At 47.6% G+C, this 72,089-nt stretch overlaps 1 protein-coding gene across 3 annotated transcripts; it reads right to left on the bottom strand.

Annotated features, from left to right (window-relative positions):
• Positions 1-36,500: 36,500 nt before the first annotated feature.
• On the bottom strand, positions 36,501-65,721 carry LOC119274409 (cysteine-rich receptor-like protein kinase 6). Of its 3 annotated transcripts, none has more exons than XM_037555104.1 (2): positions 64,777-65,721; positions 36,501-36,758 (listed from the first exon to the last, which is right to left on the bottom strand). In XM_037555104.1, exon 1 carries the CDS (start codon positions 65,666-65,668, stop codon positions 64,823-64,825), a length of 846 nt encoding a protein of 281 aa, XP_037411001.1. In that variant the 5' UTR covers positions 65,669-65,721; the 3' UTR covers positions 36,501-36,758; positions 64,777-64,822. The 3 variants fall into 3 exon arrangements, with proteins under 3 accessions (XP_037411001.1, XP_037411003.1, XP_037411002.1); XM_037555106.1 differs by lacking the exon at positions 36,501-36,758 and adding an exon at positions 61,816-62,330; XM_037555105.1 differs by lacking the exon at positions 36,501-36,758 and adding an exon at positions 62,499-62,815.
• Positions 65,722-72,089: the final 6,368 nt, after the last annotated feature.

The following is a 72,089-nucleotide window of genomic DNA, read 5'->3' as shown; positions in this document are numbered from 1 at the left end:
CATCCCGCCGAAGAACAATACAGCCGGCAGGCCGGACCAACCACTTCACGACTGCAACAGAGTAGCTACTGACACCGCACGCGATTTACGTGAGCTCCTGGACAAAAAGGCCGGCGCGACGAGATCCATCTATGGATCTAAAGGACACGCTCCAGTGCAGGATCATGGTCACCAAAACGATCAGACTGATCGAATACCAGTTCGGAATCAGCACTGGACACAACAACAGTCGACAGCATGCCACAACACGCCCAGATACAGAGGGGCTGCTCACCCTCTGTGCTTCACCGAAGAGGTACTGGACCACGAATTTCCACAGGGTTTTAAACCCGTGAACATAGAGGCATATGACGGAATGATAGACCCCGGGGTCTGGATTGAGGATTTTATCCTGCATATTGACGTGGCTCGTGGGGACGACCTCCATGTCGGTGTCAAAACCAGCAAATCTCGGGTAGGAGGTCCCCGATCTATGCGTTTAAGGCTAATGGTAACGGGAGGCAAGGGACACGATGTTTTACCCAGGTTCGGGCCCTCTCTATGGAGGTAAAACCCTACTTCCTGCTTGATTGATCTTGATAATATGAGTATTACAAGAGGTTATCTACCACGAGATCGTAGAGGCTAAACCTTAGAAGCTTGCCTATGATGATTATGATTGTCCCTCTATGGACTAAACCCTCCGGTTTATATAGACACCGGAGGGGGCTAGGGTTTACAAAGAGTCGGTTACAAAGAAGGAGATCTAATATCCGAATCGCCAAGCTTGTCTTCCACGCCAAGGAGAGTCCCATTCGGACACGGGACGAAGTCTTGAGTCTTGTATCTTCACGGTCCAATAGTCCGGCCAAAGTATATAGTCCGGCTGTCCGGATACCTCCTAATCCAGGACTCCCTTAGTAGCCCCTGAACCAAGCTTCAATGACGATGAGTCCGGCGCGTAGATTTTCTTCGGCATTGCAAGGCGGGTTCCACCTCCGAATACTCCAAAGCAGATTAAGGATTGTGTCCATCTCTGTGAGATAATTTCCACACACCACCGTAGAGAGCATAACACTCCACAAATCTGATCTGCTGACAATAATTTTTTTCGCGGTGTATCCTTACGCCGTGGCCTGGTCTAGCACGAACCGGTTTTTCTCAGCCTTCCTCGATACGTGTTGCGAGGTGGTTTCATTGGCACGCCTTGCCAAAACAGAGATCGTGTTCCTCTTATCGCGGGATCTTCCATCAATACGGGCGCGTGCAACCCTACGACGCATGTTGGTATGACCCTGTGTTTTTAGGTAAGTCCCAAGCAGTTACGCTGAGGACGCTTGATATTCACCCCCTTTATAGAGGGGACGAGGCCTATCCCTTGTTTCTACCACGCTTGCGCCTTTCTGCATCTCGAGTTCCAACACCCGAAGCCCAAGCTTAAGCACTTCGGACCTTCAATCATGTACGGATCCAACCTTCAAGGCCAGTCGATGGCCTACTCCGTCACAGAGGAGGACATCGCGAAGCTTAGGGAGGTCAGATACCTGACCGCCGACATCAGGCATTGGCTTCCTGCTCCAGGGTAGGTCATCCCTACTCCCGAGCCCAACGAGAGCGTCGTATTCGTTTCTCACTTCCTCCGCGGCTTAGGCTTCACCCTTGATCCCTTTGTGAGAGGGCTCATGTTCTATTACGGACTAGATTTCCATGATCTAGCTCCGTCACGCCATCCTTCACATCTCGTCGTTCACCGTTGTGTAAGAAGCCTTCCTTCACATCACCCCGCACTTTAGCTCATGGCTCAAGACCTTTAATGTGAAGCCGAAGATGATTGAGGGGCGACACACGGAGTGCGGAGGTGCTGTAATAAGCAGGAACGCCGACGCCCCATGTCCAGAGGGCTTCTTCCTGGAGGTGTCCGATCTATGGCAGTGGAGGTGGTTTTACGTCACGGCTCCCAGAGGTACAAAGTGGGTGGCTGCCCCCGACTTCCGTTTGGGTCCTCCGCCTCAACTGCCATCATGGGCCAATGTAGGACTGCTTTGGGGGCCTGCTAATGATGTACCAATATTGCAGAGCCGCATCCGGGAGCTTCTTGAGAGGGACATTGGCCTTGTCAACGTAATTCATGTAATGCTAGTCCGACGGATGTTGCCGTGCAAACGCCGGCCACTCCGGATGTGGGAGTTCAATCTGGAAGGTCCGCGGACTATTATGCACTTCTTCGGCATGACGCTTGAAGGGATGTGTAAGTTATTCTTCGGACCACAAGTAAAGTGTCCGGACACCACCGAGGATGCAGGCCTGAGCTGCAACCGCCCAGATACCCGAGTAAGTAATCCAGAAATCGAAAACTTCGTTTATATTTATCATAACATTATTCTGAAAACCATCCGCGGCTAGGAATGGCTCAACAAGGCGGAGAGAATCAGGTGTCTGGCGCCACTCCCCGAAGGCTCGCCTAGCCCTGCCATAGCCAAGATGCTTAGTCGTGTGCTAAGTCAAGTGCCCTCAGGGAAAGATGAAGGGAAGAACAGAGAATCAGAACTTCACACATTGGACATCCAAACTGGGGGAATTACTACCTCCACGAAGGAGGATAGTCGGGGAGGAGAATCTAGGATCTCCTCCCCCCGTAGGAAGAAGAGGGCCGCCTCCGAAGACTTGGAGATGGAGGTGCCCCGACAAGGGAAGAAAACTTCACCAGGGGGCCCTGCCCCGACGGGTGCCCTCCCCACGCCATGCCCGTAAACGGGCCAGCCCTCAGTCGAGCTGTAAGTTAATCGTAAATACAAAGCTACTGCTCCCTCCTCCGAGAACAAGAACCAGGATCCATCCTTTGCAGTCCGACTAGCAGCTATTCTCGACACAGGTCGTCTTCGGGGGATCTCCTTCCGGAGATGATGGAGAGTGAAACCACACCAGCCTCTCCGCCTCATGGGGCGGGCGACCCTGAGGTGTCGACATGGAGGAGTCCAGATTTGCCGAGGCCAGAAGCTAGTACTTCGGCTGTCCTGAGCCCGGAGCGTTCGGCTCCCACGGGGGGTGATAAGAAGGGTCCAGCACAGTTCGGCAACCGGCCGGATACGCTGACGGGCCTTATGGAGCAAGTTGCTCTCTTGGAGGATCACCGTTCATTAATGAGCATGGTGCTTGAGAAGGTTTCATCCGCCACAAGCGGGTTGAATGAAGCTTTGACGAGCCTGCTCAGAGGCTTTGAGGTATGTAATGAAATACGTAATTTTTTATTGTGGCGCACGCGCTAGATGTGCTCCATATGGATAGTAGCCCCTGAGACTCTGGTTGCCAGCCCAAGGCGTTAAACGGAGGATCACATCATTGAGTAATGATCGCACTGTATTCATGCACAGGTGGCTAAGGGTCCGGCAGCCGACCGGTCCGTTTAAGTCAAAATGAGGCGACAGATTGGAGTTATTGATGCCGATATCACACTTGTGAATGAGCGGCTTAACGAGTCACAAGGTATGTGCTCTACTTTCCTTATTTTTCTAGGAAAAATTAAGAAGAGCATAATGTTAATGTGATATGCTTGGACTGTAGACGGAGCTGCTGCCGTGGAGGCCCTGAGGGTGGAACTTGCCCTGGCCAAGGAACAAGCCCGGGCTAGCAATGCGGCTGCCCTAAAGGCGGCCAAAGAGTTGAGAGCCGAACAGGCTGCTCATCGCCGAAGCAAAGATAAAATAGCCAAGATGGCTGTGGAGCTGAAAAACGCCGCCGACCGGTATGAGCTCCTTGAAAAAGAGAATCGGGCTAATTCGGCTGACATGAAGAAGGCCCTTGATGCGGCCAAGTAGACATGTTCCGAAATTAGGGATGCGCGGGAGGAGCTTCGACGGGCCGGAGAAATCGCGGCTGGAAACACCTATTTATTGCGGATGAAGTTCTTAGATCTGAAGTACGCTCCTCTGGATCGACGCTGGAGCCCTGCAGACGCATATGCGGATCTGGCGAAGAGTACGGCTGATGCGGCCATGTTTTTCGAGGATCAAAAAGATAATGAAGTGGAAAAGCTGTTCTGGTCGCAATTTAGTGCTCCAACGTGCCCGTTGCCATTGAGTGAGAGGGTGGCTGCTGTGGCCAAGCTCCATAGGTTGTCCGATCTTGCAATGAGGTCTGTAATAGACCATCTATGGCCGAAGGGGCCGAAGCCGGACAGTTATTTTGGTTTAGTGCAATAATTCCTTGGTGCCCTATCGCGAATCGATGCCATGAAGAGGTCGGCGTGCATAGAGGGTGCATGGATGGCTCTTGCCTGTGTTAAAGCATATTGGACAGATATGGAGGCCACCATCATTGCGACCCAGAATCCGGCGGGAAGCCAGTATCCAGCCGAGCACTACTTGGAGCAGGTAGTCAAAGGTGCTCGTTTAATAGAGGACCAGTGCTTGAAGAATGTCATGTTCTAGTGACAAATCGTTTCATTTTAAAAACAATTTTATTTTAATCATGGAGGCTATGTTTATACTTTTCGCCCGAAAGTGTTATTGTGCCTCCTGTGCGGCCGTTTGATGTATGTATGTAATCTGAAAGTTAGTAGTCATTGGCTTCAGCCCCCACGCATACAATGTGGGGGTGTTCGCGAGAATATGCGTAATCTCACTTGATCCAACATCTTGGTCCATTAAGGAGGTGATCGCACGTCGAACTAGGCAACCAGACTATATAGCTTTAACACTTTCACTTAGTCGTAGGAGTTTGACGGTGAGGCTACTATGTAGCCCCTGGTACCTTGCATGCATCCGAATACGGGCGCGTGTGTACATGACCGGGAAACGGTCCTTCGTTAATGCGGAGGAATCCTAAAGATTCGGATGAGTCCTCGTGTGGTTGACCAGTCTCTCGCTATATCATGGCAGTCAGTTTTCGGCTTTCTCTACTAAGGTGCTCATCCGGAATAACTAGGGCACAATCGCAGTAGTTCTCCTTTGGCCGCCTTAGCCGATAAGAACAGAATGTAAGGCGGCAAACCCAGGAGCCGGGCAAACCCAACATTTTACCAAAGACATGATTCGGAGCTGATGCATGTAAGGCCAAACTCGCGACGCCGAACACTCCCGAAGGTATTTGGACTTTAGAACATATACTGGGCTGAAGAACGCCCTTTATTATGAACCCTGTATTTCCAGGTATGTGCATTAGTCTGTCATGGCGAAATGCCAATAACGGCAGTATCCCCTGTGGGTGTAGTACCCATGGGATGTGTACGCAACAAGAGACAATAAAGAAGGTTTACACAGGGGTTTAATCTAAAGAGAAACCTTTGAGCAGGGCCTTGCTGCACGTCTGCGCCTTTGTCTCCGTTGTGCCGTGTCCTGGGAGGGTATCGCACGAATGATGTCTGTAAAAAGGAAAACTCCTGTAGAAGAGTATGACATAAGCGTGTGAAGAGTAGACTATTATCAATGGATAGTGGAAGTGTAAGACATTGGCCTGTTAATAAGGTCCGGCCAAAAGGTGGGCTTTACTGAATATTTGAAGCCCCTGGTGTCCTCTACGGGATTACATGTATAGCGCCCAGCTCAGGTTTATCTGGGTTGTCGGACTCGTCTAACCGTGTTCGTGGTCTTAACGACCGATCATGCATTCTGATATTAGAGGCTGCTTAGTGTCCGGCTGCTGGAGCCGTCGCATACTCTTCCGCGCATAAGGAATGCTCTCTATTTCCATTAACGGTGATGACGCCACGTGGACCGAACATCTTGAGCTTAAGGTAGGCGTAGTGCGGTACTACGTTGAAGTGGGCGAAGGCCGTTCTCCCGAGAAATGCATGATAACCACTTTGGAGGGGGCGATGGTGAAGAGTAGTTCTTCGCTTCTGAAGTTGTCTGGGGAACCGAATGTCACGTCTAGTACGAGGGAGCCCCTGCAGCGGGATTCAACGCCTGGTATCACCCCTTCAAAGGTGGTGTTACTTTGGCTGATTCTGGATGGGTCTATCCCCATCCTGCGGACAGTGTCCTGGTATATTAGATTGAGACTACTGTCGTCGTCCATGACGACGCGAGTGAGATATGGTATCTGTCGATTATTGGGTCGTGCACCAAGGCAGCTGGTCCTCCATGCCGCATACTAGTCGGGTAGTCCCTGTCATCGAAGGTGATCGGGCAGGCCGACCAGTTGTTGAGTTTGGGGGCGACGGGCTTTATAGCGTATGCATCTCTAAGCGCGCGTTCGTGCCTTCTCTTGAGTATGTGAGCCGCGTGGATCATGTTTACTGTTTTTACCTCTGGTGGGAATTTTTTCTGTCCCCCAGTGTTCGGCTAGCGAGGCTCATCCTCGTCTTCACTTGGTGTTTCCCTTCCCTTGTGTTCGGCATTTAATTTGCCGGCCTGCTTAAAGACCCATCATTCTCTGTGAGTGTGGTTTGCAGGTTTTTCAGGGGTGCCATGAATTTGGCACAGTCTGTCCAGGACTTTGTTCAGGCTGGACGGTCCCTCTTTGCTGCCTTTAAATGGCTTCTTTTGTTGACCGGGTCGAGGGCCCCTGAATCCGGCATTGACCGTTGTGTTGTCTGGACTTTCTTCCTTGTTTCGACGTTTGTTTTTATTGCGCCGTGGCTTCCCGTTGCCATCCCTGATTTCGGATGTGCCTGGTTCGTTGGTGCCCCTACGGGCCAACCAGCTGTCTTCACCCATGCAAAAGCGGGTCATAAGGCTTGTTAAGGCTGCCATTGTCCTCGGCTTTTCTTGGCCGAGGTGTCTGGCGAGCCACTCATCCTGGATACTGTGCTTGAAGGCTGCTAGGGCTTCGACATCCGGATAATCGACAATTTGATTCTTCTTAGTGAGGAATCTATTCCAAAGCTTGCGGGCGGACTCTCCGGGCTGTTGAATTATGTGACTTAAATCGTCAGTGTCCGGAGGTCGGACATAGGTTCCTTGAAAATTGGCCCTGAAAGCATCCTCAAGTTCCTCCCAACTTCCGATTGAGTTTTCGGGGAGGCTTTTCAACCAGTGCCGAGCTGGTCCCTTCAACTTGAGGGGAAGGTATTTAATGGCATGGAGGTCGTCCCCACAAGCCATGTGGATGTGAAGGATAAAATCCTCAATCGAGACCCCAGGGTCTGTCGTTCCTTCATATGCCTCTATGTTCACGGGTTTGAAACCCTGTGGAAATTTGTGGTCCAGTACCTCTTTGGTAAAGCACAGAGGGTGAGTGGCCCCTCTGTATCTGGACATGTTGTGGCGTGTTGTCGATTGTTTTTGTGTCCGGTGCTGATTCCAAACTGGTACTCGATCAGTCTGATCGTGTTGGTGAGCATAATCCTGCACCGGAGCGTGTCCTCTAGATCCATAGATGGACCTGGTCGCGCCGGCCTTTTTATCCAGCAGCTCACATAAATCGTGTGCGGCGTCAGTAGCTGCTCTATTGCGGTTATGAAGTGGTTGGTCCGGCCTACTGGCCGTATTGTTCTTCAGCGGAGCGGCCTCATCGTCGAATTCTCGCAGCACCATGCGCTTTGGATAGCTCTTTGTGTGACGATCGTCGCCGTATTTTTCTTCAGTGTCTAGCACTTTATTCCATCTGCGATTGAGCGTCTCCTGTGCGGCCTTAAGCCTTTGCTTCTGCTTCTTTAGACTTCTCGCAATGGCCATAAGCCTTCTGTCGAGGTTATATTGTTCCAAACGTGTTTCCGGGATGATGAATGCGTCATCGTCCGGACTGTGCTCCTGTCCCGGGGCAGTTTGATGAGCTCGGCCGTCGGGATCACTGTGATCGGACGTCTGCTCCGGGCTATGTTCGGCATGACCTGGCTCATCCTGCTCCATCGCTGGGTCCATATGATCGTTGTTGCCTTCGGAGTTGACTGGGGTGTCGATGTTTCTAGCGTTGTTATCTCTGTTTTTACTGTGGCTGGACTTAGAGCGGCGTCTGCGCCGTTGTTTTAGCATTTGTCCGGGGGTTTTATCCTCCGTTTTGTCACCATCGTCCTCTTTAGGCATTTCCACCATGTATATATCATATGATCAGGTGGGAGTTCAGCGCCCCGTGGGCGGTGGTTCAGAATCGTCCCCTGCGCCAACGTCCATATCGTTGGTGTCATCGGAGTCGAAGTCAAGCATGTTGGGGAACGTAGTAATTTCAAAAAAATTCCTACGCACACGCAAGATCATGGTGATGCATAGGAACGAGAGGGGAGAGTATTGTCCACGTACCCTCGTAGACCGTAAGCGGAAGCATTATGACAACGCGGTTGATGTAGTCGTACGTCTTCACGATCCGACCGATCCAACTACTGAACGTACGGCACCTCCGAGTTCAGCACACGTTCAGCTCGATGACGATCCCCGGACTCCGATCCAGCAAAGTGTCGGGGATGAGTTCCGTCAGCACGATGGCGTGATGACGATGATAATGTTCTACCGCCGCAGGGCTTCGCCTAAACTCCGCGACGATATGACCGAGGTGGAATATGGTGGAGGGGGGCACCGCACACGGCTAAGGAATGATCACGAAGATCAACTTGTGTGTCATGGGGTGCCCCCCTGCCCCCGTATATAAAGGAGCAAGGGGGAGGGGGCCGGCCAAGGGGAGGAGGCGCACCCAAGGGGGAGAATCCTACTCCAAGTAGGATTCCCCCTCTTTTCTAGTCCAAGTAGGAGAGGGGAAGGAAGGGAAGGAGAAGGAGAAGGAAGGAGAGGGAGGAAAAGGAGGAAAGGGGGGCCGGCCCCCTAGTCCAATTCGGGTTGGGCTAGGGGGGCCGCGCGCCCTGCCTCCTCTCTTCCACCACTTGGCCCATGAGGCCCATTGCTTCTTACTCGTATTCCCGTAACTCCCCTGTACCCCCGAAAATATCCGAATCACTCGGAACCTTTCCGAACTGCGAATATAGTCGTCCAATATATCGATCTTTATGTCTCGACCATTTCGAGACTCCTCGTCATGTCCCCGATCTCATCCGGGACTCCGAACTCCTTCGGTACATCAAAACTCATAAACTCATAATAAAATTGTCATCGAAACCTTAAGCGTGCGGACCCTACGGGTTCGAGAACTATGTAGACATGACCTAGAACTATTCTCAGTCAATAACCAATAGCGGAACCTGGATGCTCATATTGGCTCCTACATATTCTACGAAGATCTTTATCGGTCAAACCGCATAACAACAACGTTGTTCCCTTTGTCATCAGTATGTTACTTGCCCGAGATTCGATCGTCGCTATCCAGTACCTAGTTCAATCTCGTTACCGGCAAGTCTCTTTACTCGTTACGTAATGCATCAATCCGTAACTAACTCATTAGCTACATTGCTTGCAAGGCTTATAGTGATGTGCATTACCGAGAGGGCCCAGAGATACCTCTCCGACAATCGGAGTGACAAAACCTAATCTCGAAATACGCCAACCCAACATGTACCTTCGGAGACACCTGCAATACTCCTTTATAATCACCCAGTTACGTTGTGACGTTTGGTAGCACCCAAAGTGTTCCTCCGGTAAACGGGAGTTACATAATCTCATAGTTACAGGAACATGTATAAGTCATGAAGAAAGCAATAGCAATATACTAAACGATCAAGTGCTAGGCTAACGGAATGGGTCATGTCAATCACATCATTCTTCTAATGATGTGATCCCATTAATCAAATGACAACACATGTCTATGGTTAGGAAACATAACCATCTTTGATTAATGAGCTAGTCAAGTAGAGGCATACTAGTGACGTTATGTTTGTCTATGTATTCACACATGTATCATGTTTCCGGTTAATACAATTCTAGCATGAATAATAAACATTTATCATGAAATAAGGAAATAAATAATAACTTTATTATTGCCTCTAGGGCATATTTCCTTCAGTCTCCCACTTGCACTAGAGTCAATAATCTAGTTCATATCGCCATGTGATTTAACACCAATATTCATATCTGTATATGATTAACACCCATAGTTCACATCGTCATGTGACCAACACCCAAAGGGATTACTAGAGTCAATAATCTAGTTCACATTTCTATGTGATTAACACCCAAAAGAGTACTAAGGTGTGATCATGTTTTGCTCGTGAGAGAAGCTTAGTGAATGGGTCTGTCACATTCAGAGTCGTATGTATTTTGCAAATATTCTATGTCTACAATACTCTGCACGGAGCTACTCTAGCTAATTGCTCCCACTTTCAATATGTATCCAGATTGAGACTCAGGGTCATCTAGATCGGTGTGAAAGCTTGCACCGATGTAACTCTTTACGACGGGCTCTTTTATCACCTCCATAATCGAGAAATATTTCCTTAGTCCTCACTAAGGATATTCTTGACCAATGTCCAGTGATCTACTCCTAGATCACTATTGTACTCCCTTGTCAAATACAGAGCAAGATATACAATAGGTCTGGTACATAGCATAGCATACTTTATAGAACCTATGACTGAGGCATAGGGAATGACTTTCATTCTCTTTTCTATTTTCTGCCATGGTCGGGATTTAAGTCTTACTCAATTTCACACCTTAGCAACATAGGCAAGAACTCTTTCTTTGACTGTTCCATTTTGAACTATTTCAAAATCTTGACAAGGTATGTACTCATTGAAAATCTTATCAAGCGTCTTGATCTATCTCAATAGATCTTGATGCTCAATATGTAAGTAGCTTTACTGAGGTCTTTCTTTTAAAGATCTCCTTTCAAATACTCCTTTATGCTTTCCAGAAAAATTCTACATCATTTCTGATCAACAATATGTTACTCACATATATTTATCAGAAAGGCGGTAGTGCTCCCACTCACTTTATTGTAAATATATGCTTCACTGCAAGTCTGTATAAAACTATATGCTTTTGTTAGCACCTTTAGGATTGACAAAACCTTCTGGTTGCATCATATACAACTCTTCTTTAATAAAACCATTAAGGAATGCAGTTTTGACATCCATTTGCCAGATTTCATAAAATGTGGCAATTGCTAACATGATTCGGACAGACTTAAGCATCGCTACAGTCGAGAAAATCTCATTGTAGTCAACACCTTAAACTTGTCAAAAACCTTTTGCGACAAGTCGAGCTTTGTAGATAGTAACACTACTATCAACGTCCGTCTTCCTCTTGAAGATCCATTTATTTAACATGGCTTGCTGATCATCGAGCAAGTCAATCAAAGTCCATACTTTGTTTTCATACATGGATCATATCTCAGATTTTATGGCCTCAAGCCATTTCGTGGAATCTGGGCTCATCATCGCTTCCTCATAGTTCATAGGTTCATCATGGTCTAGTAACATGACTTCCAGAACATGATTACCGTACCACTCTGGTGTGGATCTTATTCTGGCTGACCTACGAGGTTCGGTAGTAACTTGATCTGAAGTTTCATGATCAATATCATTATCTTCCTCACTAATTGGTGTAGTGGTCACTGGAACTGATTTCTGTGATGAACTACTTTCCAATTCGGGAGATGGTACAATTACCTTATTAAGCTCTACTTTCCTCCCACTCACTTCTTTCGAGAGAAACTCCTTCTCTAGAAAGGATCCATCTTAGCAACGAATAACTTTCCTTCGGATCTGTGATAGAAGGTGTACCCAATAGTTACCTTTGGGTATTCTATGAAGATGCACTTCTCCGATTTGGGTTCGAGCTTATCAGGTTGAAACTTTTTCACATAAGCATTGCAGCCCCAAACTTTAGGAAACGACAACTTTGGTTAATTGCCAAACCACAGTTCATAAGGCGTCATCTCAACGGATTTTGATGGTGCCCTATTTAACGTGAATGCAGCTGTCTCTAATGCATAACCCCAAAACAATAGTGGTAATCAGTAAGAGACATCATAGATCGCACCATATCCAATAAAGTGCGGTTACGACGTTTGGACACACCATAACGTTGTGGTGTTCCAGGTGGCGGGAGCTGTGAAACTATTCCACATTGTTTTAATTGAAGACCAAACTCGTAAGTCAAATATTCGTCTCCGCGATCAGATCATAGAAACTTTATTTTCTTTTTACGATGATTTTTCCACTTCACTCTGAAATTCTTTGAACCTTTCAACTATTTCAGATTTATGTTTCATCAAGTAGATATACCCATATCTGCTCAAATCATCTTGTGAAGGTCAGAAAATAACGATACTTGCCACGAGCATCAACACTCATTGGATCGCATACATCGGTATGTATTATTTTCAATAAGTCAGTAGCTTGTTCCATTGTTCCGGAGAACGGAGTTTTAGTCATCTTGCCCAAAAGGCACGGTTCGCAAGCATCAAATGATTCATAACCAAGTGATTCCAAAAATCCATCTATATGGAGTTTCTTCATGCGCTTTACACCGATATGACCCAAACGGCAGTGCCACAAATAAATTGCACTATCATTATTAACTTTGCATCTTTTGGCATCAATATTATGAATATGTGTATCACTATGATCGAGATCCAACAAACTATGTTCATTGGGTGTATGACCATCGAAGGTCTTATTCATGTAAACAGAATAACAATTATTCTCTAACTTTAAATGAATAACCGTATCGCAATAAACACGATCAAATCATGTTCATGCTCAACGCAAATGCCAAATAACATTTATTTAGGTTTAACACTAATCCCGAAAGTATAGGGAGTGTGCGATGATGATCATATCAATCTTGGAACTACTTCCAACACTCATCGTCACTTCCCCTTCAATTAGTCTCTGTTTATTCTGTAACTCCTGTTTCGAGTTACTAATCTTAATAACCGAACAAGTATCAAATACTCAGGGGCTACTATAAACACTAGTAAGGCACACATCAATAACCTGTATATCAAATATACCCTTGTTCACTTTGCCATCCTTCTTATCCACCAAATATTCGGAGTAGTTCCACTTCCAGTGACCATTTCCTTTGCAGTAGAAGCACTCAATTTCAGGCTTAGGTCCAGCTTTGGGCTTCTTCACGGGAGTGACAACTTGTTTGCCATTCTACTTGAAGTTTCCCTTTCTTTCCCTTTGCCCTTTTCTTGAAACTAGTGATCTTGTCAATCATCAACACTTGATGCTCTTTCTTGATTTCTACCTTCGTCGATTTCAACATCACGAAGAGCTTGGGAATCACTTTCATCATCCCTTGCATATTATAGTTCATCACGAAGTTCTACTAACTTGGTGATGGTGACTAGAGAATTCTGTCAATCACTATTTTATCTGGAAGATTAACTCCCACTTGATTCAAGCGATTGTAGTACCCAGACAATCTTAGCGCATGCTCACTAGTTGAGCAATTCTCCTCCATCTTTTAGCTATAGAACTTGTTGGAGACTTCATATCTCTCAACTCGGGTATTTGCTTGAAAGATTAACTTCAATTCCTGGAACATCTCATATGGTCCATGACGTTCAAAACGTCTTTGAAGTCCCAATTCTAAGCCATAAAGCATGGTGCACAAAACTATCAAGTAGTCATCATATTGAGCTAGCCAAACATTCATAACGTCTGCATCTGCTCCTGCAATAGGTCTGTCACCTAGCGGTGCATTAAGGACATAATTCTTCTATGCAGCAATGAGGATAAACCTCAAATCACGGATCCAATCTGTATCATTGCTACTAACATCTTTCAATACAATTTTCTCTAGGAACATATTAAAATAAACATATGAAAGCAACAACGCAAGCTATTGATCTACAACATAATTTGCAAAATACTACTAGGACTAAGTTCATGATAAATTTAAGTTCAATTAATCATATTACTTAAGAACTCCCACTTAGATAGACATCCCTCTAGTCATCTAAGTGATTACGTGATCCATATCAACTACACCATTTCCGATCGTCACGTGAGATGGAGTAGTTTCAACGGTGAACATCAATATGTTGATCATATCTACTATATGATTCACGCTCGACCTTTCGGTCTCCGTGTTCCGAGGCCATATCTGTTATATGCTAGGCTCATCAAGTTTAACCTGAGTATTCCACGTGTGCAACTGTTTTGCACCCGTTGTATTTGAACGTAGAGCCTATCACACCCGATCATCACGTGGTGTCTCAGCACGAAGAACTTTCACAACGGTGCATACTCAGGGAGAACACTTCTTGATAATTTTAGTGAGAGATCATCTTAAAATGCTACCGTCAATCAAAGCAAGATAAGATGTATAAAGGATAAACATCACATGCAATCAATATAAGTGATATGATATGGCCATCATCATCTTGTGCTTGTGATCTCCATCTCCGAAGCACCGCCGTGATCACCATCGTCACCAGCGCGACACCTTGATCTCCATCGTAGCATCGTTGTCGTTACGCCATCTATTGCTTCTACGACTATCGCTACCGCTTAGTGATAAAGTAAAACAATTACAGGGCGTTTGCATTTCATACAATAAAGCGACAACCATATGGCTCCTGCCAGTTGCCGATAACTTCGATTACAAAACATGATCATCTCATACAATAAAATATAGCATCACGTCTTGACCATAGCACATCACAACATGCCCTGCAAAAACAAGTTAGACGTCCTCTACTTTGTTGTTGCAAGTTTTACGTGGCTGCTACGGGCTGAGCAAGAACCGTTCTTACCTACGCATCAAAACCACAACGATAGTTCGTCAAGTTGGTGCTGTTTTAACCTTCTCAAGGACCGGGCATAGCCACACTCGGTTCAACTAAAGTTGGAGAAACTGACACCCGCTAGTCACCTGTGTGCAAAGCAAGGCGGTAAAACTAGTCTCACGTAAGCGTACGCGTAATGTCGGTCCGGGCCGCTTAATCCAACAATAGCCGAACCAAAGTATGACATGCTGGTAAGCAGTATGACTTGTATCGCCCACAACTCACTTGTGTTCTACTCGTGCATAAACATCAACGCATAAAACCAAGGCTCGCATGCCACTGTTGGGGAACGTAGTAATTTGAAAAAAATTCCTACGCACACGCAAGATCATGGTGATGCATAGCAACGAGAGGGGAGAGTATTGTCCACGTACCCTCGTAGACCGTAAGAGGAAGCGTTATGACAACACGGTTGATGTAGTCGTACGTCTTCACGATCCGACCGATCCAAGTACCGAACGTACGACACCTCCGAGTTCAGCACACGTTCAGCTCGATGACGATCCCCGGACTCCGATCCAGCAAAGTGTCAGGGATGAGTTCCGTCAGCACGACGGCATGGTGACGATGATGATGTTCTACCGCCGCATGGCTTCGCCTAAACTCCACGACGATATGACCGAGGTGGAATATGGTGGAGGGGGGCACCGCACACGGCTAAGGAACGATCACGAAGATCAACTTGTGTGTCATGGGGTGTCCCCCTGCCCCCGTATATAAAGGAGCAGGGGGAGGGGGCCGGCCAAGGGGAGGAGGCATGCCCAAGGGGGAGAATCCTACTCCAAGTAGGATTCCCCCTCTTTCCTAGTCCAAGTAGGAGAGGGGAAGGAAGGGAAGGAGAAGGAGAAGGAAGGAGAGAGAGGAAAAGGAGGAAAGGGGGCCCGGCCCCCTAGTCCAATTCGGTTTGGGCTAGGGGGGCCGCGCGCCCTGCCTCCTCTGTTCCACCACTTGGCCCATGAGGCCCATTGCTTCTTCCTCGTATTCCCGTAACTCCCCGGTACCCCCAAAAATACCCGAATCACTCGGAACCTTTCCGAACTCCGAATATAGTCGTCCAATATATCGATCTTTACGTCTCGACCATTTCGAGACTCCTCATCATGTCCCCGATCTCATCCGGGACTCCGAACTCCTTCGGTACATCAAAACTCATAAACTCATAATAAAACTGTCATCAAAACCTTAAGCGTGCGGACCCTACGGGTTCGAGAACTATGTAGACATGACTTAGAACTATTCTCGGTCAATAACCAATAGCGGAACCTGCATGCTCATATTGGCTCCTACATATTCTACGAAGATCTTTATCGGTCAAACCGCATAACAACATATGTTGTTCCCTTTGTCATCAGTATGTTACTTGCCCGAGATTCGATCATCGGTATCCAATACCTAGTTCAATCTCGTTACCGGCAAGTCTGTTTACTCGTTACGTAATGCATCAATCCGTAACTAACTCATTAGCTACATTGCTTGCAAGGCTTATAGTGATGTGCATTACCGAGAGGGCCCAGAGATACCTCTCCGACAATCGGAGTGACAAAACCTAATCTCGAAATACGCCACCCCAACATGTACCTTCGGAGACACCTGCAGTACTCCTTTATAATCACCCAGTTACGTTGTGACGTTTGGTAGCACCCAAAGTGTTCCTCCGGTAAACGGGAGTTGCATAATCTCATAGTTACAGGAACATGTATAAGTCATGAAGAAAGCAATAGCAATATACTAAACGATCAAGTGCTAGGCTAACGGAATGGGTCATGTCAATCACATCATTCTTCTAATGATGTGATCCCATTAATCAAATGACAACACATGTCTATGGTTAGGAAACATAACCATCTTTGATTAATGAGCTAGTCAAGTAGAGGCATACTAGTGACGTTATGTTTGTCTATGTATTCACACATGTATCATGTTTCCGGTTAATGCAATTCTAGCATGAATAATAAACATTTATCATGAAATAAGGAAATAAATAATAACTTTATTATTGCCTCTAGGGCATATTTCCTTCAAAGCATGTCTGTTACATCGTCGACAGTGGCTATGAAGTGGGTGGTGGGTGGGGAACGAATTTCTTCGTCGCCTTCTTCCCCCTCAGGACGGATATAGTTCGGCCAAGCGTCTCCTAACAAAGAGAGAGACCTTAATGAATTCAGCATGTCACCGAGGGGCGAGTGCTGGAAGATATCCGCGGCGATGAATTCCATTACTGGAGCCCCACCAGAATCGGCAGGCTCGGGGGCGCGCAGTCTGGAACCTGCAGTCGGACACCAGTCCGGGGGTCCAGAGACACAGGCTTCCTTGGGGGTGAAGTATGTGCTCGGCTCTACCGCCGATGAGTGTGTGGCCTCCGGGGCGGGGTCCATCTACCCATCCTCAGACGACGCAATCTGCCCCGGATTTAGGTCTGGAGCTCCTGCAGGTGCGATATCCCGAGTATTGTCTCACAGCAGGTCTAAGCCCTGCTCGTCGTGACTATTCGGCGCTCCTAGCGTAGGCCCAAATCCGTCGAAGATCAAGTCTCTATGGATATCGGCCGTGTAGTTTAAGTTTCCGAACCTCACCTGATGGCCAGGGGCGTAGCTGTCGATCTGTTCCAGATGGCCAAGCGAATTGGCCCGCAGTGCGAAGCCGCCGAACACGAAGATCTCTCCGGGGAGAAAAGTCTCACCCTGGGCTACATTGTTGTTGATGATTGAAGGAGCCATCGAGCCTTGCAGCGAAGACATAGAGGAACTCTCAATGAAAGCACCAATGTCGGTGTCAAAACCGGCGGATCTCGGGTAGGGGGTCCCGATCTGTGTGTCTAAGGCTAATGGTAACAGGAGGCAAGGGACACGAGGTTTTACCCAGGTTCGGGCCCTCTCGATGGAGGTAAAACCCTACTTCCTGCTTGATTGATCTTGATGATATGAGTATTACAAGAGTTGATCTACCACGAGATCGTAGAGGCTAAACCCTAGAAGCTAGCCTATGATGATTATGATTGTCCCTCTATGGACTAAACCCTCCGGTTTATATACACACCGGAGGGGGCTAGGGTTTACACAGAGTCGGTTACAAAGAAGGAGATCTAATATCTGGATCGCCAATCTTGTCTTCCACGCCAAGGAGAGTCCCATCCGGAGACGGGACGAAGTCTTGAGTCTTGTATCTTCACGGTCCAACAGTCCGGCCAAAGTATATAGTCCGGCTGTCCGGATACCCCCTAATCCAGGACTCCCTCACTCCACGCCATCAAATACCTTCCCCTCAAGTTGAAGGGACCAGCTCGGCACTGGTTGAAAAGCCTCCTAGAAAATTCAATCGGAAGTTGGGAGGAACTTGAGGACGCTTTCAGGGCCAATTTTCAAGGAACCTATGTCCGACCTCCGGACGCTGATGATTTAAGTCACATAATCCAACAGCCCAGAGAGTCCGCCCTCAAGCTTTGGAATAGATTCCTCACTAAGAAGAATCAAATTGTTGATTGTCCGGATGCTGGAGCCCTAGCGGCATTCAAGCACAGTATCTGGGATGAGTGGCTCGCCAGACACCTCGGCCAAGAAAAGCCGAGGACAATGGCAGCCCTAACAAGCCTTATGACCCGCTTTTACACGGGTGAAGACAGCTGGTTGGCCCGTAGAGGCACCAGCGACCCAGGCACATCCGAAATCAGGGATGGCAATGGGAAGCCACGGTGCAATAAAAACAAGCATCGAAACAAGGAAGAAAGTCCGGACAACATAGCGGTCAACGCCGGATTCAGGGGCTCTCGACCCGGTTAGCAAAATAAGCCATTTAAGGGCAACAAAGAGGGACCATCCGGCCTGAACAAAGTCCTGGACAGACTATGCCAAATTCATGGCACCCCCAAAAACCTGTGAACCACACTCACAGAGAATGCTGGGTCTTTAAGCAGGCCGGCAAGTTAAATGCCGAACAGAAGGGAAGGGAAACACCATGTGAAGACGAGGATGAGCCCCGCCAGCCGAACACTGGGGGACAGAAAAAATTCCCACCAGAGGTAAAAACAGTAAACATGATCTACGTGACTCACACACCCGAGAGAAGGCGCAAACGCGCGCTCAGAGACGCATACGCTGTAGAGCCCGTCGCGCTCGAACTCAACCCCTGGTCGGCCTGCCCGATCACCTTTGATCACAGGGACTACCCGACTAGTATGCGGCACGGAGGATTGGCTGCCTTGGTGCTCGACCCAATAATCGACGGATACCATCTCACTCGTGTCCTCATGGACGGCGGCAGTAGTCTCAATCAATATACCAGGACACTGTCCGCAGGATGGGGATAGACCCATCCAAAATCAGCCAAAGTAACACCACCTTTGAAGGGGTGATACCAGGCGTTGAGGCCCCCTGCAGGGGCTCCCTCGTATTAGAGATGACATTCGGTTCTCCAGACAACTTTAGAAGCGAAGAACTACTCTTCACCATCGCTCCCCTCCAAAGTGATTATCATGCGTTGCTCGGGAGAGCGGCCTTCGCCCGCTTCAACGCAGTACCGCACTATGCCTACCTTAAACTCAAGATGCCCGGTCCACGTGGCGTCATCACCGTTAACGGAAATATAGAGCGTTCCTTACGTGCGGAAGAGTATGCGGCGGCTCTAGCAGCCGGACACTAAGCAGCCTCTAATATCAGAATGCATGATCGGTCGTTAATACCACAGACACGGTTAGACGAGTCTGGCACACCACCATCGGTAATAGCCCAAATAAACCTGAGCTGGGTGCTATACATGTAATCCCATAGAGGACAACAGGGGCTACAGATATTCAATAAAGCCCACCTTTTGGCTTGACCTTATTAAACAGGCCAATGTCTTACACTTCTACTATCCACTGATAATAACCAACTCTTCGCACACTTACGTCATACTCTTTTACATGAGTTTTCCTTTTTACATACACCATTCGTGTGATACCCTCCCAGGACACGGCACAATGGAGACAAAGGCGCAGATGTGCAGCCGGGCCCCGCTCAAAGGTTTCTCTTTAGATTAAGCCCCTATGTAAACCTTCTTTACCGTGTCTTGTTGCTTAACATCCCATGGGTACTCAATACACCGATAGGGGATACTGGCGTTATTGGCATTTCACCACGACAGAATAATGCACGTACATGGAAATACAGGGTTCATAATAAAGGGCGTTACTCAGCCCAGTATATGTTATAAAGTTCGAACACCCTCGGGAGTGTTTGGCGTCGCGAGTTTGCCCTTATATGCATCAGCTCCGAATCATGTCTTTGGTCAAATGTTGGGTTTGCCCGGCTCCTGGGTTTGCTACCTTACGTTCCGTTTTTATCGGCTAAGGCGGCCAAAGGAGAACTACTGCGATTGTGCCCTGGTTATTCCGGATGAGCACCTCAGTCGAGAAAGCCGAAAACTGACTGTCATGAGATAGCGAGAGACTGGTCAACCACTCAAGGACTCATCGGAATCTTTAGGGTTCCTCTGCATTAACGAAGGACCGTTCCCCGGTCATGTACGCACGCGCTCGTATCCGGATGCACGCGAAGGTACCAGGGGCTACATAGTAGCCCCACCGTCAAACTCCTATGGCTAAGTGAAAGTGTTAAAGCTATATAGTCCAGTTGACTAGTTCGACATGCGATCACCTCCTTAACGGACCAAGACGTTGGATCAAGTGTGATTATGCATCTTTTTTTGAACACCCCCGCATTGTATACGTGGGGGCTGAAGCCAACGACTGCTAACTTTCAGGTTATATATACATCAAACGGCCGCACAGGAGGCACAATAACACTTTCGGGCGAAAGTATAAACATAGCATCTATAATTAAAATACAATTGTTTTTACAACAGAATGGTTTGTCACTCAAACATGACATTCTTCGAGCACTGAGCTTCTATTAATCGAGCACCTTCTGTTACCTGCTCCAAGTAGTGCTCGGCTGGATCCTGGCTTCCCGCCGGATTCCGGGTTGCAATGATGGTGGCCTCCATATGTGTCCAAAATGTTTTAACATGGGCAAGAGCCTTCCGCGCACCCTCTATGCAGGCCGACCTCTTCATGGCATCGATTCGTGATACGACACCAAGGAATTGTTGCACTAAACCAAAATAACTGTCCAGCTTCGGCCCCTTTGGCCATAGATGGTCTATTACAGACCTCATCGCAAGACCGGACAACCTATGGAGCTCGGACACAGCGGCCATCCTTTCACTCAATGGCAACGAGCGCGTTGGAGCACTAAATTGCGACCAGAACAGCCTTTCCACTTCATTATCTTTTTGATCCTCGAAAAACTTGGCCGCATCAGCCGTACTCTTTGCCAGATCTGCATACGCGTCTGTAGGGCTCCAGCGCCGATCCAGAGGAGCGTACTTTGGATCCGAGAACTTCATCCGCAACAAATAGGGGCTTCCAGCCGCGATTTCTCCGGCCAGTCAAAGCTCCTCCCGCGCATCCCTAATTACGGAACGCGTCTCCTTGGCCGCATCAAGGGCCTTCTTCAGGTCAGCCGACTTTGCATGATTCTCTTTCTCAAGGAGCTCATACCGGCCGGGGGCGTTTTTCAGCTCTAAAGCCATCTCGGCTATTTTATCTTCGCTTCGGCAATGAGTAGCCTATTCGGCTCACCACTCTTTGGCCGCCTTTAGGGCAGCCGCATTGCTGGCCCGGGCTTGCTCCTTGGCTAGGGCAAACTCCGCCCTCAGTGCCTCCACGGCAGCAGCTCCGCCTAGAGTCGAAGCATATTACATTAACATTATGCTCCTCTTAAATATTTCCTATAAAAATAAGGAAAGTAGAGCACATACTTTGTGACTCGTTAAGCCGCTCGTTCACAAGTGTGATGTCGGCATCCACAACTTCAATCTGTCGGCTCAGTTCGGCGACTTCAACGGACCGGTCAGCTGCTGAACCCTTAGCCACCTGCGCATGAATACAGTGCGATCATTACTTAACAATGTGATCCTCCGTTTGCCGCCTAGGGCTGGCAACCAGAGTCTCAGCGTCTACTATCTATATGGAGCACACCTAGCGTGTGCGCCACAATCAAAAAATTACGTATTTCATTGCATACCATAAAGCCTTTGTGCAGGCTCGTAAAAGCTTCATTCAACCCACTTGTGGCAGATGAAATCTTCTCAAGCACCGTCCTCATTAATGAATGGTGATCCTTTGAGAGAGCAGCTTGCTCCAGAAGGCCCGTTAGCGTGTTCGGTCGGTCGTCGAACTGTGTCAGACCCCTCTTATCGCCCCCATGGGAGCCGAACGCTCCGGGCTCAGGGCAGCCGAAGTATTAGCTTCTAGCCTCGGCAAATCTGGACTCCTCCGTGACGACACCTCGGGGTTGCCCGCCCCATGAGGCGGAGAGGCAGGCGGGGTTTCACTCTCCATCATCTCCGGAAGAAGATCCCCTGAAGAGGAACTCGGTCGAGAAGAGTTGCTAGCCGGACTACAAAGAATGGATCCTGGTTATTGTTCACGGAGGAGGAAGTAGTAGCTTTGTATTTACAATTAACTTGCAGCTCGGCTGAGGGCTGGCCCGTTTGCGGGCATGGCGTGGTGAGGACGCCCTTCGGGGTAGGGGACCCTGGTGAAGTTTTCTTCCCTTGTCTAGGCAACTCCGTTTCCAACTCTTCGGAGGCGGCCCTCTTGTAGGATCGAAAGTATGTCAAGAGGGGGGATGATTAGACTACTTGACCAAATAAAAACTTATCCTTTTCCCAATTTTAGTCTTTGGCAGATTTTAGCTATCTTAGCACAAGTCAAGCAATCTTAACACAATTCAAGCAAGCATGCAAAGAGTATATGAGCAGCGGAAAGTAAAGCATGCAACTTGCAAGAATGTAAAGGGAAGGGTTTGGAGAATTCAAACACAATTGGAGACACGGATGTTTTTATCGTGGTTCCGATAGGTGGTGCTACCGTACATCCACGTTGATGGAGACTTCAACCCACGAAGGGTAACGGTTGCGCGAGTCCACGGAGGGCTCCACCCACGAAGGGTCCACGAAGAAGCAACCTTGTCTATCCCACCATGGCCGTCGCCCACGAAGGACTTGCCTCACTAGCGGTAGATCTTCACGAAGTAGGCGATCTCCTTGCCCTTGCAAACTCCTTGGTTCAACTCCACAATCTTGTCAGAGGCTCCCAAATGACACCTAGCCAATCTAGGAGACACCACTCTCCAAGAAGTAACAAATGGTGTGTTGATGATGAACTCATTGCTCTTGTGCTTCAAATGATAGTCTCCCCAACACTCAACTCTCTCTCACAGGATTTGGATTTGGTGGAAAGAAGATTTTGAGTGGAAAGCAACTTGGGGAAGGCTAGAGATCAAGATTCATATGGTAGGAATGGAATATCTTGGCCTCAACACAAGTGTAGGTGGTTCTCTATCAGAAAATGCAAGTTGGAAGTGTAGGTTTGTTCTGATGGCTCTCTCCAAGAATGAAGAGGAGGTGGAGGGGTATATATAGCCTCCACACAAAATCTAACCGTTACACACAAGTTGCGAAACTCGGTGGGACCGAATTGGTAAACTCGATCGGACCGATTCAGCAAATCTAGTGACCTTTAGGATTTTCGGTGGGACCAACATGCAACTCTCGTAGAACCGATATGGTTAGGGTTAGGGCATAACGTAATCTCGGTGAGACCAATTACACAAACTCGGTGGGACCGATTTTGGTAATAAGCTAACCAGAGAGTTGGTCAGGTAAACTCGGTGGGACCGGTTCGCTCATTTCGGTGGGACCGAAACGTTACGAAAAGGAAACAAGGAGTTTACATTGCAATCTCGGTGGGACCGGTCGCTCATCTCGGTGGTACCGAAATGTTACAAAGGGAAGCAGAGAGATTACAATCCCATCTCGGTGAGACCAAGATCCCTATTAGTGAGACCAATTTGCCTAGGGTTTGTGGTAGTGGCTATGACATCTAAACCCGGTGGCGCCGGGTAGAAAGAATCGGTGAGGCCGAGTTTGACTTTTGGTTTAGGTCATATGTGGATGTGGGAAAGTAGTTGAGGGTTTTTGGAGCATATCACTAAGCACTATGAAGAAAGAACCCCATTAAGCAACACCTCATCCCTCCTTGATAGTATTGTTTTTCCTATAGACCCAATGTGATCTTAGATCACTAAAATATAAAATGTAGAGTCTTGAGCTTTGAGCTTGAGCCAATCCTTTTGTCCTTAGCATTTGAGAGGTCCACTTTTCTCATCCATGCCATGCCATTCATTGATCTTTTCCTGAAATATTTATCTTGGAATAATGTTAACTCAATGAGCTATATGTTGTTAGAAATTACCAAAACCACCTAGGGATAGTTGCACTTTCAATCTCCCCCTTTTTGGTAATTGATGACAACATATAGATCAAAGCTTCGACAAGTGATAATAAGAGTAAAAACATTGTTGCTTTGAGAAGTATGTGATAAGCAAGAGCTCCCCCTAAATTTGTGCATAGTTTAAGATTTGCTTTGGACTGCAAATGCACAAAGAGTTAGGGATAAAAGGATAATGTCATCGAACAAGCATCAAGGTAGCATGTGATCAAACACATGATCATCCAAGTATCACACAGACATAAAGTATCTCAATCAAGCAAATAAAGTTCAACCACCAAAGCAAGAGAGAATAAAAAGCAACACACGCTCTCTCTTGAAGCCTATGATCTATACATTTTTCTCCCCCTTTGGCAACAAGTTACCAAAAAGTTCATAGAAAATGCATAGCACTATATCGTCTCTCAGGCTTGATCTTCAGGTGGTGGTGTAGAGATGGCTCCTTGGACGAAGACTTCAGTAGATGTGGATGGAGCTGGTGGAGTAGGTGCTGGAGCTGGTTGCACTGGAGCTGTAGCTAGTGCAGATGAAGTGGCTCTGGTGTCTGTCACTGCACTGCAGCTGATCTCTGAGCTCTAGGCACTCTGGCAAATGCCTCAGTGGTTTTCTTGCCCTTCCTCTCTTGCATATCATCCTGAAATTGCTCAACAACAGACTGGATCTCAGTTACCTTCACATCCAAGTCATAGAACTTTTTCTCCATGATCTTCTCAAGGCTCTCCTGGTTTTGAGTCATGGTGGACAGCCTTTCTCAATCCTCAGAGTGGATGCAATCAAGTAGCCAAGCTGATCCTGTTTGCTCTTCAAAAAGTGCAGAGATGCCTCTTCCATTGTTGGCATCTTGGTAGCCTTCCCAGTCCTTGCCTTCTCCTTCTTTGCCTGTGCTTGCATAGAAGATGGTTCATCTTCATCCATAACCACTTGGTTGTCCTCAAAGTCTGGATAGATAGGCATGTGATCCTTGTCCAACAAGTATGTGCCAGTGTCCATCTTGGAGTTAATCAGCTCCTGGATCTGTGGGGCATACCCACAACTTCTCTTTTGGTCAGCAGCTGTCCTCTTGATAGTTTCAACAATAAGACTCATGACCTTGAACTTATGTGGCACATCAAATAAGTGTAGTAGATTTATTGCATGGCCTCTGATCATGTTGTGATCACCTGACTTGGGCAAGAGAGTGTGCCTGAGGATCCAGTTGATGGTTGGCAGTCCTGACAGAAGATAATGTACTAATCCAAACTTGTGTGTTTCAACGGCAGCATCTGGGATCTCCTTGTACATATGTGCCATAGTGTTGTGATCCATCTTCTTCTTGGCATAGACATCCAACTCATCCTCTTTCTCCTTAAGTGCATTGATCAGATTATCCCATTCTTCAATTGATGATTGGTACCTAGTACCTTCAGACATCCATACTATCCTGCCATCTGGATAGAAGTGTGATGTGGAGTAGAATTGCATTATGAGCTCATCATTCCACTTTGTGAGCTTCTGCCCAACAAAGTCTGCCACTCCACAAGCACTGAAGCTGTCATACACACCAGGATAGTGTTCTTCATTCTCCTTCATGTACTTCTAGTCCACCCACCTCATGTCACACACTATTGGCTTCTTGTCTAGCAGCACTTCTCGTAAGAAATCCTGTTGTTCCTTTGTATGGAACCTGTAGTCCACAACAGTTCCCCTCCTGACTGAATAAGGATCAATCAACCTCCATTGTCTGAGTCCTGCATCCTTTCTCAGCTTCATGTTCTCAGCTACAGGATGAGCATCATTATGATCTGGAATTTTTGGCTTCAATTTTCTCAAGACATGCTCTTCCTCATCTTCTTCTTTAGCAACAGTTTCAGGCACTGGGGCCTTGTTCTTCTCAGCAGCTGATATGTTCCTGGTATTCCTCTTAGGTGCAGTCTTGGGCTTGGATGCAGCCTTGGGTGCTTCTTTTGGCTTTGATGAAGCAGCCCCTGACCTGATAGCATCACCCATAAGCTTCTGAGCTTTGGGTGCTGGTGCAGCAATCTCTTCTTCTTCTTCCCCTTCAGAGTCTCTCCTCGTAGAGGGATTGCCAAAAACTTTGGCAGTGGTGGTTCTGACTCTCTTTTTCTTCTTGTCTTGGCCAACAGCTTCATCTTCTGACTCAATGGTAAACTTCATGATTTCCCCAGTGGCAACCTTCCTAGGTTTGGAAGTGGGAATCCTTCTTGCAGGTGCCTTCTTCTGCATTCCTGGCTTAGTGGCTGCAGCAGAGCCATATTCTTTCTTGAGCACCTTCTTCTTGGAAGTGGCCTCATCCTCAATGGCCACATAGTCTTCATCCTCAAATTCTGAGGTTTTCTTCTTTCTGGCCCTGGTGGCAGCTTTGGGTAACTTGCTTGGGGTGCTCCTACTACCATCATAGCTGCTAGAGGGACTAGTGCCCTCACTCACTTGAACCTGCTCCTCTTCCCTATTCTGGTTGTCACTTTGATCAGACATGTTGCAAACACTGACAACAGACCCTGTGAATAGATATAGATGAGATAGAGTGGATGAGCATCACAAAATACAGAGGTTTTTGCAAAAGAATGAGTCAAAAACTTAGTTTTAGTTTTCCATAGAAAGCATTTCAGACCTACCGATTTGTAAACTCGGTGATACAGAAGCAGCTTTCGGAACATAAACTAGTGAACTCGGTCAGACCGAGTCACAGTTTGGTGGCACCGAGACTGCTAGGGTTTCACAAAGTCCTGAACTCGGTCAAACCGATTTGAAATTCTCGGTCAGACCGAGAATCACATGTGCAATGGCCTTAGCCGAATCGGTGGAACCGAGTTCTACAACTCGGTGGGTCCAAGATGGTTTTGGCAGAAACCTAACCCTAAATTTTCAATTCATCTCTAATCTACGGAGTGTTTTGACTGGATAAGATAGTTTCAATCGTGGCAAGATTCATGGTGAACACAATGTGCTAGGAATCAGGTAGGGATAGCACAGTGATAGAGTCTATACCCTAGTTCAGCGATGAACTCGCTACGGCAGCAACGGTGGGGATGATTTCCATTGACGGCGGCAGAGACCAGCGGCAGGAGGCAGCTGGCGACGACGAGGATGATCCAGAGACCCTGGAGGCAGAGCAGGCTAAGCGCGGGCGAAAGAATTCGGAGAAAAATTCCAAAGTTTTGCCCGTGGGTATATATAGCCCGACCCTGTCGGTGTGACCGAGTGGAATAACTCGGTGGCACCGAGATGCATAACTGCTAACAGTTACAGCTACTCGGTGTGATCGAAATCTTCAAATCGGTTGCACCGAGATTGAAAACCTAGATCGACTTAGTGATCTTGGTATGACCGAAATGGAAGAATCGGTCAGACCAAAATGCACAAAGAAGTTTTGGAAGTTTAAGTCTATGACGAATCGGGGACTCGGAGTGCTCCTCACACAGAGTGGTTCGAATCTGACTTGATCAAATTTTGTGATGTAGCATGAATAGAGTTTGAGACAAGAAAAGCATAGATAGCTAGAGAAGGTTCTTAGGCATTCTTTTCCATACTCTTGGCAAAAGAAAAACAAACCAATCAATCAAAACAACAAGTGGATGTCCTCGAATGAGTAAAATATGCAACCAACATGCTCACACAATAAAATGGCAAATGAAATATGTGGCAAAGCATGCACAACCAATTCTAGCATCTATCAAGCAATTGGCGATGACTAGGTCATCCATATATGAGTATATTGACATAGGAGTCAAATGAGAACATTTGATCATAGGTCATACTCATCGTTTAAGCTCAAGCGGGGTTACCACTATTACATAATGCATTGATGTGTTCACACCATTAGAGTTGCTTTGACTCAATTCTTAGAGTAGAGCTCCCCCTAGATGTGAGATCCCCTCTTAGAGGGATGAACTAACCTTGGGTTTTGTCGATGATGACTTCATATAGGTGTTGAAGATGTGGATGCTCAATGTTGATGTAGATCATTTGGAGCAATCCTTTGAAGTGAGTTGCACTTTCAATACCTACACGGGTTAGTCCCACAAGGAACAAACAAGGATATCCATAGACATAGAGTGATGCGCACACAAGATGATGTCTATGAAAGCATTAGGTTACCTTGTCCCTTGTCTTACCAACAAGAGGGTTTGTGACTCCTTGAACTAGTGCAAGACGTGGAAGTTGATTGCACTTGTTATTGCCAAAATTATATGAGTGAAAGATGTTGGCGGAGTCACTCTCAATAACTATCTAGTTCTTCTTCTTCGGGATCCACATCATCTTGATGGGAATCCTTGGAGTTGTAGTCGTACTTGATGAAGTAGAACTTGATGAAGTCTTGGGAACCCACTTGACCAAGGCCTTAGGAGCTTCTTCAAATGCATCAATCTCCTCTTGAAGCTTGCCCTTGCCTTTTTGCTTGTGGTCTTGTGGTGGAAGATCATCTCGAGCTTGTGTCCCTTTGAAGGAAGTAGGATCGTACTTCTCTTGTTGAGGAACAAACTTCGTCTTGGGGTATTGATCTTCTTCCCACTCAACTCCATTGGCATTGAACTTTCATTCAAAACCAACACCTTGGTTCTTCCGGTGCCTTCCTTGCTTGCGTACAATTTCCTCAAATTGCTTACTCCCGGCAAGGCTCTTGTAAACACCTTTCTCTATAATTCCCTTCAGTAAGCTATTTTCTTGCTCAAGTGTAACTTGGCTAAGAGAATCAGTAGTGGAATCAAGAGAACTACTAGAAGCAACAACATTGGATTTAGCATGATTATTGTTACTACTAGAGGAAGAATCCTTCTTGTTCTTGTTACTAGACTTGACTTGAGGCATGTAAGTAGATAAGAGTAAACGCTTGGCAATGTAAGAAGAACTTTTCTTACGAAGATCATCATTGATTGCCTTTAAGAACTCATGCTCTTGCTCAAGGTTGAGCTTTTCAAAGCGTAACTTCTCATGAGTCCTTAAAAGTTCTCGATGATCTTCTAAGATAGTTTCATGAGCTAACTTAAGAGTGTTTAGTTCTTTAGTTATAATCTCAATCTTCACCTTATCATTGTCATTCGTTTTATCTTGATTAGCATGATTAATTGATGTTTCATCATAGTATTCATCACTAGAGTTGTCAACAAGTAAATCATCATCACCTAACAAGTCGTCTTCATCACTATTGAAATCAACATACTCGGGGTGTGTTACCTTTGGGCCTTTAGCCATGAAGCATCTTCCAAGTCCTTCATTTGGTGAATCAAATATGTCGTAGGAGTTGGTTGTCACAAGTGCTAGACCGGCAACACCTTCATCTTGAGTATATTCGGAGTCGGAGTGATAGCTTCTCTCGGAGTGATTGTCGGAGTCGGAGCCGGATACCCATTCACCAACATGAGCTTGATGTCTTTGTTTTGCGTAGCCCCTTGATGACTTGTCCTTCCTTTCTGAATCCTTGCTTCTCCGGGATGTTTTTCGTTCATAATGATCATCTCTACTCCTCCTCTCTCTTGGTGGTGATTCTTCTCTTCTACTTTTCCTTGTAGGTGATTCTTCTCTTCTTTTGTAGGGTGTCGTACAATAATTGGAATAGTGTCCGGGTCTTCCACAATTGTAGCAATTACGCTCGAGACTAGAAGATCTTTTGTCATTGTAGGACCTTGACTTGGAGCTTTTCTCTTTGCTTCTACTCTTGTAGAACTTGTTGAAGTTCTTCACCATTAAGCTCAATTCTTCATTGAAGGTTTGTTTCTCACTTGATGATGTGGGGGCTTCACATGAGGCTTTGTAAGCACCACTTGATTTGTTTTGAAGTTCCTCCTTATCCTTGAGTGACATCTCATGAGCAACAATTCTTCCAGTGACTTCTGTTGGCTTGAGATCTTTGTAATTGGGCATCATTTGGACCAATGTGCACACGGTATCATATTTTCCGTCCAAAGCCCTTAGGATCTTCTTGATGATGAATTTGTCGGACATCTCTTCACTTCCTAAGCCGGCAATCTCATTTGTGATAAGAGCAAGCCTAGAGTACATTTCAGCGACACCTTCACCATCCTTCATTTTGAACTTGTCAAGTTGACTTTGGAGCACATCCAACTTGGATTCCTTGACGGAGTCGGTACCTTCATGCATATCAATCAAAGTATCCCAAATTTCCTTTGCATTCTCAAGACGGCTGATTTTGTTGAATTCTTCGGGGCACAATCCGTTGAAGAGGATATCACAAGCTTGATCATTGTATTACAGCATCTTCAACTCATTCGCGCTAGCTTCACGGTTCGGTTCTCTCCCATCAAAGAATTCACCTTGCAATCCAATACACACAATAGCCCAAACGGCGGGGTTATGTCCAAGAATATGCATTTTCATATTATGCTTCCAACTAGCAAAATTAGTACCATCAAAGTAAGGACCTCTATGGTGATAGTTTCCCTCGCTAGACGCCATACTCTCCTAGGTTGTGAAACCAAGGGTATGACCACCAAAAGCTATGGAAATCAAAGAAAATGGAGACCAAAGCTCTGATACCACTTGTAGGATCGAAAGTATGACTAGAGGGGGGTGATTAGACTACTTGACCATATAAAAACTTATCCTTTTCCCAATTTTAGTCTTTGGTAGATTTTAGCTATCTTAGCACAAGTCAAGCAATCTTAACACAATTTAAGCAAGCATGAAAAGAGTATATGAGCAGCAGAAAGTAAAGCATGCAACTTGCAAGAATTAAAGGGAAGGGTTTGGAGAATTCAAATGCAATTGGAGACACGGATGTTTTTGTCATGGTTCCGATAGGTGGTGCTATCGTACATCCACGTTGATGGAGACTTCAACCCACGAAGGGTAACGGTTGCGCGAGTCCACGGAGGGCTCCACCCACGAAGGGTCCACGAAGAAGCAACCTTGTCTATCCCACCATGGCAGTCGCCCATGAAGGACTTGCCTCACTAGCGGTAGATCTTCACGAAGTAGGCGATCTCCTTGCCCTTACAAACTCCTTGGTTCAACTCCACAATCTTGTCGGAGGCTCCCAAGTGACACCTAGCCCATCTAGGAGACACCACTCTCCAAGAAGTAACAAATGGTGTGTTGATGATGAACTCCTTGCTCTTGTGCTTCAAATGATAGTCTCCCCAACACTCAACTCTCTCTCACAGGATTTGGATTTGGTGGAAAGAAGATTTGAGTGGAAAGCAACTTGGGGAAGGCTAGAGATCAAGATTCATATGGTAGGAATGGAATATCTTTGCCTCAACACAAGTGTAGGTGGTTCTCTCTCAGAAAATGCAAGTTGGAAGTGTAGGTTTGTTCTGATGGCTCTCTCCAAGAATGAAGAGGAGGTGGAGGGGTATATATAGCCTCCACACAAAATCTAACCGTTACACACAACTTGCCAAACTCGGTGGGACCTAATTGGTAAACTCGGTCGGACCGATTCAGCAAATCTAGTGACCGTTAGTATTTTCGATGGGACCGACATGCAACTCGGTAGGACCGATATGGTTAGGGTTAGGGCATAACGTAATCTCGGTGAGACCAATTACACAAACTTGGTGGGACCGATTTTGGTAATAAGCTAACCAGAGAGTTGGTCAGGTAAACTCGGTGGGACCGGTTCGCTCATTTCGGTGGGACCGAAACATTACGAAAAGGAAACGGGGAGTTTAGATTACAATCTCGGTGGGATCAATCGCTCATCTCGGTGGTACCGAAACGTTACGAAGGGAAACAGAGAGATTACAATCCCATCTCGGTGAGATCGAGATCCCTATCGGTGAGACCGATTTGCCTAGGGTTTGTGGCAGTGGCTATGACATCTGAACTCGGTGGCGCCGGATAGAAAGAATCGGTGGGGCCGAGTTTGACTTTTGGTTTAGGTCATATGTGGATGTGGGAAGTAGTTGAGGGTTTTTGGAGCATATCACTAAGCACTATGAAGCAAGAACCTCATTAAGCAACACCTCATCCCTCCTTGATAGTATTGGCTTTTCCTATAGACTCAATTTGATCTTGGATCACTAAAATATAAAATGTAGAGTCTTGAGCTTTGAGCTTGAGCCAATCCTTTTGTCCTTAGCATTTTGAGGGGTCCACTTTTCTCATCCATGTCATGCAATTCATTGAGCTTTTCCTGAAATATTTATCTTGGAATAATGTTAGCTCAATGAGCTATATGCTGTTAGGAATTACCAAAACCACCTAGGGATAGTTGCACTTTTACCTCTTCTTCCCGCGGGGGGAGGATACCGTAGATTCCCCTCCCCGACTATCCTCCTCTATGGAGGAAGTAATTCCCCCGGTTTGGATGTGCAATATGTGAAGCTCTGCATCTCTGTTTTTCCCTTCGTCTTTCCCTGAGGGCACTTGACTTAGCACACGACTATGCATCCTGGCTATGGCAGGACTAGCCGAGCCTTCGGGAAGTGGTGCCGGACACCTGATTCTCTCCGCCTTGCTGAGCCATTCCTGGCCGTGGATGGTTTTCAGAATAATGTTATGATAAATATAAATGAAGTGTTCGGTTTCTAGGTTACTTAGTTGGGTATCTGGGCGGTTGCAGCTCAGGCTCGCATCCTCGGTGGTGTCCGGACACATTACTTGTGGTCCAAAGAATAACTTACACATCCCTTCGAGCGTCATGCCGAAGAACTGCAGAATAGTCCGCGGACCTGCTGAGTTGAACTCCCACATCCGGAGAGGCCGGCGTTTGAATGGCAAGATCCATCGGACTAGCATTACCTGAATTAGACTGACAAGGCTAATGTCCCTCTCAAGAAGCTCCCGAATGCAGCTTTGTAATGTTGGTACATCATTAGCAGGCCCCCAATCCAGTCCCACATTGGCCCATGACGCCAGTTGAGGCGGAGGGCCCGAACGGAAGTTGGGGGCAGCCACCCACTTTGTGCCTCTAGGAGCCATGACGTAAAACCACCTCCGCTGCCATAGATCGGACACCTCCGGGAAGAATCCCTCTAGCCATGGGGCGTTGGCGTTCCTGCTAATTGCAGCACCTCCACACTCCGCGTGTCGCCCCTCGATCATCTTCGGCTTCACATTGAAGGTCTTGAGCCATAAGCCGAAGTGCGGGGTGATGTGGAGGAAGGCTTCGCACACGATGATGAACGACGAGATGTGAAGGATGGAGTCCGAAGCTACATCATGAAAATCTAGCCCGTAATAGAACATGAGCCCTCTCACAAAGGGATCAAGGGTGAAGCCTAAGCCGCGGAGGAAGTGAGAAACAAATACGATGCTCTCGTTGGGCTTGGGAGTAGGGATGACCTGCCCTGGAGCGGGAAGCCTGTGCTTGATGTCGGCAGTCAGATATCTGACCTCCCTAAGCTTCGCAATGTCCTCCTTTGTGACAGAGGAGGCCATCCATCGGCCTTGAAGGTTGGATCTAGACATGATTGAAGGTCTGAAGTGCCTACGCTTAGGCTTCGGGTGTTGGAACTCGCGATGCGGAAAGGCGCAAGCGTGGTAGGAAAGAGGGATAGGCCTCGGCCCCTCTATAAAGGGGGTGAATATCAAGCGTCCTTAGCGTAACCGCTTGGGACTTGCCTAAAAACACGGAGTCATCCCAACAGGCGTCGTGGGGTTGCCCGCGCCCATATTGATGCAGGATCCCGCAATAAGGGGAACACGATCTCTGCTTCGACAAAGGCGTACCAATAAAACCGCCTCGCAACGCGTGTCGAGGCAGGCCGAGAAGAACCAGCTCGTATTGAGCCAGGTCGTGGCGTAAGGGCACACCATAAAAAGATTGTCAGCAGATTAGATTTGTAAGGTGTTATGCTCTCTACAGTGGTGTGCGGAAATTATCTCACAGAGTCAGACACAATCCTTAAATCTGCTTTGGAGTATTCGGAGATGGAACCCTCCTTGCAATGTCGAAGACAATCTACGCACCGGACTCATCGTCATTGAAGCCTCGTTCAGGGGCTACTGAGGGAGTCCTGGACTAGGGGGTATCCGGACAGCCAGACTGTTGGACCGTGAAGATACAAGACTCAAGACTTCGTCCCGTGTCCGGATGGGACTCTCCTTTGCGTGGAAGACAAGCTTGGCGATTCGGATGTTAGATCTCCTTCTTTGTAACCGACTCTATGTAAACCCTGGCCCTCTCCGGTCTCTATATAAATCGGAGGGTTTAGTCCGTAGAAAGAGGAAGAACAATCATAATCATCATAGGCTAGCTCCTAGGGTTTAGCCTCTACGATCTCGTGGTAGATCTACTCTTGTAATACTCATATCATCAAGATCAATCAAGCAGGAAGTAGAGTTTACCTCCCTCGAGAGGGCCCGAACCTGGGTAAAACATCGTGTCCCCTGCCTCCTGTTACCATTAGCCTTAGACGCACAGTTCGGGACCCCCTACCTGAGATCCGCCGGTTTTGACACCGACAAGCACCAATGAGGTTTGTAAAGCCGGCAGTTGGCCTTCTCCACTTAGCCTAAGGATGGCAATGGGTCGAGTTTGGATCTGGTTGAACAATATCAAATCCATATCCATATCCATGAAGAGAGTCTTTGTCCGCCCATGAAAAAATCCATGGGTGAAAAATTATGTCCATGTCCAAAGCCGATGGATATCCATATCCACTGGATATCCATTGGGTCCTCTCGAGACATGTAAATAATACTTAACACAATATTAACATAAACTCTTCCATTCTACACCTCGTGGCAGGCTAGGCTTCAATTATGGTAAGTCAACATCCAGTAACAACCTAAGATCATTTAGTATTTTTCTAATAGATGAGAATTACGAGTCATTTAAGAAGGAGATAAAAATAAGGGAAGGGGTGTTGGAGTATGTTTCGGACGGGATTGACTATCAACTTATAAAAGTTATGATGGGGATTGTGTAATTTCTTATGCATGTTTTAGATAAAAAAAGTGTAAAATTGCCGTGGGAGATGTGAACGTGGGGCAGGGGTAGCAAATTTTTTCCCATTAAGTCATTATATCGGGTCGGGTTTGGGTATATCCATGGGTACAAGATTATATCCATGCCCTACCCATGAACAATCGGGTCGGGTTTGGGCGCCGCCCATGGACACAAAAGCATATCCAAACCCTATCCATTCGGGTCGGATATTCATGGATATCCATGTCCATGGATAAAGTTGCCATCCTTAAGCCTATGAGAGCCTTGCCGTGCAGCGGTAGGCCAGTGATCATGGCAAATTCCTCGAGTGTCACCGTCATCTCCCCATAAGGGAGATGGAAAGTGTGCATCTCCAGCCGCCAACGGCCAAGCAGGGTTGTGAGAACTGATTGGTTGATCATCAGTGGTGCACGATTGAACAAGAGCACAAATGGCAGCAACCCGGCCCTCTGGAAGTACGACTTGTACCACATGTAGTACTCCATCTCGCAGGCCTTCGTGTGAACCCTCATACGCACTGGATGCAACATCTGCCAACATTTCAGTCAAAATAATCAATGACTTTTCTTCTGTATAGAACAGAAAAGGTTGCATGCATTTGATCATGTGCATGACAACGTACCTCTCCATTCTCGATTGAGTGTGCGCGATGGCCCTTGTCGAAGGCAGGGTCGAGCCTAGTGTACCAAGGGCCGTTGGCATCTTCAAGAGCCCTACTCAAACAATTGCCAATTCAAATAAATTGTTTCCAACACAAATTCAAAAAAAAAACATATATGCATCTATCCACAACTAACAAACTATCCACTATGAATATGACACAAAAATGAATTTTGACTTATCAATATTGATCAACTTAACAACATTACTAAAGCAAACAACCATCCATCCATATTCATTCATCAATTTGAATCTATCTGTCCACAACATTGAAAAAAAATGTATATGAATAAACATAAAATAAATATCTATCCAATATGAATTAACACAAAATCTCCAATATCCAATTTGAACCAACACAAAATAAACATCTATGCAATATGATCAACTTATTCAATATGAATGAATCTATATCCAATATTAATCAACCATCCATTTATATCCAAGCACGCATCCATATGAATCAAACCATCCATCCACATCCAACCATCTAACTACTAACCTACTCATCAATCAGTCAATTACAAATAATGCATCAAAAATACAATATTTCTACAAAAACTAATAGGAGGGATAGCAAGAGGTTACCTTCCTTGTCGTGGAGGCATCTCGATCTACAAGACTGGTGTAGAATCAAAGGAGATCCAAGGGGGTGGAGGGGAGGAGAGAGGGTCGGCGCTGCTATTCTATGAGGTAGGAGGAGGAGATGTGGGCTGGTTTGGTAGGTGGGACCCGCCAGCTATCCCCCTCCTCTTTTACCTGTTTTGTACCCTACCACCAGGACCGATGGTGGTAGGGTATTACAGCCTATTGTCGGTGGCCCTGGCAGTAGGGAAGTAATCCACGTCAGCTATAGGACTCTATTTGCACTGCCAGGCCCCTAGTTGTACCCTACCGTGATCGGCCATGGCAGTAGGAAAAGGTTTACATTCGTAAAAAAATTGAAACATGGGCCAGATCATGCTTAACTTTTAAAAAAGGGTCAGAATAGTGATTTTGGCCCATAGGTGCATCTGCTGGAAAAAAATCAGATTAGATCAATGACGAACAAAACCCTAGTGGTCCTGACACATGAAAGCAATCTTAAGAATAATCAATACACTCTTGAAATAGGCTTTCGATCCGCTTCATAAATAAAGCAACCACCACATCCATACAAGTAGTTCAATTGCAGGAAAGTAAAAAAGAGTTCTGTTGGGCAATAACACAAACACACCCAAAAGCAAAAGAAAAGGCGATACATGACTCCTTAGAGGCAGAAGATCAATGACTAGGGGGTGAAGTGTGAGGGAGGCCTACCACCAAAAGATCATCAATCATGTTGTCTAGTTGGTCCCTGTCCTGCTGCCTACATAGCGGGTGGCACTACTGCAAAACAAAAAAAATTAATACAAAGTCAGAAGCACGTCTCAAAAAGACTCGCTCGATAACCATCTTGTTACATATAGTCCATAGGCCTTAGATAATCGCCAGGAACACTAACCAGAAGAGGCACCTCGTCCTACCGGTACAATTGGCAGGAGCATCCAGGAACTCACCTAGGCCCGGGGCCTGCCACTCAGGCCAAGAAGGCGGCGGGACAAGAGAAGAAAATGTTGGTCCCAGTCTCGGAAACAACGCAAAAAGGACAAAGTCCATCACGCGCCCCATGCCGTTTTGCCACCTCCATACCTGATCAGAGGCGATAACGGGGGAGATGCCAAACAAATATTTTTATATTCAGAGGCTGCGAAGATTTTCACAAGTGGACGATACACGCAAGGTTTGGCGTTGTCAAAGGGCACGATATGCCGACCTGACATATAAGAGCCCAGAGATGGCGAGTTGTCATGACACAACATTCGAGGACCCTGGTAGCAATGGTGGAAGAATTACACACAACTCAATCCAAGCTAAGGTTTCCTTGGGGCCAAGTGTTCATTGGAACAGGATGTTTCGATTCCCATTGTGGGCCACTAAGAAAACCAAAAGCATCAGATATGATCAAATCCCAAAAAGGGACAGAAATTTGGCCTGTGACGAGTTCCGACTGAGCCACAGTTCAAGCCAGAAGAGGGTACCCTCACCATCACCTATGAAGATACCGATACCCAAGTGTAGCCCATTCTTGATCGACTGGAGTAATTTCCAGAACTAGGACCCCTCGCACCGATCACATGCCAGGAGAGGGAGACCCTCCCGGTATTTGGATTTTATAAGCTGAAGTCAAAGGCCCCCTTATCCCTAAGGATGTGTGAGGGAGTCCTGGATTAGGGGGTGTCCGGATAGCCGAACTATCACCTTTTCCCGGACTCCTGGACTATGAAGATACAAGATTGAAGACTTTGTCCCGTGTCCGGATGGGACTTTCCTTGGCGTGGAGGGCAAGCTTGGCGATACGGATATGTAGATCTCCTACCATTGTAACCGACTCTGTGTAACCCTAACCCTCTTCGGTGCCTATATAAACCGGAGGGTTTTAGTCCATAGGACGAACAACAATCATACCATAGGCTAGCTTCTAGGGTTTAGCCTCTTTGATCTCGTGGTAGATCTACTCTTGTACTACCCATATCATCAATATTAATCAAGCAGGAGTAGGGTTTTACCTCCATCGAGAGGGCCCGAACCTGGGTAAAAACATCGTGTCCCTTGTCTCCTGTTACCATCCGTCTAGACGCACAGTTCGGGACCCCCTACCCGAGATCCGCCGGTTTTGACACCGACAATGGTGCTTTCATTGAGAGTTCCTATGTGTCGTCGCCATCTGGAAGGATGCCTCGTCCCGTCTTTAAAGACGGCACTATTGCTAAAAGAGCTTTGGCTATCGGCCAAACTCTCCGGCTAGGCGGTTTCCTTATGACCGCCTGTCCGGCCACCGCGCCGACGATGACTTCTGGGGTCATCGAAAGCAATCTTCACGTTAGCTCGGAACTCGCCGAGCAGTTAGATCCGATGGAGCTCTCTTCCGTAAACAAGCTCTTGGATCGCATTGCCACCCTAGGAGTCGCTACAGACTACGATCAGATTGGGCTCAAAACCGATCTAAGAGAGATTAATTCTCCCCAGGTTAACCACCATGTTGCCGTGGTTGAGGAGCAATACGGCGACCCTTCCTCTATTTAAGGACTAGCTATGTCCGTATTCCTGATCCCTCCATGCCGGATTCCCATGGAGGGGAGGACGTAGCTCAAGCCCTGAACCTAAAGTCAGGCAGCAGGCCAGATGCATTGGACAACATCCAAGAACCCAAGCTTCCGAATTCGGAAACTTCTTGGCCCCTGAGCCTAAGATTGGACGGGGTTCCGGATTTAATTCCACTCACCCACCCAAGCATAAGCGATCTATCCCAAATCCGGCAAGAGCCCACAGAAATAGTACACCGTTACTGGGCCAGATTCCTCCTGGTTATGAACAGGATAAAGGACTGCCGTGAGGAGGACGCGATTACATTCTTCTCCAATAATTGCACATACAAGGGAATCCTCAACGCCGTAAGTCGTCATGAAATTACACGCTTCGCTGACTTGGCGTCCATAGTACGAAAGTACTGTGAGATGGAAAGCGCCTGGAAAACCGAAATCAATTTTTGGGACAATCCGGCCCTGAATACAACCCCAGTCCGAAATAAGAGGGTGCATCATCGCCAGGCACCTGGGTCAAATACCAAAAAGCAAAAACCCTCTATAGGGCATGGAACCATACTGGAGGGATGGCTCAACAAACCCTGCAAAATTCATAGTACAGCGGGCACCACTCCAACTCATAGCCTTAGAGCATGTTGGATACTATTGTAGGTGGCCAAAAGTGGCGAAGAGCTTCTAGCTCCAGAGCATCAGCCCAAGGATACAAGTACGGTATTAACAGTCTTCGAGACGTTCACATCAAATAATATGCGGAAACAAACACTCTGCAGCCTTGCCGAAGTCTACCATGTAGCAACAATAAACCCATGGGGTGACACGGCTATTACCTTCAATGCCAGTGACGAACCTAAATTCCGAACAGCCCGAGCACCAGCCGCACTGGTCCTCAGTCCAATAGTGGAAGGCTTTCGCCTCAAAAAAGTACTCATGGACGGCGGCAGCGGATTGAACCTCATTTACGAGGAAACCCTCCAAAAAATGGAAATAGATTGGAGCCGCACTAAGCGAAGCAGCACAACCTTTAGAGGAATAATCCCCAGTCGGGAAGCATGCTGTACAGGAAAAATCACACTAGATGTGGTATTCGGCACGCCAGATAATTACAGGTCCGAGGAGGTCACGTTTCAAGTGGCCCCATTCAGCAGCGGATATCACGATCTATTAGGGCGAGAGGCATTCACAATTTTTCAAGCTATACCCCATTACGGGTACAAGAAGCTCAAAATGCCCGGGCCCAACGGAATCATCACTCTTGCTAGTGACCCGGACACAGCGCTCCGAACCGAAAATAAGACAGTCGCACTGGCCCTTGAGGCACTATCCGAAGCCCTAGCGGTCGAAGAACTCACCGCGCTGCGCTCCACGGTGAATAGGGACGATGTGATACTCGATAAGAGATCCAAGTCCACCTCCTTTAAACCAATGGACGAAATAGTCAAATTCCAAGTCCATCCAATGGACCCCACGAAAACGGCCTCCATCGGGGCACAATTAAACCCTGATGTAGACGCCGCACTAAGAGAATTCCTACGCGAAAATTGGGACATTTTTTCCTGGCACCCTTCAGACATACCAGGAATCCCACGCCGGCTGGCCGAGCACAGCCTAAACATCCTAAAAGGATTCAAGCCAGTCAAACAGGCTCTTCGGTGTTTCTCCGAACCCAAGAGACAGGCCATGGGAGAGGAGCTAGCCAAACTATTGGAGGCCAGATTCATCAGAAATATAAAACATCCGGACTGGCTAGCAAACCTGGTGATGGTACCAAAGAAGGACAAATCCTGGCGCCTATGCGTCGATTTGAAGGACCTCAACAAGGCTTGCCCAAAGGATCCCTTCCCACTCCCCTGCATCGATCAAATTATCGACGCTACCGCAGGACACGATTCATTGTGTTTCCTTGACGCCTGCTCCGGCTACCACCAAATTAAGATGGTAGAGCCCGACCAGGCCACAACGGCATTCATCACCCCATACGGCCCATTCTGCTTCAACACAATGCCCTTTGGGCTCAAAAACGCCGGCACAACATATCAGCGCATGATTCAGACATGTCTGGCAAACTAGATCGGCAAAAAGTGGAGTCATATGTAGACGATGTGGTCGTCAAAACCAAGCACGTCGAAACTCTAGTAGACGATTTGAGGCTCACGTTCGATAATCTCCGAACATATGACATTAAGCTTAACCCGGAAAAATGTGTTTTCGGCGTTCCAGCTGGAAATCTCTTGGGCTTCATTGTATCCGGTAGAGGAATTGAAGCAAACCCAGCCAAGATCCAAGCTCTATCACAACTGGATATCCCAAAGGACCTCAAGCAAATACAAAAATTGACGGGATGCGTGGCAGCTCTAAGCCGCTTTATCTCCCGTTTAGGAGAAAAGGCGTTACCTCTTTACCGCCTCCTCCGACGCACCGAACACTTCGAGTGGACGGATGCCGCCACGGCCGGACTCAAAGAAATAAAAGCCATATTGGCAACAAACCCGGCCCTGGCCGCGCCCAACACGGGCGAACCAATGCTAATATATATCGCGGCAACTCATCAAATTGTGAGTGCAGTGCTCGTTGTCGAACGAGAAACGGACGGACACAAGTTCCCCCTTCAAAAACCAGTTTACTACGTGTCCACTGTCCTAACTCCATGCAAGTCACGGTACCCGCATGATCAAAAGATAGCGTATGCGGTGTTCATGGCATCCCGGAAGCTGCGACACTACTTTCAAGAGCGTTTAATAACAGTAGCCTCCGAAGTACCTCTTAACGATATTACAAACAACCGCGACGCAACGGGCCGGATTGCCAAATGGGCAATTGAGCTCCTCCCGTTCGACATAAGCTATAAGCCACGGCGAGCTATTAAGTCGCAAGTTTTGGCCGACTTCGTCGCCGAATGGACTGAAGCCGAACTCCCTAAAGAGTATGACATATATTCCAACTGGATAATGCACTTCTATGGCTCCAAAATGTTGGCTGGTTTGGGGGCTGGCGTCGTTTTGACGTCCCCAAACAGAGATACGGTTCAATACGTACTCCAGATAATGTATACGAACTCCAATAACGCAGCCGAATACGAGGCCCTTCTACACGGTCTCCGGATGGCAGTCTCCATGGGCATTCAACGCCTAGAGGTACGCGGGGATTCGAACCTCACGATATCCCAAATAAATGGAGACTTCAATGCCAAGGATCCGAAAATGGCAGCTTATCGCAACGCCGTCCTAAAAATGTCAGCTCGGTTTGAAGGGCTCAAATTTCACCATATAGCCCGGGATAACAACCAGGCAGCAGACGTATTGGCACACATTGGCGCAAAGCGCGATGTCGTCCCTCCCAACATCTTCCTAGAGAGGCTGTTCAAGCCATCTGTACTATGGGAGGGAGATTCCGGAAATAACAACCGGGACCCAACCGCATTACCCGATGCCGAACAGTCTGACACAATTGGTGGTTCTGCCAACGAAGTAACATCTTCAGCCCACGTAATAATGGCAGTCATTGCCCCGTGGACGAAACCATTCCTAGCCTACCTAACCAGGCAGGAACTTCACGAGGACCAAAACAAGGCCCGCTGCATAGTGCAGCGATCTAAATCCTATAAGGTCCATGAGGGAGAGCTTTACAAGAAAAGCACAACCGGAGTCCTTCAAAGGTGTATCTCCGAAGAGGAAGGGCGGAACCTTCTGGCTGAAATTCATGCTGAACTCGGCGGGTACCACGCCGCAGCCCGGGTCCTTGTAGGCAATGCCTTTCGCACAGGATTTTATTGGCCGACGGCCTGGGCAGATGCTCAGGACTTAGTCCAACGATGCGTCGGTTGCCAGCTCTTTGCTAACCAAAGCCACATGCCACCCACCACCCTCAAAACTATACCCATAACCTGGCCCTTTGCCGTCTGGGGGCTTGACATGGTTGGACCCCTTAAAGGAGGAGCCCATAAGCAAAGGTACCTGTTGGTCATGGTGGACAAATTCACCAAATGGATAGAGGCCAAGCCAGTCAAAACGGCAGAGTCCGGACCAGTGATAGACTTTATCTCCGGGGTAGTACACCGTTTTGGTGTCCCCCACAGCATCATCACCGATAACGGCACGAACTTTACGGCCGACGAGGTTAAATCATGGTGCAAAAATATGGGCATTAAGCTCGATTACGCTTCAGTCTATCATCCTCAAACCAACGGTCAAGTGGAACGAGCAAATGGTCTAATAATGAGCGGCATTAAACCCAGACTAGTGCGGTCACTCACGAAATCTGACACGCACTGGGTAGAGGAGCTCGACTCCGTACTCTGGGGGCTGCGGACAACGCCCAACCGTACTACCGGATTCACAACATTTTTTATGGTATACGGCGCAGAGGCAGTCCTGCCCTGTGACATCATTCATGACTCACCTCGAGTGCGCATTTACGAAGAAAGAGAAGCTGAGCTGGATCGGCAGGACAGCTTGGACGCATTGGAGGAAGAACGCGACATCGCCAAGGCTCGTTCCGCATTCTATCAGCAGCAGGCTCGAAGATATCAAAGCAGAGAAGTACGGGCCAAAACTTACAGCATTGGCGAGTTAGTTCTACGCCTGCCGGACAAGAAAAAGGACAAACTCAAGCCCAAATGGGAAGGTCCCTTTATCATCGACCAAGTCCTGACCGGTGGTGCGTACCGTCTACGAGATGCGTCAGATAACTGACTCGAGCCGAACCCATGGAACGCAGTCCTTCTCCGAAGATTCTACGCCTAGCGCCGGATTCTGAGTTCGTCTCCTTCCTCCGTCTACATTTTTATATTCGTTGTCTTATGTTCCTCTCCTTCTCCCTCCTTTTCTATTGCAGCCTTTGAAAGCGTGTTCGCGCATCATTCGCAAACACTTGACGCGCTATCCGCACTCACTATACCTGGGGGCTTCTTTAACAGAAGTTTATCTATACGACCTTCATGCCCAACACATGTGTCACACTTCCGAACGTACCTTTTATTCACCATTATATGAATCGATATGCCTTAAGTTTTGGCCAAGCTGGGTTGCCTGGCTCCTGTGCTTACCCCTACGTTCCCGATTGTTCGGCTAGGCGGTAAAGGGAGCACCTCTGCGATTGTTACTGCCGGGTCAGCCGGATGTGTACTTCAGACTGGGTGAAGCCGAAAGCTAGCATTCTTAAGAGAATATTCGGTCGGTGAACTAAAAGACTATTTCTTACCTATTTATTTATCTACCCCCAGATGTTTTTCTACTCTTTTCGCAGTCCGGACATGCACTTTAGGGCATGCCTCCCAGGGAAAGGAACCCCTAACGGAACTATTCTCCCTGGAAGATGTTTCTTACTAACCAGTAATATAACATAACTAGTTGGGCACTTGTCTGATAAAGCACTAATGACCCCTACGCCTGGTCTCCATGCATGCCCCGGTTCTTACATAACCGTGAGGGTATTCGGACATACTCTGGACTATTGGGTCCCGAGGTTGAAGCGAAAAGGTCCGCTATGACAAATGATCTACAATCCGGCTAGAAGGCATCTTACATGTCATCTTTAATTACATAGTCAATCCGACTAATTGTATTCCTCTTCAATGCCATCTAATAGGCTGTCTAGTTTACAGTCCTGCTGGGAATACTTTGCGGCCAACTCTACTTGGCCGTACACTAAGCTCACAGGGATCTCCTTCCCATCGGGCCCCACAGGTCCGACCTTGGCCATTTGATTTGGGTCAGCCTTCGTGTACCGCGTCTTCACCATGGCCCAGGCTTCCCTGGCGCCCTGACGGCAGGCCGATATCTTCCATAATCGGAAGCGCCGCCGCGCTCCCTGAAGCCTCTCTTCAAGCTCTCCAAGGCCTTCGGGCGGGGAGAGAGATGGCCACAAGGCCTGGGCGATGCCTTTCATCACCTGCCGAACTCGTTCGTGCAGTTGTAAGAGCTCGAGAAGAAGGTCACACGTAGAACCGGGCATTTCCTCTGCAGGACGGCCTGTGAGCATACCTACAGATATAACTCTGTTAGTCGACTTCCATGCCGAACTTTTTTTTCAAAAGTTCGTTTAAGCACTTTCTAAAAATGCCGCGTCGAAGCCGCTGATTCTCCTTAATGGAGTCAGACAGTTGGGCACGAACATCCTTTAGTTCTTCACCCAGCTGGGTGTTGGCATCTTGGAGATTATTTTTCTCTGGACTCACCCTTGTAAGGACATTCTCGCCGGCCTTTAACCGGCGCATGAGATGTTGCTTCTCCGGATCTATCCCGGTGCCATCTGCAATATTATTGTCAGACCTCTACACATACCGCACTTCACAAGTTACTTATCTTTTGAAGCATATATTACCAGAGGGGGTTTCTTTGGCTTCCCCCGCTGAGGCTAGTGCGGCCTCAAGTTGGGCCTTGCATTCCTCCAGCTCCTGGGATAGTTGGGTATTCTTTTCTGTAAGATCCTGCATAATAAATGATCCTTAAATCAGTTATTCTAACTATTTCAAGTCTCGGGGGCTACTAGCACATATAACTATCAAATTTTCTCACCCGTATGTCTTTTACATACTGCTCCGTGGCTCTGGCTAGACCATTTTGAGCAGCACGGAGGTGCGCATCTCCTGAATTAAAGGCATTCAATGCCTCTGGGGAGAAACACGCGTCGCGAAGAATTGTCCGGCGACGCCTGTGATTCATGGCACTCTCCACCTTGGAATTGGTGGCAGATAACCTATCGGCATCCTCTGTCGGAGGAGCATCTGACGCATGCCTCGTGTTCGCCTCCGCTTCTAGACCTGGCTTTGGAGCCTGGCGAGCGGAGGATTGATTGGCAACCTCTCCGGATACAGTCCAGCGAGCGCTCTTTTTTCTGAAAAAGCATGAGCGTTAGTACGTCTCCCAGGAATAAAGCCTGAGAGTAAGGTGACACGCCATACCGTTGCGCCGGAGTTTCAATCCGGACCGCACTTCTTTTTAGCCTGCTGGGCCGTGCTGCCCCTTGTTGGCTAGCCGACGCGGGCTTGGCCTTCCGCCTCAAGGGAGCCCCCTGCGAAACGTCATCGGTATACGGTGATCAAAAATAAGCACGGATGGGTCATTTCCAAAGTATTGGGACTTTGGTCTCAATTACCTGTGAGACTGGAAGTATTCTGGGGTAATCAGCCGTAATGGCGACCAAGGCATTATCAATGCTCAGTTGGTGAAATACCCCATCAATCAGCTCCACTGATATGTCCGGATCCTCTTGGGAGGTCGGATCGAGGAACCGTTCTGGATCCTCGGGTTGTGGAGGCGGGCTGTTTATGTCCTTTACGGCCTGGCGCAGTTCCTACGCCGAAATCACAAAATGAGATACTTGACTATGGGAATATGGATCGGATAGGCAAAAAGAAATATCCGCTTACCCAACTCGGGGGATTGTGCATAGAAAATCCGTTCTTTGGGTTGATGCGGAGAAATTCCTCCTCTTCTCCCTTGCATAACACGGACAAGATCTTCACCAGATCGTCCACCGATCCCGGCCCCTTACGGCCGCAGCGGGTGGCATCGTCCTCACGTTGAAATCCCACATGGGGTGGCCTCTATACTGGAGCAGCTGCACCCCCGCATAATGCATGTGGCCATGACCCCGATCATGGTCAATCCGGAATGAGCCAACAACCTTATCCGGCTCATCAGGTAAAGGACGTCCCTGTCATTTTCTTTCTGAGGGCTCCGTGGACGCCAGCTTAGGCGTTTCTTCAAAGGAGCATTATTGAACTCAGGGAGGCCGATCCGAACAGGGTCCGGCAGGGGGACATCTTCTATATAAAACCACTCCGAAGGCCAGTCTTCGGACGCCTTCTTCGGGGTTCCGGATAGATATCCGGTCCCGGCGATGCGCCATAGCTCAGCTCCGCCCACTTGATATATTGACCCCTCTTGAGAACGGGGCACAAGGCAGAACAACTTCTTCCACAACGCAAAATGAGCCTCGATGCCCAAAAACAGCTCGCAAAGGGCCACGAAGCCCGCAATATGCAGAATAGAGGCAGGCATAAGGTTGTGCAACTGGAGGCCGTAGAACTCCAGGAGCCCCCGGAGAAACGGATGAACTGGAAATCCGAGCCCTCTTATCAAATAAGAGACTAGGCACACCCGCTCTCCTTTGGAGGGGTTGGGGACGCTCTCCGCTTGCTTTCCGCCCACATAGGTGGTGAGTCCGGCTCGAACCGGAACCATGAAGGCTGGGGGAAGAAATCCCTTGGTTTGGAGCGCCACTAAGTTGCTGTGCAGGACAGAGCATCTCTCCCAATCTCCAGGCTGGGGGCTGGAAGGGCGAGAGGAGGAGCCGCGTCGACTGTCCATGATGGAATGGATCTCTGTCAGATGCACTCTGATGAATGCTCGCGAAGGGAGGATGGTGTGATTCGGATCTAGATCCTCGTCTCTTTTATAGGCAGCTCATTTGCGTGGCTAGGGGGGTATAATGTAAAAATGCCCTGGCTTTTCACATTCGTTCGACATGTGGAAGATGGCCATTATTGGGCGTGGAAGCCGAGCAGAGCAATATTTACAAGAAGCCGGATGCTATTCAAACAGGTACACGGGATTTGGAGAAGAACCCGCCTTGCAATGCCGAAGACACCCTACGCGCCGGACTCATCGTCATTGAAGCCTGGTTCGGGGGCTACTGAGGGAGTCCTGGATTAGGGGGTGTCCGGATAGCCGAACTATCACCTTTGCCCGGACTCCTGGACTATGAAGATACAAGATTGAAGACTTCGTCCGTGTCCGGATGGGACTTTCCTTGGCGTGGAGGGCAAGCTTGGCGATATGGATATGTAGATCTCCTACCATTGTAACCGACTCTGTGTAACCCTAACCCTCTTCGGTGCCTATATAAACCGGAGGGTTTTAGTCCGTAGGACGAACAACAATCATACCATAGGCTAGCTTCTAGGGTTTAGCCTCTTTGATCTCGTGGTAGATCTACTCTTGTACTACCCATATCATCAATATTAATCAAGCAGGAGTAGGGTTTTACCTCCATCGAGAGGGCCCGCACCTGGGTAAAAACATCGTGTCACTTGTGTCCTGTTACCATCCGCCTAGACGCATAGTTCGGCACCCCCTACCCGAGATCCGCCGGTTTTGACACCGACAATGTGCCACACCCACCTCAGTATAATGGACACATTCATATGCCAAGACATCGCTATACCTAGAACCCTGGTCCTTAGGGAAGCAAACATCAACCCACTTCACTGTACGCCAAAGATAATTGTGTGACAATAACGCCATAGAATATTTTTCTTCCACGAGTGAGGGAGTCCTGGACTAGAGCGTGTCCGGACAGCCGGATACCCATCATCAGCCGAACTATCATCGGCCGGACTCCAAGACTATGAAGATACAAGATTGAAGACTTCGTCCCGTGTCCGGAGGGGACTTTCCTTGGCGTGGAAGGCAAGCTTGGCGATACGGATATGTAGATCTCCTACCATTGTAACCGACTCTATGTAACCCTATCCCTCTCCGGTGTCTATATAAAACGGATGGCTTTAGTCCGTAGGACAACAACAACAACCCTTATAATCATACCATAGGCTAGCTTCTAGGGTTTAGCCTCCTTGATCTCGTGGTAGATCCACTCTTGTAACATCCACAATATCAATATCAATCAAGCAGGACGTAGGGTTTTACCTCCATCAAGAGGGCCCGAACCTGGGTAAAACATCGTGTCCCTTGTCTCCTGTTACCATCTGCCTAGACGCACAGTTCGGGACCCCCTACCCGAGATCCGCCGGTTTTGACACCGACATTGGTGCTTTCATTGAGAGTTCCTCTGTGCCGTCACCGATAGGAAGGATGCCTCTTCCCGTCTTCAAGGACGGTATCTTCGCCAATGGAGCCTTGGCCGCCGGCCAAACTATCCGGCTAGGAGGTTTTCTTATGACCGCCTGTCCGGCCACCGCTTCAACGATGACCTCTCGGGTCATCGAGAGCAATCTGCACGTCAACTCAGAATTCACCGAGCAGCTAGATCCAACAGAGCTCTCGTTTGTAAACGAACTCTTGGATCGGATCGCCGCCCTGGGAGTCGCTACAGACTACAATTAGATCGGGCTTAAAACCGATCTGAGAGAGATTAACTCTCCCCAGGTTACCCACCACGTCACGGTGGTAGAGGGACATCGCGACGATCCTTCTCCCATATTGAAAACTAGTCGTGTCCGGGCTACCGAACCCTCCATGCCGGATTCCCGTGGAGGTGCGGATTTTGATCAAGCGCTGAACATAAAGTCAGGCATCAGACCGGACTCATTGGACAACGTTCCACTTTCTAAATTCGGAAACTTCTCGGCCCTTGAGCCTCAAGATGGACAGGGTCCCGGACTCAATTAGGCCCACCCGTCCAGATATATGTGATCTATCTCTAATCCGGCAAGAGCCAGCCGAAACAGTACATCATTACTGGGCCAGATTCCTCCTGGTCATGGACCGGATAAAGGACTGCCAAGAGGAAAACGCAATCTCAATTTTTTGCAATAATTGCACGGACGAGGGAATCTTGAACGCCGTCAGCCGTCGTGAAATTACACGCTTTGCCGACCTGGCGTCCATAGTACGAAAGTACTGTGCGATGGAGAGTGTCCGGAAAACCGAAAATAAATTTTGGGACAATCCGGCCCCAAATACAACCCTAGTCCGCAACAAAAGGGTGCACTATACTCAGGCACCGGACACAAAAATCAAAAAGAAAATACCCCATAGAGGGCACGGAACCGTACTGGAGGGATGGCTTAGCGGACCCTGTAAAATTCACAGTACAGAAGGCGCCGTCCCAACACATAGCCTTCGAGCATGTTGGATATTACGGCAGGTGGCCAAAAGTGGAGAGGAGCTTCTAGCCCCAGAAAAACACTCCAACAATATCGGTACAGTATCAACAGTCTTTGAGACTTTCGCATCAAATAATATGCGAAAACGAACAATCCACAGCCTCGCCGAAGTCTACCAAGTAGCAACAACAAATCCATGGAGCGACACAGCCATCACCTTCAACGCCAGCGACGAACCTAAATTCCGAACAGCCCGAGCTCCAGCCGCACTGGTACTTAGTCCAGTAGTGGACGGCTTTCGACTTACAAAGGTCCTCATGGATGGCGGCAGCGGATTAAACCTCATCTACGAGGAAACCCTTCAAAAAATGGAAATAGACTGGAGCCGCATTGAGCGAAGCAGCACAACCTTCAGAGGAATAATCCCTAGCCGGGAAGCGCGCTGCACAGGAAAAATCACACTCGATGTGGTATTCGGCTCGCCGGACAATTACAGATCCGAAGAAGTCACGTTCCAAGTGGCCCCGTTCAACAGCGTATATCACGCTATATTAGGACGAGAGGCATTCACAATTTTTCAAGCCGTACCGCATTACGGGTACATGAAGCTCAAAATGCCTGGGCCCGGCGGAATAATCACTCTCGTTAGTGATCCGGACATAGCACTCCGCGCCGAAAACAAGACAGCCGAATTAGCCCTGGAGGCACTATCCGAAGCCTTAGCGGCAGAGGAACTCACCGCGCTGCGCTCTACGGTGAATAGGGACGATGTGATACTCGATAAGAGATCCAAGTCCACCTCCTTTAAACCAGCAGATAAAATAGTAAAATTCCAGGTCCACCCAACGGACCCGACAAAGACGGCCTCCATCGGGGCACAATTGAACCCTGTTGTAGACGTCGCACTGCGAGAATTCCTTCGGGAAAATTGGGACATTTTCGCCTGGCACCCCTCGGATATGCCCGGAATCCCACGCAGATTGGTAGACCACAGCCTAAACATCCTAAAAGGATTCAAGCCAGTCAAACAGGCTCTTCGACGATTTTCCGAACCCAAAAGACAGGCAATGGGAGAAGAGCTAGCCAAACTATTGGAAGCCGGATTCATCAGAGATATTAAACATCCGGATTGGCTAGCAAACTTGGTAATGGTACCAAAGAAGGACAAATCCTGGCGCCTATGCGTCGATTTTAAAGACCTCAACAAAGCCTGCCCAAAGGATCCCTTCCCCCTCCCCCGCATCGACCACATAATCGATGCTACTGCAGGACACGATTCATTGTGCTTCCTTGACGCATACTCCGGATACCATCAAATTAAGATGGCGGAAGCAGACCAAGCCGCAATGGCATTCATCACTCCATATGGACCATTCTGCTTCAACACGATGCCCTTTGGACTTAAAAACACCGGCGCAACATATCAGCGCATGATTCAAACATGTCTGGCCACCCAGATCGGCAAAACAGTAGAGGCATACGTAGACGACGTAGTCGTCAAAACCAAACACGTCGAAACTCTAGTAGATGACTTGAGGCTCACATTCGACAACCTCAGAGCATATGACATCAAGTTGAATCCGGAAAAATGCGTTTTCGGCGTACCAGCTGGAAAGCTAATGGGCTTCATCGTATCCGGTAGAGGAATTGAATCAAACCCAACCAAGATTCGAGCTCTGTCACAGCTAGATATCCCAAAAGACCTCAAGAAAATACAAAAATTGACTGGATGTGTGGCGGCTCTAAGCCGCTTTATCTCCCGTCTAGGAGAAAAGGCATTGCCCCTCTATCGCCTCCTTAGGCGCACCGAACACTTCGAGTGGACGGATGCTGCCACTGCCGGACTCGAAGAAATAAAGGCCATATTGGCAACAAATCCGGTCCTGGCTGCGCCCAACCTGGGCGAACCAATGTTGTTATACATCGCAGCAACGCATCAAGTTGTAAGCGCGGTACTCGTCGTCGAACGAGAGACAGAAGGGCATAAATTCCCTCTTCAAAAACCAGTATACTACGTATCCACTGTGTTAACCCCCTGCAAGTCCCGTTACCCGCACTATCAGAAGATAGCGTATGCGGTGTTCATGGCATCCCGGAAGCTCCGACACTACTTTCAAGAGTGTTCGATAACAGTGGCCTCTGAAGTACCACTTAACGACATTATAAACAACCGCGACGCGACGGGCAGGATTGCAAAATGGGCCATTGAGCTCTTACCATTTGATATAACTTACAAACCTCGGCGAGCTATAAAGTCACAAGTTTTGGCTGACTTTGTCGCTGAATGGACCGAAGCCGAACTCCCTAAAGAGTACGGCGCATACTCCAATTGGATTATGCACTTCGACGGCTCTAAAATGTTGGCCGGATTGGGGGCTGGCGTCGTATTGACGTCCCCGACCGGGGACACAGTCCAATACGTACTTCAGATAATGTACACGGACTCCAACAACGTAGCCGAATACGAGGCCCTTTTACATGGTCTCCGGATGGCAATCTCCATGGGCATTCAACGCCTAGAGGTGCGCGGGGATTCAAACCTCGCAATATCCCAAATAAATGGAGACTTTGACGCCAAGGATCCGAAAATGGCAGCATATCGCAACGCTGTCCTAAAAATGTCAGCCCGGTTTGAAGGACTTGAATTCCATCACGTAGCCCGGGATAATAACCAAGCAGCCGACGTACTGGCACGCATTGGCGCAAAACGCGACGCTGTCCCTCCTAACATCTTCTTGGAACGGCTCTTCAAGCCATCCGTACTATGGGAAGAGGAGTCCGGAAATAACAAACCGGAACAAGCCGCACCAACCGGCGATTCAGCCGATGACATAACACCTTCAGCCCACGACATAATGGCAGTAATTGCCCCGTGCACAGAACCAGTCCTCGCCTACATGCTTAGGCAGGAGCTTCCCGAAGACCAAAATGAGGCCCGCTGCATTGTCCGGCAATCTAAAGCCTACAAGGTCTATGAGGGAGAACTTTATAAGAAAAGCACAACCGGAGTCCTTCAAAGGTGTATCTCCGAAGAGGAAGGGCGAAACCTCCTGGCTGAAATTCATGCCGGACTAGGCGGACACCACGCCGCAACTCGGGCCCTTGTAGGAAAGGCATTCCGTACAAGATTTTATTGGCCGGCGGCCCGAGCAGATGCTCAGGACTTAGTCCAATGATGCGTCGGTTGTCAGCTCTTTGCTAATCAGAGCCATATGCCACCCACTGTCCTCAAAACTATACCCATAACCTGGCCGTTCACGGTCTGGGGCTTGACATGGTTGGACCCCTTAAAGGAGGAACCCACAAGCAAAGGTACCTGTTGGTCATGGTGGACAAATTCACCAAATGGATAGAGGCCAAGCCAGTCAAAACGGCAGAGTCCGGACCAGTGATAGACTTTATCTCCGGGGTAGTACACCGTTTTGGTGTCCCCCACAGCATCATCACCGATAACGGCACGAACTTTACGGCCGACGAGGTTAAATCATGGTGCAAAAATATGGGCATTAAGCTCGATTACGCTTCAGTCTATCATCCTCAAACCAACGGTCAAGTGGAACGAGCAAATGGTCTAATAATGAGCGGCATTAAACCCAGACTAGTGCGGTCACTCACGAAATCTGACACGCACTGGGTAGAGGAGCTCGACTCCGTACTCTGGGGGCTGCGGACAACGCCCAACCGTACTACCGGATTCACACCATTGTTTATGGTATACGGCGCAGAGGCAGTCCTGCCCTGCGACATCATTCATGACTCACCTCGAGTGCGCATTTACGAAGAAAGAGAAGCTGAGCTGGATCGGCAGGACAGCTTGGACGCATTGGAGGAAGAACGCGACATCGCCAAGGCTCGTTCTGCATTCTATCAGCAGCAGGCTCGAAGATATCAAAGCAGAGAAGTACGGGCCAAGACTTACAACGTTGGCGAACTAGTTCTACGCCCGTCGGACAAGAAAAAGGACAAGCTCAAGCCCAAATGGGAGGGGCCCTTCATTATCGATCAAGTCCTGACCGGCGGAGCGTACCGTCTACGAAATGCGTCGGACAACCGACTCGAGCCGAACCCATGGAACGCAGCCTGCCTCCGAAGATTCTATGCCTAGCGCCGGACTAAGAGTTCGTCCCCTTCCCCCGTTCAAATTTTTACACTTCAGCTATCTTTTGTTTCTCTTTCTTCTCTTCACCCTTTTGCTAAAAAGCCCTTAAGGGCCTACTTGCGCATTGTTCGCATAACACTTGATGTGCCATCCGCACTCATTATACCTGGGGGCTTCTTTTCCAGAAGCTCAATTATAAGGGCTTCATGCCCAGCACATGTGTCAAGCTTCCACATGTACCTTTTACTCACCATTATATGCATCGATATGACTTAAGTTTTGGCCAAGCTGGGTTGCCTGGCTCCTGTACTTACCCCTACGTTCCCGATTGTTCGGCTAGGAGGTAAAGGGAGCACCTCTGCGATCGTTACTGCCGGGTCAGCCGGATGTGTACCTCAGACTGGGTGAAGCCGAAAGCTAGCGTTCTTAAGGGAATATTCGGTCGGTGACTTGAAGATGATTTCTTACCTACTTATTTATCTGCCCCCAGATGTTTTTCTGCTTTTTTCGCAGTCCGGACATGCACTTTAGGGCATGCCTCCCCCAGAGGAAAGGAACCCTTAACAGAACTATTCTCCCTGGAAGATGTTTCTTACTAACCATGTAATATAACATAACTAGTTGGGCACTTGTCTGATAAAGCACTAATGACCCCTATGCCTGGTCTCCATGCATACCCCGGTTGTTTCATAGCCGAGAAGGTATTCGGACACACTCCGGACTCTAGGGTCTCGAGGTCGAAGCGAAAAGGTCGGCAAAGACAAACGATCTACAATCCGGCTAGAAGGCATTTTACATGTCATTTTATAATACATTGTCAAATCGACTGACTGTATTCTTCCTCAATTCAGTCTAACAGGCTGTCTAATTTACAGTCCTGTTGGGAAAATTTAGCGGCCAACTCTACTTGGCCGTATACTAAACTCACAGGGATCTCCTTCCCATCGGGCCCCATAGGTCCGACCTCGGCCATGTGGTTGGGATCCGCCTTCTTGTACCGCGTCTTCACCATGGCCCAGGCCTCCCTGGCACCTTGGCGGCAAGCTGAAATCTTCCATAAATGGAAGCACTACCGCACTCCCTCAAGCTTCTCCGCAAGCTCCCCAAGGCCCTCGGGTAGGGAGAAGGCTGGCCATAAAGCCTGGATGACGCCGCTCATTGCGTACCGAACTCGTTCGATCAGTTGCAACAATTCGGGAAGTTGATCACCCGTTGATACGGGCATCTCCTCCGCAGGGCGACCTGTGAGTATACCTACAGACATATTTTGTCAATGGACTTCCTCGCCGAACTCTTCATTTCAAAGGAATTTGCTTAAGCACTTACTATAGATGCCGCGACGAAGCCGCTGATTCTCCTTAACGGAGCCAGACAGCTCGGCCCGAACGCCTTTCAGCTCTTCTCCAAGCTGGGCATGGGCATCCTGGAGCTTGTTCCTTTCATGCTGCACCTTATGCAGCACCCTCTCGTCGGCCTTTAGCTGGCGCAGAAGTTCTTGCCTGTCCGGATCTTGCCCGGCAGCACCTGCAACGTCATTTTTAGACGTGCGCACAGGCCAAACTCTACTTATCTTTCTAAAATAATGCGTTACCAGGAGAGGTCCCTGTGTTTCCTCCTGCGGCAGCGAGTGCGGCCTCAAGTTGGGCCTTGCACTCTTGCAGCTCCTGAGACAGTTGGGTATTCTTCTCGGTAAGATCCTACGTTTCATATGATCCTTAAATCAGTTAATACAACTACTTTAAGTCTCGGGGGCTACTGGCATATATAACTATTAAATTCTCTTACCCGTATGTCTTTTACATACTGCTCCGTGGCTTTGGTAAAACCATCTTGAGCAGCATGAAGGTGCGCGTCCCCCGCGTTAAAGGCATTCAACGCCTCGGGGGAGAAGCACGCGTCACGAAATACTGTCCGGCGGCGCCTATGGTTCATGGCGCTCTCCACCTCAGACTTGGTGGCGGACAGTTTGTCGGCATCCTCCGTCGGAGGAGTGTCCGGCTCGCGCCTTGCGCTCGCCTCCCCCTCCAGACCAGGTGCTGGAGCCTGGCTGGTAGAGGTTGGATTGGCAACCTCCACTCCCGCAGTCCGGCGGGCGCTTTTTCTCCTACAAAAGACATAAGCACTCAAACACTTCCTAGGGACGTTGTTCTAAATAACGAACCATGAGCTATACCTTTGCGGCGACGTTTTGACTCGCGCCGCACTCCTCTTCCGCCTGCTGGGCCGAACTGACCCTTGTTGGCCAGCCGTCACAGGTTCGGCTTCCCGCCTTGAAGGTGCAGCCTGCACAACACCGTTGTATATAGTGGTCAGAAACGCACGAAGATGGAGTAATGATGTTAAGAATCCGGTCATAAGTACCTGGGAAGCAGGTGACAAGCCGGGGTAGTCGGCCGTAATGGCGACTAAAGCATTATCGATGCTGAGCTAATGGAATACCCCATCAATTAGCTCCACCTTTATATCCGGATCCTCTTCGGAGGTCGGATCGAGGGATCTTCCCGGATCCTCGGGTTGTGGAGCCGGACTGTGAGTGTCCTCCACATCCCGGCGCAGTTCCTGCGTCAAAATCACAGAGTAAGGAACTCGGCTTTAGAAGCACGGGTCGGATGAATAAACGTCCGCTTACCCAGCTCCGAGGGTTACTCATGGAAAACCCGTTCAATGGGTTCGTACGGAGGAAGTCTTCTTTCTCCCCCTTGTACAGGCTGGACAGGATCTTCACCAGATCCTCGGCCGAGCCCGGCCACTTGCGGCCGTGGCGGGTGGCGTCGTCCTCCCCGTTAAAATCCCACATCGGGTGGCCCCTGTATTGCAGCGGCTGCACCCCCCGCATAATGCACGTGGCCATGACTCCGATCATGGTCAATCCGGAATGGGCCAACAGCCTTATCCGGCCCATCAAATAATGGACGCTCTTGTCTTCCTCCAGCTGAGGGCTCCGTGGGCGCCAACTTAGGCGTTTCTTCAGAGGAGCGTCGCTAAACTCAGGGAGGCCGATCCGAACTGGGTCAGGCAATGGAGCGTCTTCTATATAAAACCATTCTGAAGGCCAGTCTTCGGACGCCGTCCTAGGGGTGCCGGATAGGTATCCAGTCCCGGCGATGCGCCATATTTCGGCGCCGCCCACTTGATATATTGACCCCTCGTAAGAGCGGGGTACGAGGCAGAATAGCCTCTTCCACAGCGCAAAATGGGGCTCGACGCCCAGGAATAGCTCGCAAAGGGCTACGAAACCCGCGATATGTAGAATGGAGGCGGGCGTTAGGTGATGGAGCTGGAGTCCGTAGAACTCCAGGAGCCCGCGGAGGAATGGATGTACAGGAAATCCGAGCCCCCTTATTAGATAAGGGATGAAGCATACCCGCTCCCCTTTGGAGGGACTAGGGATGACCTTCGCTTGCTTCCCACCTCTGTAGGTGGCCAGCCCGGCTCGAACCGGAACCATAAAGGCCAGAGGAAGATATCCTTCCGCTTGGAGCGTCACCAGCTCGCTGTGCGGAATAGAGCATCTCCTCCAATCTCCTGGCGAAGGACTAGGAACGCGAGGAGAGGAGCCGCGTCGACGGTCCATGATGGAATGGATTTTTGGTCAAGCAGGGCTCCTATGAGTCCTTGCGGGAGGAAGATGGTGCGATTTGGATCTGGATTCCTGCCTCTCTTATAGGCAGGATATTTGCGCTGCTAGGGGGTAAAACGTAAAAGATACCCTGGCTTTTCGCATTTGTGCGACACGTGGAAGAAGGCCATTATTGGGCGTGGAAGCCAAGAAGCGCAACATTGATGAGGAAGCCGGACACTGTTTGGCAGGTACATGGAACTTGAAGGAGAACCCGCCTTGCAACGCCGAAGACTACACACATGCTGGACTTATCGTCATTGAAGCCTGGTTCGGGGGCTACTGAGGGAGTCCTGGACTAGGGGGTGTCCGGACAGCCGGATACCCATCATCGGCCGAACTATCATTGGCCGGACTATCATCATCAGCTGGACTCCAAGACTATGAAGATACAAGATTGAAGACTTCGTCCCGTGTCTGGAGGGGACTTTCCTTGGCGTGGAAGGCAAGCTTGGCGATACGGATATGTAGATCTCCTACCATTGTAACCGACTCTATGTAACCCTAGCCCTCTCCGGTGTCTATATAAACCGGATGGCTTTAGTCCGTAGGACAACAACAACAACCCTTACAATCATACCATAGGCTAGCTTCTAGGGTTTAGCCTCCTTGATCTCGTGGTAGATCCACTCTTGTAACATCCACAATATCAATATCAATCAAGCAGGACGTAGGGTTTTACCTCCATCAAGAGGGCCCGAACCTGGGTAAAACATCGTGTCCCTTGTCTCCTATTACCATCCGCCTAGACGCACAGTCCGGGACCCCCTACCCGAGATCCGCCGGTTTTGACACCCACAACGAGCATCCCAAAATTATGACCCCAAACTCTCGGTGTAATTTACCAGCAATAGCAAATATGTGGCAGCACATGCAAAGAGAATCTAGATGGGTTCACATGAGATGAGGATTTTTCCAAGTCCAAGCCCTCGATATGAAATTCATACCATCGAGATGAGATAATACTCCACTTACTGCCTTTTTAGAATGTATTGATGGTTGCTTCGTATGAGAGCTAGAGTTTATGGTGATACCTACTCACGACGATGATGATGATCGGGAGGCCCCTATCTCGCATTTTTCATTAGGAAAACGCGGGAGGAGTGGTGCCATTTATTAAGAAGAGGAATACAAATAAGGCAGTAGCGTCGACATCTGTTGTTCTGCGGCCTCCTCCTCCAACAAGAGTACATGGTGTGGATGCTAGATATTCTTAGTTCTTGGATCAAGGTACTCACAAAGAGCGAGTTGTTCCTGGCGATCATTGGCTGCTCGCCAAAAGAAGCGCGACAACTCCTTGTTGAAGGCGCTATGAACTCCCTTCGGGAGGATATAGAACACCATCATATAAATGGGGAAGCTGGAGAGGCAAGAGTCGATGAGCATGTACTTGCTTGTCTTGGAGATGAACCTCCCGTGTCACAGCTCCGCCTTTGCCTTAACCTACTCTTCTAGCAGGTCAAAGTCCCGGATCAAGGTCCTAGTGTCATCGAGTGGCATCCCTAGGTAGGTGACTGGGAAATAGGCCAATTTACAATTAAGGCTATCCGCAATTCACTATTGCTCCTCAGGCAGGTAACCAATAACCATAACCTCACTTTTATCGAAGTTGATCTTGAGGCCCGACATGGAAAAAAACAAAGTAAGATGAATTAAGGTTGATAATATGAAGTTCTACCCCTCCACCATGATCATGGTGTCATCTGCATAGTGGAGATTGGTCACCCCACCTCTAGGTACCCCACCTTGAGGGATAATATGCCCAACCACACTAGAGATGTGGCTATCAATCTTAGCCTTCTCTAAGATAGCCGACAGGGTGTCCACCACAAGGTGAAAGAGGGGGAAATGTGATCCCCAATGTTACGCCTAGTGAAGACCTAAATGACATAAATATTTTCGCATTAATATTGATAGAAGTGATACCAGTGATGATGATCTACATGATCCCACAAATCCAACAATCATCGAACCCACTCCGCTCTAAGACTTGGAGGAAGAAGGAACAGTCCAAGCGGTCATATGCCTTCTAGAAGTCTAGCTTAAGGAACACGCCCCTTTGGATTTGAACCTTAACCTCATGAATAATCTCATGAAGCAACAAAATCTCATCATGTATAGAGCACCCTTAAGGAAGTCCAACTGGTAAGGATGTGTGAGGTGTCACCACTAAGGCAAATCTCGTTGCACATAACTTGGCGAAGATCCGTTGGAGGATGTTAATCACATTGATCGACCTAAAGTGTCGAATGTCCATGGCACCCACTAACTTGGGAGGGTAGTCACACTAAAATTCATGCGAGACATGTCCAAAGTACCACTACAGAATACCTAGAATGTGGGCATAATCACCGCCTAAAGATGCTCCTCGTACTTCCAGAAGAAGGTAGCCAGAAGGCCATCCGGACCGGGAACCAAACTAGCCTTCATCTCCATAATCGCCCGGCCAATCTCCTTAGGAAAGAATGTGAAGGTGAGGCTGGCATTCTTGTCAGCTGAGACCATGGCCCCAGCCAGTTAACGCAACCTGAGAGTGGGGTCCCGTCGTGAAGAGCTCCTTATAGAAGGATTCAATGTGGGTGGAGATATCTTTGACATCCTCCAAGAGAAGCTCCTCTTCTTAGAGGCATGGGATGGAGCAGTTCCGATGTCACCCATTCGTGATGGCATGAAAGTAGGCAGTGTTAGCTTCCCCTTCAAGATCCAGTTTTGGTAGTTCCACTCCCGCTAGAAAGTCTCATTGTCCTTGTAGATCTCCATAAGGTGCCCTAAAGAATGTACCACTGAAGCCAGTCCTCAAAAGTAAGACCAACCAAGTCAGACGCCACATTTAGCATCTGAACATAGCCTACGAAAGTGACCATATGCTACCGAAGTTCATCCCTCACAATGGAACCACGGCAAGACATGAGTTGGGGAAAAACTTTGGCACAATGGTGCCAATCATCCACCGCAGCAAAGACGCAGGGAAGATAAGTGGTTGAGTTGGCCCACTTTAACTAGACCGCTTCCATGAACCTAGGCTAAAGCAGCTAGAAGTTCTCAAAGTGTAAACGGTTCAAACTAGGGAGCTGATCCTCCCCCGAAAAGAGAAGGGGGAGTGGTCCGAGCCGATCTGTGTAACCACGTGTGAGGAGCATAGAGGGAAGGAAACCTTCGACTCTATGAACACAAGAAACCGATCCAACACACTCCAAATCGGGTCCACCTGGTTATTAGTCTAGGTGTACCGCGATCCCACACGCACGATATCTCTCATGGCCAAGTCAACAATGCAGTCTTTGAACTACCACATCAGAGGGAGGTCCATGTTGGCTGAGCTTTTGTCTTCATGGGAGTGAATCAGGTTGAAGTCCCCACCCGCCTCCACCGGGATGAGGCTCTGCTCCACCTTGGATTTCAGCTCATCCAGGAACACTTCGGACCTCCGGGGGTCCACGAGACCATAGACGATAATCACCTCCCAACTGAGTTTAGGCCGTTTATGGGTGAGGGATATGCTCACAAAGAACTCCACATGGTCCATATCATCTACATCAAAGGTATCCTCCTAGAGACCTAGGAGGATACCACTCGAGTGCCCGGTGGCCAAGAGCCACTGGCATGCAAACTTGTGACGACTAATTCTCAACATCTCTGGGATAGAGAAATCCTAACGGATCAGGTCCTGAATTACCATAATGTACATGTCCTCTTAACTGACATAATCAATCAACTGACGTTGTCGGCCCTCTTGGCCAAACACCCTTATGTTCCAACATAGAATCTTCATCGGGAAACAATTTGGGGTGGTCCCCTTACGAGGGACTGTTCGGGCCCTACCAAGAGTCAAGGGTTAGGACGTCGCCATTGGAGGCTTCCCACGCTCCCCCCACCTGGGGTCCCATCGGAAGTCGCCTCCCTAGAGGTCACAGAGGGGACACCACTGCTGGACCCATGCTACAACTGCATGGGTTTTGCGTGCTCCAAGGGCCTCGAACGCTACTGCACCGCCTAAGCACGAGACGTAACTAGGGCCCCCTCGTAAATCTCCTTAACTTTGATCACGGTGATTTTCTCCAACCGAGACCACATTCGCCTTAGAACATGACGACACAATCCGAGGCGACTTGAGATAGTTGATCCAGGGGGTACGACTCAAGGACCGAGAACTGAAAACCCCAGGGGGAAGAGGAGAAAGCCTGAAGTACCTGGATCGAGGTTGTTGACTATGTGGTCCACCGTGCTACACGCTCGGCGACGGTTGTCTCCACCACCCTATCCCCGGCCCTATAACGGACCAGTTGGGTGCTATGATGGGATCCTAGCAGTGGAGCAGGCATGAGCAGGGAGGAGTATGGTCATTGGGCCAGCCACAAGGGTGTCAGAGAAGACCATGGCTAGCTCCAAAGCAGGCAAAATCGGCGTCACCATAGCCAGGGTCAGAGCGGAGGGGTGAGGGGGACCCTAGCGAGAGGTGGTAGCAGACTACCCTGGTGAGTGAGGCGACGAGGGAAGCATGACCTCCATACCCACACTTGTAGAGTCCTCACCCACGCCATCCTTAGACTGATGAAGGGTGCAGAGGGGGCAGTGGAGGGAGACCCAAGGCCTTGGTGTCGAGTATGGAGAGCTCCGGGGATCCAAGGACCTTGGAGAAGTTAGTGTCGTAGTGACAAAGATGGGGTCCAATGACCACCGGTGTGTTGAAAATAAGGTAACGGAGGTGCCCCACATGCGCCAACTTCACCGGCGCACTCCTGGGGAGGGGGCCTGCGCTAGTAGGAGAGCTCCATGCGAAGATGCCAGAGCCGGAGCAGCAGCTAACTATGGAACTCAAGGCCAGTCGGACGCATCTTGACGATGCACGCCGCCGCGTAGTGGGAAGCATCCCTACACATGAGGCATCAGCAGACCTGTCGCACTCGGAGCAGTTGTGGCCTTTGATGCCATAGTTGCAGCACTTTTGCTCCGCAAGCCTAAGTCAAGGATGGGACCCGCTCCACCTAAGCACGGGGGACCTCGTCAGGCAGTGGCATGGGGAGGGCACTCTGGATCCCTCTCGTGCCCTCTTCTTAGAGGGAGAACGATCACGGTCAGCGCACCATGTACCAAATCCGGCATGGGGATCCCGACTAGCCCTTCTAGAGACCCCTGACGCCCCAAGGTCCTGCTCGAGCCCACGCCACCAGACACAGGGGACAACAGGGTCGGGATCCAGGAGTCGTGTGTCCGAAGTCGAGAGAGCGACGCGCGTCCGAGGTAGAGGAATGAGGGGCAGAGGCCAACTTTGATGTTTTGATCCTTTTGAAAACTTTCGCACGATCTGACCCTACATACAAAAAAAAATCAGGATCTGATCATTTTTCTACCACCACATTCTTCGGCGGTAGGCATGCTACCGCCATGGTCTATTGCGGTAGGGTTTAACTGCTGTCACATCGTCATAACGTGAAAAATCCTGTAGCCAAGGTTGCTGGCAGTAGGCCATTACACCCTACGCTGGCAGCACCCTACAGTGGATCAGCCATGCATATACCCCCACGACACAGCAGCGCATGCCACCCTTTGTATTTTGTAGTTATGTGGTTGCAGACGTGCATGCTATAAGGAGCAGGAGGAGTACAATGCTGAACCTGCTGACTAAAGTTGCCACAGTGATTCATGCCCCCCATCACCATGCGCCTGCTTCTGCAGCTAGCTGCATGCGCTAGCTCTATTTCTCTGTTACCCTTTCTCTCTTTCGCTGTTGCTTTGCTACGTGCTGTTTCAGCTAGAGGCCTAGGACAAAGGGCCTAGAGCGGCCGAGAAAGAGACCTAAAGAAATGAGAAAGAATAATGAGAAATGGGTAGTACAATATTTGTGCCATGCAATCTGACGCATGATTAGGTTAATATTTTGGGATGTCTGAGGCAGTGCAGGGCATGGGAGGCAGGCTAATCCGTTTTCTGCGGTCCAGTGCAGACTCTACCGCTAACGATTCTGGCGGTAGGGTATAATGTCCTACCGTCAAAAACCTTGACGGTAGCATATTTTTCATGTTATGGCGATGTGACGGTGCAGTTAAATGCTACCGTTGGAGACATTGGCGATAGCATGTTATACCCTACCGTCAGGGTTAAATCCCGATTTTTTTTTAAATGTGAGGTCAGACCATGCTAAAGTTTTGAAGAAAATTTGGCCGCGGGGAGATGCAACTCGATCCAGTGGCCCGTTCATGGCACGGACGCAGCTTCAGTGACTTTTGTGAAGCCAAGTCACGCGGCCCATTAGCCCCATACATCAGCCCTTCAAACTACATCCGATGGACAGGATTCACTCAAGGAAAAAAGGCCTAGTGTTACAAGTTTTTCAGCCTTAGCTCCTCATAGTTTCCTTCTCTGATTGCTTCAGATTTCGATGTCCAGTATTTCTAAAAAAAAAATTTGTGATACGCTAATTTATTCTTGTCATTAGAAACTGAAAATATTTGCAACCGGCATGTGCTATGTTCAGCGATTACTTTTTGCATTTTGCTATGTTCAGCGATTATTGTTTCCTCCTCTAGTGGAATTACTTTTTGCATTTGCAATCGGTTCAGTATTTAGTTTCATATTATGTCTAGCGATCAAATATATTATGCAAGTATTCAGGCTGGAGAGTGTCCAGTTCATCGTTGCTTTGTTCATGTCACTGCAAACCTGTAAAACTTGTAAGCAAGGCTGGGCCCTTTTTTCCTTGAGTAAATCATGTCCGCTGGATGTAGAATGAGGGGCTAATGTATAAGGCTAAGGCGCTGTGTGACTTTGCTTCACAAAGTCACTGAAGGTCACAACAATACAATTTTGCAATGCTAGCTTCCCACAAGGTCACAACAATACACTACCATTCTGCATGCTAGCCTCCCACAAGGTCACAACAATACACTACCATTCTACATGCTAGCGTCCCACAAGCTCACAACAATACAATTTTCCAATGTCTCTTTCAATTACAGTATGCTAGCCGTCAATCAGTGCACTGGTGTGCCGCTCTGACTTTAATGCTTTGCACGAATCACTTGGAGCATCTACAACCAGACCCCTTATACCTATCTCAAACGCCCAGGCAGATCGCCTGGTCAGTGACCAGTCACAAAAACGCGACCCAATCAGACTCTTTATATCCGTCTCAAACGCCCGGACAGACCCGCACCCCTTATATCTATCTCAAATATGAGGACGATATGAGGGCTCGCCGACGTGTCTGGGCACGCCCGATTAGTCTGCCACGTATGACGTGACCTCACCCCGGACCACCTTTTTTCTTTCTTTATCCATTCTTTTCTCTCTCTCTTCTTCTCCGCCAATCATGTGCAAGTGACCGGGCATATGAGGAAAATATGAAAAGTGTGGCTGCGCGGACGAAAAAGTAGGGGCTGAAAACGGACCGGGCACGTCCGCGGGCGTTTGAGGGGTCAAATTAGAAGTACGTGGTTGATGATGCTCTTATATATACTCTCTCCGTTCTCAAATACATGACATCCGAAAAAAGCTTCAGTTAAACTTCTCTATCTTTGACCACTAATTAAGTAACAAACTGTTCCAGTTTATCATTAGATTTTTAATGAAAAATATTTTCCAAATCTATTTTTTATATTATTTACTTACATATTAATATAAAAATTAATGCTCAAAGTTGAAGATAAAAATGTCATGTGTTTTACAATGAAGGTATGGTATAAAACAATCGATACGGACAAGTATGCAAGCGATCGGCAGGTAACAAGTAAGCCATATGCATATAGAAGATAGAATACCTGCAGTCTGGTGTGTGGACCGGACGGGAGAAGTAGGTGGCGTTGGCTACGGGGCGGTGAGGTTCAGCATGGGGCTGCCGTCGTAGAACTCGTGCACCTCGAACCTGAGGTTGCACCATACCGCGAGGATCCGCCCTCCAACGCTGCCGTTGAACACCGCCGGCATCTCGTCGATGAGCCCCTGGAGGCACTCGCGGCACTGGCCCGGCGCCTGGTCCGGCGTGCACTGCACAAGGCCGTTGATCCTGTGCACCAAGTCCTTGCTGGGGGTGGTCGGGAAGCCCTGGTCGGAGACCATGACCCCGGAGGCGTACCTGGTCGTCGTGTTGAACGCCGCCCAGTCGGAGAGCGCGCCGACGAGGCTCGCTACGAGCGCGTCGAACCGGCCGGTGTCCCGGGGGGCGACGGAGTCGTCGCTGGCTCCCCAGACCTGCACCTGCCGGTTGTCCGGGCTGGTGAGGAAGTCCCGGAAAGAGTAGCGGACGGTGCAGCGGTCGTAGAAGATGGACACGTCCTTGACGCCCATGCACCTGCCGAACGCGACCTCCGGCGCGAGGTCGAGGCAGGAGGACGCGCACTCGGTGCCGTTGGTGGTGTCCCCGCGGCAGAGCCCCAGACCCCACACCATGTCGGGGCTTGGGCCCACGACGGCGGTGGCGAAGCCCACCGGGAATAACGAGCGGGAGGCGTTGGCGGCGAGGGACGCGAGGAGGGTGCGGACGTTGGACTGGTAGGTGGAGTTCTCCCCGTAGTACGTGCCGTTGTCGCACTTCCAGGTGACGAGCTCGGCTCTGGCGGCGGAGCTGGCGGACGGCTTTGGGAAGCTGGAAAATGATAATAATAATAGTAGCTCGACGGCGGCAGTGCATACGGAGCGGCGGTGTATGTCCATGTTGTGCGGCGGTCGCCCGTATCACCGTCAGACGAGGCGCAATGGTTTTTGGGGCGCCCCTATGTCTCGCTTTAAGCCACACAGGGGGGAAGCTCACACACGTGTGGTGTGATTTTTTCGGGGAGGAGGGGGAGGAGGCCACGGCCTTTTTTTTCCTCCTGTTTCCTGTTCTCTCTTTTTGCTTTATTTTTCTATTTAAATTTATAATTTAAAATATTCTGCATGTTGAACAAGTAGTTGCAAAATGTTTAACAAGTATTTTAAAAATGTTGAATAATTATTTAAAAGTGTTGAACAAGAATTTGAAAAATATTGAACAAGTCTTTGAAATTGTTGAATAAGTACTAAAAATATTGACCAAGTATTTGAAAAATGTTGAATAAGTACTAGCAAAATGGCCCATGCGCTGCAATGGGAGAAAAAAAATCATAATCTCTAATGGCCATGATACACTATCTCTCTCAATCTTGTGAAATCGTGAACATTTTTTTTCAAAATCATGAACATTTTTAAACTCGTAAAGATTTTTAAAAATCGTGAAATTTTATCAAATTCATGAACATTTTTACATATTTTTGAACATTCTCTAAAAGCGAACTTTTTCTGAAATCATGAACATATATACTATTTGCAAATATCTTTTAGAAAATAGTGTACATTTTTTAAAACAATTTCTTTAATAGGTGAACATTTTTATTGGAAATTGGTGGAACAATTCTTTAAATTCAAGACCTTTTTTTATTAAACGCACATTTTTGAAATGCATGATCATTTTTTGAATGTATTCCGTAAGTCATGAACAATTTTTTAATATTTTAGGATATCAATTCTTGAAAAAAAATTAATTGAGGAAATTTTGTTCAATTTTACATACATTTTTTAATACTACCTTGTAAAATCGAGAATATTTTCTGAATCTACAAACATTTATGAATTATGAAAATCTTGAACTTTTTTGAAGTCCTCAAATATTTAAAGTAGAAAAAAACGAAAAAGAAAAAAACAGGCCTCCCAGACATGGGCCGGCACAAATGTGCGCGGCTTGTCTTCTCCCAGCCTGCAGAGCACAGTATAGAATGTTTCTACTGCAGGTTCCTGCCCAGGCGGTGTGTGAAATTTTTTTCTATCATTTCTAGATGGCATCGGTGAGTAATATTTAATTCTGGGGCCAATTTCAATGACGTACCTCCAGAAGAAATAGTCCCTTTATTATTAGGTATAGATTAAAAAATGTTGAACGAGTATTTGAAAAATATTGAACAAGTATTTGAAAATATTAAATAAGTATTTGCGAAATGTTGAACAAATATTTGAAAAATGTTGAATATGTATTTGAAAAAACTTGAATAAGTATTAAAATGTTGAACAAGTATTTGAAAATAATTGAATAAGCATTTCGGACATTGTTGAATGTGTATAGAAAAAAATTGATCACTTATTAAAAGAATATTTTTGACATATACGAAAATATAGAGTGAAAAAAACATAATAAAGAAGAAAGAAAAACAAAATGGAGATGAAAAAAGAAAACCAAACAAAAAATGGAAAGGAAAAAAGAAAACCGGAGAAGAAATAAAGAAACCAAACAAAAACCGAAAAAAAGGAGGAAACAGAAAAAAAAACATGGTGTTTTCCCTCAAGTATTACAAAAAAACCGAAAAAAAGAGAAGAAAACGAACAAAAAAACCCAGGGTTTTCCCTCAAGTAGTACAAATGTGATATCCTAATGCGAACCCAACCCTAGCGAGGTGGCTAGAAGCACGAGGCACCACCCCGTGGTAACCCGAGTTTTCCCGCGGAGCTCTTTTGCGTCCCTATTTCTTCTCTTTTGTTACAATATATGCACTAAATGTGCCGGCCCATTACTTCGGAGGTTTCAGCGAGAGCAAGCTATCGTATCGTCTCGCTTAAATTAAGAAATAGCTCTCGCATGGTTTTGGAGCTACATATAAGTCAGGCTCGACGTACCGAGTGAGCTTTTTGGCCTGCTAAGGACCGGACCGATAGGTCTCGACCCGCTTAAAAAAACACCAGTGCTAGTATGTGTAAAATGGCCCGAAATGTTTTCAGTCCGGTAAGGTTAAAGCTCGGTTGGACCACGACCTTTGGCCCAGGCCAAAACTGCAGTCCATCGAGTTGCCAGTGCATAACCAGCCAATCCTAATTCCCGAGCCACTGCCCGCCATAGCTGCAGGAGAGAGGGAGCGCCGCCTCCGCTGGCTGCCGAGATGTCGTTGCCATCGTCGATCACCAGCATCTCATCATCTCCCCTTAGTCTCGCGGACCAACCCCTCCTCATCTGTACCTGCGCGCTAGGAAAGGAGGGTTGCACCTGACCACCATCATCGACCGTCGCCGTCTTCACCTGCCTGTAGTAGACTACCTTCTCCATGATTTTCTAATGATCATGGGAGAAATGCTCAACCTTGATTTTCGCATCTAACAAACCAGGCAAGTATTTTCTGAAGGGCGCTAAATATTAATAGCGTGCGCCCACTTTCTATAATCACAGGCCATCACCCCACGTTGCAGTTTTCCTTTAGGACCCTGATAAGTGCCACACGTGTGGCATGAAGCAATTCCACACACACGTGTGGGTTGAAGCACGTCTGGCTAAACGCCCTGTAGCCACCCATTGTGACGCGTCAGACTTTGTTTTTTCACACATGCATGCAAAGAGGGACAAAAATAGATGATGTCAGTGGAAACCTTTTGGGTTTTTTCAAACATTAAAATGTTTTATCTCTTAAATGAAAAAAAATTCAATTCAAAATCCGTTTTCACCATTAAATATGTTGCGGCGAGGACTTCGAAACTAGATCCCATATCGACATGTTTCGACGATATTTTTTGGCGGTCAAAAGTTTCCATGTCTATTGCACATAAATTGACATGGTGTTTGCACAGAAGTTGCCATGATATGTTTCAATTACATTTTCTTCTATGTTTAAAGTAAAATTTGACATGCTATAAAAAATGGAATTAAGAAACTAAACTTGCCATGGAGAATTTGCCGTGATCCATGAAATAATTTTGACATGGTTCATAATTACAAAGAAATCCGTCGTCAATTACTTTCGAAATGCATAGTCAATGAGTCAAATTTGCCATGAATCAGAAACTAAAATTTCCATGGTGAATTACTTAAATTTGCCATGATACATGCACTAAAATCTGCCATGGTTCATAGAATAATAATTTCCATGGTCAAAATACTAGAATTGTCGTGGTCAAAATACTAAAATTGTCATGATCTACAAACTAAATTTGACATGATGAATTACTAAAAATTGTCTTGATCCATGAATTAAATTGGTTGTGGTTAATTACTAAAAATTGCCATGGTCAATTAATAAAATTTGCCATGAAAAGTAGTTGAAATACAGTGGTAGCTTTAAAAATAGAAGAGAAAAGTAGATGAAACATATCATGACAACTTCAGTGTAAACACTGTGGCAACTCAAGTTAACGTCATGGTAACTTTTGGCCAAAAAAAATTCATCGAAACATATCAATAAGGGATCTAGTTTTGAAGATCTCTTTGAGACATATTTAATGATGAAAACTGATTTTTAATCAGATTTTTTATTTAAAAGATAAAATTTAAGTTTAAAAAAGCAAAAAGATTCAGCTGATGTCATCTGTTTGATGTGGCAAAATGGGTGATAATAGGGTGTTTGGACCATATTGCTTTGTGCCACACATGTGACACTTATTATTTGGGTTCTTTTATTCAGTTGAGCAGAAGAAAAAAATACGAGAGACATGGCTTGATCCGAAGATTATGGTGCCATTTGAACGTGAACTCTACGCCAGATTTGATCCACTAATTCCGGCAAGACGCGCACACAGAAAATCAGGGCTTCATACACATGCTACATTACTTGCATGCAATAGGAAAAACTGCTAATGAATAAATATGTGCAGGTTCATGAATAACAGCCGCGCCACTCAGCAGACACGTCACCCACCTTGCCAGAATGCTGAAGCAAGATATCACATTGCCTTTTTTTAAGCCGTTGCTCTTATTTTGATGAAATTTGATATGGATAAGTTTAATAGTTGGTTAAAGTGTTTTCCATGCATGTGAGCGGTTCATTGTGCTCGTTGATGCTTAACTCCAGTATAGGGGCGACATAAATACGACCCGAACTGTAGAAAATGGGATGTTTGTTGAATCCCGTTCGAAGTTGATTGATATTTGCAAGAAGGACGTACGTGGAGGAAGTACCTCTTTCATTGTCATGCCACATTGTAAAACCCCTTCTAGCTAGCTTAGCTAGCCGATTGGATTCGGTACTAGCTTGTTGGTCACTTTTTAAGCACCCCTAGCTAGCTAGCCAGCTGATTGATTGGTCTGAGTGCTCTATGTGTCAAGCTGTTTCTGTACTTGTAACGGTACACACGCACTAGTAGAAAAATGACCTATAGTCCCGGTTCGTAAGGGCCATTAGTACCGGTTTTTGAACCGGGACTAAAGTGTCGGTACTAATACCCTAAACCTTTAGTCCCGGTTCTTGCATAAACCGGGACAGATGGGCCTCCACGTGGCCGGTGCGGCGAGCCCAGGCAGGAGGCCCTTTGGTCCCGGTTGGTGGCACCAACCGGGACCAATAGGCATCCACGCGTCAGCGTTTCAGGTGCTAGGGTTTTTGTTTTTTGTTTTTGAAAGGGGGGGGGGGTTAGGGGGTTTCGGGGGTTAATTTAGGTGTTTCATATATTGTATTAGCTAGCTAATTAATAGAGAGAAGTGTCCTCTCTTATCTCCGTGCTTGGTCGACGCTACGTACTATATATACGTATAGAGAGGACTAGACACCCTAGCTAGTAAGCAAATGAAGGAAACAGAAGATCGTCATGAACATATGAATATAGAGAGAAGTGATATCGACCACCTCTCCTTCTCTGAGAGATTGGTCGAACAATAAGTTCTCGTATATCTATCCGACGCTACGTACTGGCTACATATATACAATATAATTATCTCTTATAATACAATCTCCTAATTCCAAATGAAATCAGGGTCCACATGGTATTCTCCATCTTTAGCGATCACGTGGTCAAGAAAGAATGTCGCCAATTCCTCTTGAATTCCTCGCATACGATCTGGTGGTAGAAGTTCATCCCGCATCCAAAATATCTAATTTGAAGAAGGGGGTCAATACATATATATGAATAAATGAAACTGAACACAAATGATGGTAATAAAATAAAATTGTGAATATTATTATTTACGCACTTCATATTGTTTGTCAGAGTAGCCCCGCTCACAGGTCGTGTGGCGGATGGACTCACAAATGTAGTATCCACAGTAATCATTCCCCTGTTCCTGCCACAACCACTTTACAAGAAATAGAGGTCAATCAAACTGATAATTAGCAAGCATGCTAAATGGTATTGATGAAACTAGCGCTTGGATCACTAGGAGATGCGTGGAACATGCTACTATAGTACTTACTTTCGGGTGTCTAAATTGCAGCTTCTTCGGCAGTCCCGGAGTTTTTGAGGTGAATTTTTTCCAAACCCTACCAGCAGACAAAGAAAACAATTACTTGATATCAGGAAATGAACAAAGTTGCCGATATGGTGCGATAATGATTGATTTAACTTCTCTAGCATTTCAGTCATGTCCGCATACTCCGTGGGATCTTTTCGTCTCGAGTCTAAGACAGTTACTAGTCCCTGCTCAAGCTTAATCTCTAGGAGAATATAGTGGAACCTGCGCACGCATGCATAACTCATCAATTACATTACTACTATAACCTCGACTAATAAGGGAAACCGAATATGCCAAGACAGTAACACTCACTTGAATTCGTAAGGGAAGAGTATTATAGCTTTGTTTTGATTTAATACAAACGATTTTAGCAGCTTGGCCTCGGTTTCTTTGGCCTGAGATTTAACCATATATGCATCTATGAGATTTGTGTTAATGAACCCAATATCACCGATTTGTCATTTCTTCAATTCGGCGATCTTCAATCTGCATAATATAGTAAGGATAATTAAAAATACATGCAATGAAAGAGCTGACCTATATATAGAGACTTAATGACAGAAGTACTATTGTACTTACAGGCAGTAGCAAGTGATCATTAATTTATCGAGGGCCTTTAGATTGAAAAACGCAAAGAACTCCTCAAATGGAACATTCAACCGTTCGAGTCCAACGAGGTCATGCTCCACTCTGACCATCAGCGTCAAAATATTCTTCCCCTCAGACTCTCTGCAGGTTTTCATGTACCACTCATGGAATCTGAACATCATCGTTGGTAGAGATCTTTCATCTTTGACGAGAGGCTTCCCGTACACGTATTTGTGTTCTTCCACCTCCAATAAATCATAATGTACTTCGTCGGGCAGGTAATCTTCAGGATTGTTATAACCGGGCACCATCCCGCCCGGAACATTAGCGACGATA

The sequence above is a fragment of the Triticum dicoccoides genome, chromosome 3B (assembly GCF_002162155.2).
Source record: "Triticum dicoccoides isolate Atlit2015 ecotype Zavitan chromosome 3B, WEW_v2.0, whole genome shotgun sequence".
Lineage (NCBI taxonomy): Eukaryota > Viridiplantae > Streptophyta > Magnoliopsida > Poales > Poaceae > Triticum > Triticum dicoccoides.
Note: the sequence above shows the minus strand (reverse complement) of the source record. Positions and strands in the feature narration are given on the sequence as shown.

What these genes read in the sequence shown, in the direction of transcription:
- LOC119274409 (XM_037555104.1), bottom strand. Translation starts at nt 65,668, where the DNA reads ATGGACATACACCGCCGCTCCGTATGCACTGCCGCCGTCGAGCTACTA.